The 59035-nt window shown below is 41.5% G+C and overlaps 1 protein-coding gene across 3 annotated transcripts; it reads right to left on the bottom strand.

The window, feature by feature from the left end:
• Positions 1–5587: 5587 nt before the first annotated feature.
• On the bottom strand, positions 5588–35502 carry LOC128698968 (methionyl-tRNA formyltransferase, mitochondrial). Of its 3 annotated transcripts, XM_053791431.2 has the most exons (5): positions 35166–35498; positions 22258–22452; positions 15414–15536; positions 6613–6791; positions 5588–6206 (listed from the first exon to the last, which is right to left on the bottom strand). In XM_053791431.2, the coding sequence occupies exons 1-5, from the start codon at positions 35375–35377 to the stop codon at positions 5692–5694; spliced, it is 1224 nt and encodes a 407-aa protein (XP_053647406.1). In that variant the 5' UTR covers positions 35378–35498; the 3' UTR covers positions 5588–5691. The 3 variants fall into 3 exon arrangements, with proteins under 3 accessions (XP_053647406.1, XP_053647407.1, XP_053647408.1); XM_053791432.2 differs by lacking the exon at positions 15414–15536 and having other exon boundaries at positions 35166–35502; XM_053791433.2 differs by lacking the exon at positions 22258–22452 and having other exon boundaries at positions 35166–35502.
• Positions 35503–59035: the final 23533 nt, after the last annotated feature.

Genomic DNA, 59035 nt, shown 5'->3' with positions numbered 1-59035 from the left:
GTATTTTCGTATGGTATTTATTGTTGTATTCTAGTTTTCCTGATCTCATTTTATAGAATGGAAGACATATTACAGAAATTGAGATGATTTTGACTGGTTTTACAATGAAAAGTACCTTGAAATTGAGCTCAAAGTAGCAGAAATCTTTGATTTTTACCAAAGTTGAAAAGTAAACAAATCATGCCAAGCATCCAATACACATCAACTGGCAAGTCTAATATTCTTTCACAAGTGCGCTGGTATTATTTATACCATTTCTGCACTAATGCAGTAGTCTGCATAACAGTAAATCTTCTATTTTTTGTGAGAATAAAAATTCAGTGGAAAGCCAAAGAAATATAAGAGGGGCCTGGGGATGTAACTAATGAACAGAGAATTTATTTTAGTGCTAGGAATGTCTTTCTTGTTTATTAATTGGCATCTTTTGAAATTTGTGTGAAATTGGCAAAATTGCTAAATTCTGACCACTTTATTGGATAGTTGAAATCGGTAAATGGGTAGTTTCTTGTACTTATTTGATAGAAAAAATGGAGTTCTAGCAAAATAGTTATGATTTTTGTCGACTAGTACACTGGAATTGGCCGAAAATAGGGCTCAAAGTGGGCAAAATCGCCGATGTGTAAATATCGTCAAGACCGCTAACTTCGCAAGAGCATAATTCCGTAAGTTTTCCATCAAATTTCATACTTTTGGTGTCATTATGATCAGGAAAAGATTCTCTATCTTTTCATAAGAAAAAAATTTTTTTTTTTTTTTTAAATTTGGGGACCCTGAGAACAAGTCTCGGAGAGGGCCTGGGGACCCCGAAAGGGTTAAACATTTACTTTATATTTATAATCCAGATTATTATATTCACAGAGTACTAAATATACTGTGTTAAAATAAAATGTGTGAACTGTACTCCTGTATATGCTGGTGTATAAATCAAAGTTTTAAGCCAAGTATTGAAGTTGCTGATACATGGCAGAGGTGAAAATAAGGCTATGGCACATTACCAAAGGAGGGAAGTAACACCACTAGCTTACTGATGCTATCACACTTGTACCATAACTTGAACTACAGTTGTAAGTTTTATTTGCTACTTCTTACCTGTTTTATTTTTGTTGCCCTGACACATGTTTTTCATAAAAAGAATGTCACATTTTATTAAAAAAAACTAAAAATAAAAACTTGTGTTTTTCTGTTTAGGACACCCTGCCTCTGTGGGATATGGACAGTTAAAAAAGAAAACTAAAATACAAAAAAATAAAACACTATTTTCTAATATTCCTCTAACAATCCATTCAGACCCTCTGAACTTGACAGTCTGATGGAAGTAATGCTGCCTTAATTTTTTTTTGTTGGGGGGGGGGGGAAGGGGAGGGGGAGGGGATGGATTGACTTATTAGGAAAAATTTAGGTCTAAGCCTGAATTAATGCCTCCACATTTTAGGGGTTGACTTGTATGCCAGCATATATGGTATATCATTGCAAAGTGTCAGTGCTTAGGATGGTTATTGTCTCATAAGCCATCAGTAATATTAAAATAAAAATATATTGAAAGTTTTAATTTCCTGTACATACACTGTTAATAATTCTAGTTTAAATTTCAAAGGCACATAATGTAATGGCCAACCCTAGTAATACCATAGCAGTGAATGATGTGCACAGTACAGTGGAACCCTGAGTTTCGAACGCATCGACCATCAAACGCTTCAAGTTTCGACTGATTTTTTCACACCAATTTTGTCCCCAGTATCGAACGTGCCCCGTGTTTCAAACTGTGTACCAGACCTATCCGTCTGCCCGCGCAGGCGTCGTGAGCCAGTCTGGCTTTGTTTATGCTTGAGTGAACACCAACCTGTGCACTCATTTAAACATTTCACAATTAATTCATTATGCTTGGTGCTTGCTTATTAAGTGTGACTGTGAAATAAGCTACCATGGTGGTGAAAGTGGGTGGTGGATGGTGCCTTCTTCAGAGATTAAGGAGATTTGTGCAATGTGGAATAGGGTGCAGGCATTTGCTGAAAAATATCACCCTGAGCAAGCTGAAACAAGCCATCTCTGCAACAAGTTCAGTGACAGAACCATGTCCCATTTTAGGGAAATCTTAGAGAAGAAGTAACCCTAGATAAAGACTTGTTACCTAAAGTCTTTATGGAAGGGGATTCCCCTTCCAAACAATAAGTGCTCCCTCACTCCTCCCTATCTTCCAGATGCCATCGACAATCTTCAATAAACCTAAGTAAAAATGTTATTTATATGTTTATTTAAATGTTTATTTATCTATTACTAATTGTACTATGTATGTTATGTGTATGTAAAACTATAATTAATCTCTATAAAATTTATTTTTTGTGAATATTTTTGGGTTTCTGGAACAGATTAATTGTATTTACATTATTTCTTGTGGGAAATATTCCTTCGAGTTTCGAACGTTTCGACTTTAGAACTAGCTCCTGGAACTGATTAAGTTCGAAACTCAGAGTACCACTGTAGTATTTGGTTGGTCAGGTTTACTATAGATATTGACAAAGAACTTGCTAAGCCTTGAATGTCCCCTTTCCTCATGGAAGGTACCTTGATGCCAATGAGGGGTTCTTTAGCCAAGAACTTGGATAAAGAGCCCCTTGGATCAAACCTAAATACCTTCCATTCCCCAGATGCTTAACAACACCACAGGTTTAATGCTTTCCCCCTGATTAAAATAAAATGGTTAAGCATTGCACTTCCTGGACATAATCACCATGTATCAAATATTTAAGAATTTATATAGTACAGCGAACCCTCGGTTATCGGCCGTAATCTATTCCAGGAGGTCCGCCGAAAACCGAAATAATATTTCCCATAAGAATTAATGTAAATACATTTAATCCGTTCCAGACAAAAAATACTTACAAAAAAAAAAATTTAATTAGATAAATATTACATAACTTTATTGAAGGCTAATGCTGGCTTCTGGAAGATAGGAAAGAGGAAAGAGGGAGAAGTTAGTGTTTGGAAGGGGAATCCCCCTCCATAAAGACTTTAGGCAGCAAAGCCTTCTCTGGGATTACTTCCCTTCTTTGTCTTTTAATGCCACTAGGACCATCTTGAGTCACTGGACCCCTGTCTCACAAAATAACTGTCCAGAGTGCTCTGTTTCTGGCATCTCTTTAAAGATTTCCCTGAAGTGGGACAGGGTGTTGTCACTAAACATGTTGCAGATATGGCTTGTTTCAGCTTTGTCAGGGTGGTATTTCTCGACAAAACTTTGCACATCATTCCACTTTGCACAAATGTTCTTAATCAATTAAGAAGGCACCTCATTCACTCCCTCTTCCTCCTCTGAAGCAAGTTCCTCAGCTGCAGTCTGTTGCTGTTCGAGTTGAAGCTCTTGCAGGTCTTCAGTGGTTAGCTATTCCCTGTGGTCCTCCACCAACTCTTCCACATCCTCACCACTCACCTCCCAACCCCAGGGACTTCCCAAGTGCCACAATAGAGTCCACAGGGTCAGGGTCAGCCTCAAACCCCTCAAAATCCGTTTCTTGGACACAATCTGGCCACAGTTTTCTCCAAGCAGAGTTCAAAGTCCTGGAAGCTACTCCCTCCCAAGCCTTACCTATAAGGCTTATGCAGTGGAGGATACTGAAGTGATTCCTCCAGAAATCTCTAAGGGTCAACTGAGTGTCCAAGGTCACTTCAAAGCGCTTTTGAAACACTGCTGTGGTGTAGAGTTTTTTGAAGTTAGAAATGACCTGCTGGTCCATGGGCTGGAGGAGAGGAGTGTTGTTAGGAGGCAAGAACTTGGTCTTGGTCTTCCAAGTCTGGAGGAAGTGCAGGAGCACTGTCCAGTACCAGGAGGCACTTGAGTGGTAATTTCTTTTCCAGGAGGTACTTTTTCACACTTATGCCAAACACATCATTAACCCACTCTTAGAAAATTTGCCTTGTGACCCATGCCTTATGATTAGCTTTCCACATCTCACACAATCTATTCTTCATGCATTGTTTTTCTTGAACACACTGGGATTTTCCGAGTAATACACGCGTAAAGGCTTCACTTTGAAATCCCCACTAGCATTATCACACAACTAAAGAGTAAGCCTGTCTTTCATGGGCTTGTGTCCTGGCAGTGCCTTTTCCTCCTGGGTAATGTAGGTCCTGTTTGGCATTTTCTTCCAAAACAGGCCTGTTTTGTCAAAATTGAACACTTGTCGAGGTTCGAATCCTTCAGCCTTTACATAGTCTTGGAATTCGTGAACATACCGTTCAGCCGCATATTTGTCAGAACTTGCAGCCTCGCCATGCCTTACAACACTGTGTATGCCACTACGTTTCTTAAATCTATCAAACCATCCTTTGCTGGCCCTAAATTCACAAACTGCAGCACTTGTTCCAGGCATTTTCTTTGCAAGATCCTCGTGCAACTGCCTTGCCTTCTCACAAATAATCAACTCCACAACACTGTCTCCCACTAATTCTTTTTCCTTAATCCACAATAATAATTTCTTTTCCATCTCTTCCATTATTGGTAGCCTTTGTTTAGTTAGAAAGGTTACTCCTTTTGCAACATTAGTGTCCTTGATTTGTTCTCTCTCTGCCAGGATGGATGTAATTGTTGATTTATTCTTGCTGCACATCCTGGCAAGTTCCACCACCCTCATACCACACTCAAAGTTTTCTATCACTTCACGCTTAAATTCCATGGTGTTTCTCACTTTCTTTACCACAGGAACTTTCTTTGGAGCCATGGTTACTTATTTCACAGTTGCACTGCAAAAATAACACAAACTACAATGGGAAATAAGCGAAATGTTTGGATGTATGAACAGAAGCTTCCTCAGCCACCGAGAGACACAGCCAAACTGACGTGCAAGTGGCCCCAGCCGGTGGACGGAATGCACCCTAAATGGCTGATCACCGAATTAATGGCCGATAACTGGGCGCCAAAAAACCGGCCGATCACTGAGTTGGCCGATAACAGAAGCGGCAGATAACTGGGGTTCCACTGTACTATACAGGTACTAGTGGCCAAGTGATGGCATAAGTTGACAGGTGAGGTGGTGAGAATACACAATGTAAGAAAAACCTTATTACTTTTTATTGTAAAAAAAAAATGTAAGAAAAATCTTATAACTTTATAATGTAAAAAAAATGTAAAAAAAAAAAAACTTATTAGAATATTTAGTCCAAGACTGAACTTTTCATACAACATTCTGTATAATACTACCTAAATTAAAATTACATTAATCACATATATTGTAAATTTTGAGTACTATTTGATCCAAACAGTTAAATCTTGACATGAAATTAATTTGATCACCTGTCTTCAGCACATGGTTGACGTATGCAGTCTGTTAACAGCTTCTGGTTTTAAAACACATTTAAAATAGAGGTACACAGCTGAGGAGAATGGAGTACAGTATTAGTACTACTTAATTAGTAGTACAATAATAGTAATAACAAATTATTATTACAATACTTTATAACCATAATAAGAACTACCACTATACTTTTTTTATAGCACAGAATTTCTTAAGTGATTTTATGAATGAGCTTAATCAAAATAGAAATTTAAAATCTTTAAACATACAATATTAATAGTCGAGAATAAAATAAGAAATTTGTTTAAAAATTTATTTGCCAAAATTATATACAAATATAATACAGTACGTATTTTAAATTAGGGCATTTAACAGGTGTACGTATTATTAATTTCACTTTGTGTTAATCAAATTTATGTTGATCTTTTGGTATTTTAGTTATGAAACCATTGTAAAAATCTAAAGCACTCATTGGCTTTCTTCCCTTTATTATAACTGATTTGAAGCTCACCCAACCATCCCGACACAGAACACTCACCACTTTCATTTTTTTATTAAAAATTACTCTTCCTGGTGGATGATTTTTTCTACTTACAGTACAGTTTTTTCTTATGTCATTTTGATCTCCAGCAAAGTCATAATCTGTAGCACTTTTTTCACAATTTTCTATAGCATTTTCTTTAATACATTCACTACCCTGTGCTTCACCTTCCGTTATTTGTTCTTCTACTTGCATTTCACTGAAATGATGATGTGACCATTCTTTGTGCATGACCATGTCTCTGAGTTTGACTGGTGCTCCATGCCACAGTGTCCATAATGGGAAGTAGTCATCAAAAGCTCTATACATGGACTGGATTTTATGACATGTACAACAATTCCAGTCAATTTTAGAAGAAGCCTCAGATATTTTTGGTGCTGAAAAGAATTTTTTTTCTCATTAAGCTTTTGCAAATATGTATTTTAGCATTACAATATAGTGTATATATGCACCCATTTACTACACTAAGGATTAATACCCAAGCACATAGTGCAATATTATTATTATTACAGAACAGTATTATGATTGGGGTGCAGTTAGAGGGAGCACTAAACCCACAGAGTTTATACAGTACAAAGATAATGGGAGGCACTCAAGTCTGATCCATGGTAGGGAAGGAAGGGTTCACTTCCACATATCAAGAGCCCCTCACTGGCATCAAGGCATCTCTTTTGAGGGGTTGATGCAATAATAATAAAGAACAATTTATAAGATGCACAGTTGAAAATAAGCAACTAAGATTAAAATGAAAGGTTTACTGGCTAAATTTACATCATTCTGTACCTTTGGTAACACCATCTTCAGTCTGTGGTATGGCATCTCGTAACTTTACTGTCAAATTCTGCAACACTGCTATCATTTCCTGAGCTCCAACATCAGCAAGATATTTGGATAAAGCACCACTCCTGGTATCCCATGAAATGGGAACTTCAACTTTACTCACCATTTTTCCAACATCAAATCTGTTGTAAAAGGGACGGGAATATTCTAATTACAGCATTTCATTCATTACATGAGAGAGCATTAAACCTGCCTTGGGGAAAGGGAAGCAATCACTTTCAATTCAAGGAAAGACTGGGTAGCTCCAATTTTTTAGATCATGAGACCTTCAATGTCATCAAATAAGTCAAATTTGCATAGCAAAAAATGTGACCCAAAAATTTCCTTATGTAAATAAAACAATGTATTGAGTATAAATTATTTTATAATATGCATAATTTCTTTATATAGTAATCCCTCAATTAGTGACTGTTTACTTATGCGTATTTTGCTTAACAATAAAGGAAACGTTACAGAACAATTCCACTTCGCAATGACTTGTCACCTAATTAACCCTTTGACTGTTTTCGACGTATAAATACGTCTTACGAGCCAATGTTTCTGACGTATATATACTCAATAATTCTAGCGGCTTCAAATCAAGTGGGAGAAAGCTGGTAGGCCCACATGTGAGAGAATGGGTCTGTGTGGTCAGTGTGCACCACATAAAAAAAATCCTGCAGCACACATTGCGTAATGAGAAAAAAAAACTGATCGTTTTTTTGGAATAAAACGCCGACTTTGAGGTGTATTTTCGTATAGTATTTATCGTTTTATTCGCGTTTTCATGGTCTTATGTAATAAAATGGAAAACATATTACAGAAATAGAGATGATTTTCATTACTTTTACGATGAAAACGACCTTGAAACTGAGCTCAAAGTAGCGGAAATGTTTGATTTTTACCAATGTTCAAGAGTAAATAAATCACACCACACGTCCAATACACGTCAACTGGGGAGTCTAATATTCTTTCACTAGTGCACTGATATTATTTATACCATTTTTACAATAATGCAGTCGTCTGCATAACAGTAAATTTTGTATTTTTTTTGTATGAATAAAAAATCAAAATAGAAAGCAATAATAATATAAGAGGGGCCTAGAGATGTGACTAATGAACAGAGCATATGTTATTTTAGTGCCACGAATGTCTACCTTGTTTATTCTGGACCCTATTTTGAAATTGGCATCTTTTTTATTTTGCATGAAATTGGCCAAATTGCCAATTTCTGACCACCATATTGGGTAGTCCAAATTAGTAAATGGGAGGTTTCTTGTACTCAGCTGATAGATAAAATGGAGTTCTAAAGAAATAGCTATGAGTTTGGTCAACTGGAACAATGGAATTGGCTGAAAATAGGGCTCAAAGTCGGCGAAATCGCCGATACGCATATGTCGCAGAGACCGCTAACTTCGCGGGAGCATAATTCCACGAGTTTTCGACCAAATTTCGAACTTTTGGTGTCATTACCATCGGGAAAAGATTCTCTATTATTTCATAAGAAAAAATAATTTTTTTTTTTTTCAAAAATTGAGCGACATAGAATGACAGTTTCAGAGAGGGGCCTGAAACAGTCAAAGGGTTAAAACAATAGCAACTCATCATTAGCAACTTCGAAATACTGTATATACATTGGAACCTCGGCTTACGAATTTAATCCGTTCCATGACCTCATTCGTATCCAGATCTGTTCGTATGCCGAGTCAATTTTCCTCATTTAAATTAACATAGGAGCTAAATTTGTTTCTGCAAATTGGCATCGTTAGCCACAAACCTGTTACTAGTGTTAAGAGGGGAATGTATGAGAGTATAGTTTTACCAATGCTCTTATATGGGTGTGAAGCATGGGTGATGAATGTTGCAGCGAGGAGAAGGCTGGAGGCAGTGGAGATGTCATGTCTGAGGGCAATGTGTGGTGTGAATATAATGCAGAGAATTCGTAGTTTGGAAGTTAGGAGGAGGTGCGGGATTACCAAAACTGTTGTCCAGAGGGCTGAGGAAGGGTTGAGGTGGTTCGGACATGTAGAGAGAATGGAGCGAAACAGAATGACTTCAAGAGTGTATCAGTCTGTAGTGGAAGGAAGGCGGGGTAGGGGTCGGCCTAGGAAAGGTTGGAGAGAGGGGGTAAAGGAGGTTTTGTGTGCGAGGGGCTTGGACTTCCAGCAGGCATGCGTGAGCGTGTTTGATAGGAGTGAATGGAGACAAATGGTTTTTAATACTTGACGTGCTGTTGGAGTGTGAGCAAAGTAACATTTATGAAGGGGTTCAGGGAAACCAGCAGGCCGGACTTGAGTCCTGGAGATGGGAAGTACAGTGCCTGCACTCTGAAAGAGGGGTGTTAATGTTGCAGTTTAAAAACTGTAGTGTAAAGCACCCTTCTGGCAAGACAGTGATGGAGTGAATGATGGTGAAAGTTTTTCTTTTTCAGGCCACCCTGCCTTGGTGGGAATCGGCCAGTGTGATAATAAAAAAAAAATAACTTGTACTTCCTGACACTGGTACTGAAAGCTGGAAAAGATCCACCATTCTGTGAGTGGGTTATTATCAAAAAGAAGTCCTAAACCTACTAGGGTCATTTCTGTGAGTGGAACACAGATTGAATGCAAAATACTGGGAGTTACCGATAATGACAGCTCCAAACCCAAGGATTATTGTTATATTCATGGGGAAGCACTAAACCCATAGATCAAACAGAGCCTGGGGAATGGGAAGTAATCAAGTTTATACAGAGGAAGGGAAGAGTAGCTCCAGTTCCTTAAATCAAGAGCACTTCAATATCAGGGAGGGTTCCTCCCCCCTCCTTGAAGGGGAAACCTTCAGGAAACCTTGTGTCAACAGAATGAAGTAGTAATGATGTGTTTAAGTGAAGGTAGTGTAATTAAAACAATGAAAACAAAAAAAATCAAATGAAGCGCTAAACCCAAAAGGGTCTTACAGCAGTGTAATTAAAAACTTTTTTATTTGAGGCCTTTATATTTTAATAATATCTGAATTTTTTTTCTTCAGTGTGAAAATTCCAAATAACAATTTGGAGAATACATACTGTAGATTTTTTAATCCAAGTACTAATAAGAGGAAGATGTTCAATTTTTATTACTGTATTCTAAATTTTCAATAATCTGAAGTGAGAACCCCTACCTAGAGCCTACCTGGAGGGTGTTCTAGGGGTCAACACCCCCCACAGCCCTAATGTAGGATCACATTATATTACATTATATACAGTGGTACCTTGACTTACGAGTTTAATTCGTTCTGTGACAGAGCTCGTAACTCAATTTACTCATATATCAAATCAATTTTCCTCATTGAAATTAACTGAAATGCCGTTAATCCGGTCCAGCCCCCAAAAAACACCACCCCAATTTTTTTGTTACGAGTTTTTAAATAAGAAAAATGTATTTATAAATAAAAAATATTGTATAAAAACATAATAAAAGAGAATGTAAAGAAATAAACTGGTTTTATAAAGTGTATTTACCTTGGAGATCAGGAACCGTCTGGGAACATTTGCTTACGTCAGCGAAATTCCCGAGTCTCAAGGAGCAGGAGAAAATACTTCAATTTTTTTTTTTTTTTTATTATCACACTGGCCGATTCCCACAAAGGCAGGGTGGCCCAAAAAGGAAAAACTTTCACCATCATTCACTCCATCACTGTCTTGCCAGAAGGGTGCTTTACACTACAGTTTTTAAACTGCAACATTAACACCCCTCCTTCAGAGTGCAGGCACTGTACTTCCCATCTCCAGGACTCAAGTCCGGCCTGCCGGTTTCCCTGAATCCCTTCATAAATGTTACTTTGCTCACACTCCAACAGCACGTCAAGTATTAAAAACCATTTGTCTCCATTCACTCCTATCAAACACGCTCATGCATGCCTGCTGGAAGTCCAAGCCCCTCGCACACAAAACCTCCTTTACCCCCTCCCTCCAACTTTTCCTAGGCCGACCCCTACCCCGCCTTCCTTCCACTACAGACTGATACACTCTTGAAGTCATTCTGTTTCGCTCCATTCTCTCTACATGTCCGAACCACCTCAACAACCCTTCCTCAGCCCTCTGGACAACAGTTTTGGTAATCCCGCACCTCCTCCTAACTTCCAAACTACGAATTCTCTGCATTATATTCACACCACACATTGCCCTCAGACATGACATCTCCACTGCCTCCAGCCTTCTCCTCGCTGCAACATTCATCACCCACGCTTCACACCCATATAAGAGCGTTGGTAAAACTATACTCTCATACATTCCCCTCTTTGCCTCCAATTACAAAGTTCTTTGTCTCCACAGACTCCTAAGTGCACCACTCACCCTTTTTCCCTCATCAATTCTATGATTCACCTCATCTTTCATAGACCCATCCGCTGACACGTCCACTCCCAAATATCTGAATACGTTCACCTCCTCCATACTCTCTCCCTCCAATCTGATATCCAATCTTTCATCACCTAATCTTTTTGTTATCCTCATAACCTTACTCTTTCCTGTATTCACCTTTAATTTTCTTCTTTTGCACACCCTACCAAATTCATCCACCAATCTCTGCAACTTCTCTTCAGAATCTCCCAAGAGCACAGTGTCATCAGCAAAGAGCAGCTGTGACAACTCCCACTTTGTGTGTGATTCTTTATCTTTTAACTCCACGCCTCTTGCCAAGACCCTCGCATTTACTTCTCTTACAACCCCATCTATAAATATATTAAACAACCATGGTGACATCACACATCCTTGTCTAAGGCCTACTTTTACTGGGAAAAAATTTCCCTCTTTCCTACATACTCTAACTTGAGCCTCACTATCCTCGTAAAAACTCTTCACTGCTTTCAGTAACCTACCTCCTACACCATACACTTGCAACATCTGCCACATTGCCCCCCTATCCACCCTGTCATACGCCTTTTCCAAATCCATAAATGCCACAAAGACCTCTTTAGCCTTATCTAAATACTGTTCACTTATATATTTCACTGTAAACACCTGGTCCACACACCCCCTACCTTTCCTAAAGCCTCCTTGTTCATCTGCTATCCTATTCTCCGTCTTACTCTTAATTCTTTCAATTATAACTCTACCATACACTTTACCAGGTATACTCAACAGACTTATCCCCCTATAATTTTTGCACTCTCTTTTATCCCCTTTGCCTTTATACAAAGGAACTATGCATGCTCTCTGCCAATCCCTAGGTACCTTACCCTCTTCCATACATTTATTAAATAATTGCACCAACCACTCCAAAACTATATCCCCACCTGCTTTTAACATTTCTATCTATCAATATAATGCTTATATCAACTCTATGGTTTATTTATCTATCAGAATTGATCTAATATGACATAATAAACTATAAGTAATATAGAAACATGATATATACTCTAGTATGAATACTTATTTTTTTTTTATTATCACACTGGCCGATTCCCACCAAGGCAGGGTGGCCAGAAAAAGAAAAACTTTCACCATCATTCACTCCATCACTGTCTTGCCAGTGTGCACAAATTATAATAAATAAATAAATAAATAAATAAATAAAGGGTGCTTTACACTGCAGTTTTTAAACTGCAACATTAACACCCCAGGACCAGTCCGGTGGTCTGGTGGCTAAAGCTCCCGCTTCACACACGGAGGGCCCAGGTTCGATTCCCGGCGGGTGGAAATTCCGACACGTTTCCTTACACCTGTTGTCCTGTTCACCTAGCAGCAAATAGGTACCTGGGTGTTAGTCGACTGGTGTGGGTCGCATCCTGGGGGACAAGATTAAGGACCCCAATGGAAATAACTTAGACAGTCCTCGATGACGCACTGACTTTCTTGGGTTATCCTGGGTGGCTAACCCTCCGGGGTTAAAAATCCGAACGAAATCTTATCTTATCTTAAAATCATTACTACTCCTTCCTATAAGGTTTTCTTTGGTCCTGGTTAAGAGAAAACAGAGTTTGAGAGGATAACTGCACTAGATCACTAGTTTCATAAGGAAAACACTGACTTATTTCATGAAGACCACCATTCATTATTGAAGTAAATGCAATAATATTGACAAGAATCCTAAAAAAATTATTGTTCTACAATTGGCTTGTGGAATATTGGAAATATTCCAAATATTTTGGGATTTGTGTGAGAGTAAAGGGCAAGATATTTTGCAAATGTCAAAAACTTAGCAAGTTAGCTTGCTCGTAACTCGGATTGTGACTCGCAACTCAAAGCAAAAAAATCGACCGAGCAACGGCTCGTAACTCGGAACACTCATAAGTTGTGGCACTTGTAAGTCAAGGTACTACTGTATAGTACAGTATATGAGTTTAATAATCTACTCCAATACAGTATTAATTACAATTTTCACTTTTGCTAAATTTAGTCCATGTAGAAATGACAACAAAAATTTTATAGTGTACTATTACAACAGAAAATAACGGTGGCATCAGCTAACCCCAAAATCAGATAGCGTCCTGTTTTTGAGTCAAAATATTGGCTCGGCTAATGCCCAAGAATTTCGGTGAAGGGCATTCGTCCCGAACGTGTCCGCCTGTCCATCCGGCCTGAGCGCCTTAGCTGCCCTGCCTTCAGCTAGTGTGCCATTATTTACAAGCCAGTCTGGACGATTTCATGCGTTACTGCGATACATTGTGTATTATTCCAGCGTTTTTAGTGCTTGTAACTGCTAAATAAGCCACCAAGGGCCCAAAGAAAGCTTCTAGAGCCAACCCTATATTAAAAAGGGTGAGAAATACTATCGAATCAAAGAGAGAGATAATTGCAAAGTATGAAAGTGGAGTGTGTGTCTGAGCTGGCCAGGTTATACAACAAACCCCATTCAACCATCACTACTATCTTGGCCAACAAAAAGGCAATCAAGGAAGCTGTTGTTGTGAAAGGTGTAAGTATGCTTACATGAGATTGCAAATAACAGAGATTGCAAATACTCAAAGATTTGGAGAGGCTGTTGTTGGTGTGGATCAACGAGAAACAATTATCAGGAGACAGTGTTTCTCAGTCAATAATATGTGAAAAGGCAAGGCAGTTGCATGATGATTTAATTAAGAAAATGCCTGAAACTAGTGGTGATGTTAGTGAATTTAAGGCCAGCACAGGATGGTTTGAGAGATTTAAGAATCGTAGTGGCATACACAGCGTGATAAGGCATGGTGAGGCTGCCAGTTCTGACAAAAAAGCCGCTGAAAAACATGTGCAGGACTTTAAGGGGCACATAGAGGCTGAAAAATTAAAACCCCAACAAGTGTTCAATTGTGACGAAACAGGCCTGTTTTGGAAGAAAATGCCAAACAGGACCTACATTACTCAGGAGGAAAAGGCACTCCCAGGACACAAGTCTATGAAAGACAGGCTAACTCTCATGTTTTGTAGTAATGCTAGTAGGGACTGCAAAGTGAAGCCTTTACTAGTGTATCACTCTGAAACTACCAGACTGTTCAAGAAAAACAACGTCATCAAGACTAAAATGTGTGTGATGTGGAGAGCAAACAGTAAGGCATGGGTCACTAGGGACATTTTCCTCGACTGGTTCTATGAGGTGTTTGGCCCCACTGTGCAAAAATACCTCCTGGAAAATAAGTTGTCACTCAAGTGCCTCCTGGTAATGGACAATGCTCCTGCTCATCCTCACGACTTGCAAGAGCAAATTGCGGGGGAGTTGAGCTTCATCAAAGTGAAGTTTTTGCCTCCTAATACCACTCCTCTCCTCCAGCCCATGGACCAGCAGGTCATTTCAAACTTCAAAAAACTGTACACCAAAGCAGTGCTTTGAAGTGGCCTCAGACATTGAATTGGCCCTAAGAGTTTTGGAAGGATCACTTCAGTATCCTCAGTTGCATAAACCTTATAAGTAAGGTTTGGGAGGGAGTGACTTGCAAGACTTTGAACTCTGCTTGGAGAAAATTGTGGCCAGAATGTGTACAAGAGAGGAATTTTGAAGGGTTTGGGGCTAACCCTGAGGACCCTATGCCAGTTGTGGAATCTATTGTGGCATTGGGGAAGTCCATGCGGTTAGTGGCAAGAATGTGGAAGAGTTGGTGGAGGACGACGATGAAGAGCTAATCACTACGGAGCTGCAAGAGCTTCAGGTGCAGCAGCAACAGAGCACAGCTAAGGAATGTGCTTCAGAGGAGGAGGAAGAGAGAGTGAGGAAATTGCCTTCGTCAAAGATTAAGAACATTTGTGGAAAGTGGGTTGAAGTGCAAACCTTTACGGATGAAAATTATCCTGACATAGCTGTTGCAAGCCGTATTGGCAACATGTGCAATAACACTCTGGTGTTCCATTTTAGGGAAATCTTAAAGAGATGCCAGAAACAGAGCTCTCTGGACAGATATTTTGTGCAACAGGGGTCCAGTGACTCTCAAGCTGGTCCTAGCGGCATTAAAAAACCAAGAAGGGAGGTAACCCCAGAAAAGGACTTGTTACCTAAAGTCTTTATGGAAGGGGATTCCCCTTCCAAACAATAGTACAGCTACATCCACAATAAAGGTAAGTGTCATTTCAGTATTGTTTATTGTGCATGTCTCATTGTTTTCTGTGTAGGGAAATGTATATGTATTTCATGTAAAAAAATTATTTTGTTTAATACTTTTGGGTGTCTTGAACGGATTAATTGGATTTCCATTATTTCTTATGGGGAAAATTAATTCGGCTAACCTCCAAATCGGTTAAAGGCGAGCTCTCTGGAACGGATTAATGACGTTACTCGAGGGTCCACTGTATTTACCAAATATTTACAAGTACTATGAACAAATTATCGATGTCTTACCTGTGTGGTTCAATTTTCATTATAGTTATTCCTGTTTTACTGTCATTGTTTAGAACAGCGTGAACGACTGGTCCAGCTCCTCTCCACCGTGGTAACAGTGAACCATGGATATTAAGAATGCCCCTGCATAGTAAAGGGACTTCTTTAGGTGTCTGCACAGAATTTAACGACGAAACCTAATACAATATACAACATTAATGATAGTGAAAAGATATATTTAATAAACAAAATTAATATTTTATTCTCAATCTAATAAGGTGACCAGGGAATGCACATAGCAATGATGATTAAAAGGTGCCACTGAAGGATGCTAAGACACCAAAATTTCCTCCTGCAATATTAATTTTTGGAGTCTGGATAGTGAAAGGGCAAACAGCCAAACTAATCTAGGTATAAATAATGCCGAATCTCCAAAAACCACACAAATCTCTTAAGCATATATTATACCAATTTTCAAATGGAGCTGGTACGAACAATATGTTGGTACTGGGAGAGGTCAGACCCCAACTCAGCTTCTGAACTTTGCCAAAGATTTCAACAAGTGTGACCATGATACTTGAGGGACTTCTAAATTTGCACACTGCCATAGCAACATACTAAAGTGAGGAGATACAAGAAGTGCACAATAAACCTAGTGACAAGCAGGGGCACAGTAGGCAGGAAAGACTACCGAAGAGATGCAACAGGAAAATGAGTGATAATGGGGTGCAAGGAATGTGTGTCATTTAGCCTGAATTCTGACACTGACAATTCCAATGGCAATTTCTAGGTCTCCACCTTGACTGCTGTCTCAAATTCCAGACTCACATACAGCAAATATCCAAGAAAGTCTCCAAAAGAGTAAGCATCCTTTCAAACATATGGTACTATGGAACCCAAACAACACTTCTTGCTCTTTACCATTCTCTCATCTGCCCTTACCTCGCCTATAGTATTTGTGCATGGGGCTCAACCACAGCAAATCACCCTAAACCTTTAATACCCAACAAAATGCTACTGTGCAATTGATTACCAATTCCTGCACTAGACAGCACACTCCATTGCTTCTTAACCCGTAAACAGTCCAGGCAGATCTATGTTCACATGTGTAGTGCTCCAAAAGTAGATCTATGTTTTTTTTTACATATTTTCAAATACATGTATAACAAAAAAAAAAAAAGTAGATCAAAGTTTTTTACACATTTTCAAATGTAAAAAAGAAAAAAGGATGAAGATCTACTTTTTTTACATACTTTCAAATGTTGAAAAAACGTATATTAACGTTTGGACCGTTTACGGGTTAAGAGACTTAATTTGCTTAATATACAAAACATCCACACATTATTATGCTTACTACATACACAGAACATTATACGGTATACGTCCTTAATCTGTTCCAGAACCTTGGATTTATGCCAAACAGGACGTATACCAAACGAATTTTCCCATAAGAAAATGATTAATCTGCTCCCATGAAAAAAAAAAGTCCTATTGTTATAGGCATATTATACATTGATAGGGTTGTATAAAATAATTTAAGCACTGCTTAATACTAAAATATGTAATTTAACCCTTTCAGGGTCTGTCCCGTAGATCTACGGCTTTACGTTCAGGGTCCAAACGGTAGATCTATGCCATGAGCTCGGCTCACTCTGATAAGCTGTGAGTGGTAAATTTGGGCCTAGATATGAGAGAATACATCTATGTGGTATGTGTGCACCACATAAAACAAATCCTGTAGCACACAGTGCATAATGAGAGAAAAAACTGAGACCATGATTTTCGATTAAAACAGTGACTTTGCAGTGTTTTTTCGTATGTTTGTTATAGCTGTATTTGCGATTTCTCATTGATAGAATAGAAGACATATTACAGAAATAGAGATGATTTTGATTGGTTTTAGCACTGGAAATGGCTTGAAACTGAGCTCAAAGTAGCGGAAATGTTAAATTTTTGCCGATGTTCAAGAGTAAACAAACAACCTCACATGTCTAATACACACCAGCTGGTGGGTCTAATATATATTCACAAATGTGGTGATGATATTTATACAATTATTACAACATTGCATAACAGTAAATCTTTTATTTTTTGGTTTGAATAAAAATTCATTATGTGAATAAAAAATCAAAATGGAATTCATTTGTAAAGCCTCAAAATGTATCTAACGAACAGAGGAAGTGTTAGTTTAGTGCCAGGAATACCTACATTGTTTATTCTGGGCCCTATTTTAAAATTGGAATATTTTGAACTTGGTGTTAAATTGGCCAAGTTACCAATTTCCGATCACTTTATTTTGTAGTTGAAACAGTTGACTTGGCGATTTCTTTTGCTCAATCGATAGAAGAGAAGTAATACAAGTGAAATAGCTAAGAATTTGGTCGACTGGAATAATGTAATTGGCCTAAAATGGGAGTCAAAGCCAGCAAAATCGCCGATTCATAAATATCGCTGACACATCAAAATTTGCTAGAGCATAATTTCGTCAATTTTCCATTAAATTTCGTACTTTTTGTTTTATTACCTTCAGAAAAAGATTCTCTACCATTTCATAAGAAAAATAACAAAAATTTTTTTTTTAAATTCTTGGATACTGGTGCACCCTTTGAAATTTGGCCTCTGGACCCTGAAAGGGTTAAACACTGCTTAATACTAAAATATGTAATTTAAACACTGCTTAATACTAAAATATGTAATTTAAACACTGCTTAAACACTGCTTAATACTAAAATATGTAATTTAAACACTGCTTAATACTAAAATACACACATACATACAAAAGAATTAGATGAAATAAATGCAAATTTAACCTCACTTTACTTTGCTGAAAAGAGTCGAGAGCCTACTAGCATAGTGCTGAAAAGGGAAGAGGAGGAAATGTTATTGTTTGGAAGGAGAGTTCCCTTCTCTTTTCTGAATCTTTTTTCTATCTGGACCTAGTTGAAGTTCACCAGGTTTGACTTTTACCAAAAATCTGTCCAAAGAACTTTGCTTCTGCCTTCTCCTCAGGATGTTTCGGAAATGTGATATTGTCTGGTCATTCCAGACAATGCTATTACGGCTTGTTTGGGCTTTGTTAGGGTGGTACTTCTCTGCAAAGTTTTTGACGCCCATCCATTTGGCAAAGATTTCCTTGATTAATGAAGAAGGAAGCTTCCTCTATCTCCTCTTCTGAGCCTGAAGAGAGTGCATCCATCTTAGTCTTGTGCCCCTCCTTCTCAAGTTCCCTGCAGCTCCTCAGTGGTCAGCTCTTCCCAGTGCCCCTCTACTAACTCCTCCACATAACCATCACTCACATCCAGACCAATGGACCTGCCCAGAGAGACATCCTCCATTATGGACACAGCCTCAAAGCCCTCAAAGTCCCTCTCAGCCACTGCTTCTGGCTACAAATTCCTCCAGGCAGAGTTCTTTGCTCTGCATGAAACTTCCTGCCAGGATTTGTCAATGAGTTATGCAATGGGCGATAGTAAACTGATCTTTCCAAAACTCTCTCAAGGTTAACTCTGTGTCAAGAGGTCACATCAAAGCCCCTCTGGAATAGCACTTTAGTGTAGAGTTTCTTGAAATTACTGATGACCTGCTGATCCAGGGGGCTGAATAAGAAGAGTCGTGCTAGGGGGGAAGAAACTTTACAATGATGAAGTCAAACTCCCGCAGCACACAGTCCTGCAAGCTTGGAGGGAGAGCTGGAGCACTGTCCATTATGAGGAGGGCCTTCAGAGGGAGGTTTTTCTCCTCTAATTCCACAAATTTGCCAAACTCTGTAACAAAATCATTGGTGGCATCTTTATCAGTGCTGGCTCCCTCTCCATGCCTCACAACACTGACTGCCAGTCCTCTTCTTAAAATTATCAAACCAGCCATGGCTGGCTTTAACCCTTTGACTATTTTGGTTGTATATATACGTCTTACGAGCCATGGTTTTTGACGTATATATACTCAAATTCTAGCGGCTTCAAATCAAGCAGGAGAAAGCTGCTTAATTTGAAGCTGCAGTATAAAAAAATCCTGCAACATGCAATACATAATGAAAAAACAAAAGCAACTGTGTTTTTGGAGTAAAACACTGACTTTGAGGTGTATTTTCGTATAGTATTTATGGCTGTATTATCGTTTTCTTGATCTCATTTGACAGAATCGCAATTGGCTCAAAGTGGGCGAAATCACCAATTCGTAAATATCACCGAGGTCGCTAAATTCACAAGAGCGTAATTCCGTCAGTTTCCATCAAATTTCGTTCTTTTGGTGTTTACCTGGAGTTTACCTGGAGAGAGTTCCGGGGGTCAATGCCCCTGCGGCCCGGTCTGTAACCAGGCCTCCTTACAACCGCAAAAAAGATTCTCTATCATTTCATAAGATTTTTTTTTTTTTTTTTTTTTTTAAATTTTGCAACACCAGGAGACACCTCAGGATTTGGGGTTGCGACAGTCAAGGGGTTAAACACTTCACTTTCTTGGCTTGTTCCTGCCTTGTTTTTCAAAAGATCGGCATGCATCAGTTTTGCCTTTTCACAAATCATAGCCTCTGATACGCTATCGCTGGCATGCTGTTTTTCTGTTATCCAGAACAAAAGGAATTTTTCAACATGCTCTAATGTCCCTGATCTTTGTTTGGTAATCAATTTCACACCCTTCGCAACGTTAGCTGATTTATTAACATCTTTATTTTTCACAATTGTAGATACAGTTGTTCTCAGCATACGGTATGCAGCAGCCAAGTCCTGGATATGCATGCCACCTTCATACTTTTCAACAATCTTTTTTTCACCTCCATGGTGATCATAACCATTTTCTAACTTGCTTGGCTCTTCTCATTTACTTTCTTTGAACTCATGGTTAATGAATTTACTAAAAATTTATACAAAAAAACACAAAATCACGTGAAAATTCAGAGTTACAGCACGTGTTGCTCACTGAATGGTAGCAACGGGCATACTGATGCTAGTGGACAGTCGTGGCTTTGTCTCTCAAGAGAGGTAAACAAGGGTAGCGCGCAGTGTCATGACTCATTTTGACCTATACAAGTTCTAGCACGCAAGTCGTATTCCAAACAAAGGTCATATACCAAGCAAAAATTTTTGTGTCCAAACAGAACGTATACCAAGTTGGACTTATTCCAAAGCAGACGTATACCAAGGTACCACTGTACTCTAATATTAACCCTCCTCTCAAACTCTTCCTTGTTAACTACAACAGAACACAGGCACAAATCACTCTGATATCCCTCGTGTCCATCTCTCCCTATGCAAAAATGCTATGCACATAAAGGGCCCAAAGATCTGGAATTCATTGCCAGAACACACTACAGGGCTCCTACCTGCAAATTAATTTAAGGCCCTACTTAGAAATCACCTCATCACTCAAAATTAACCAGATAAACACTATACTTTACACCTACCAGTTACAAAAAAAAAAAAAAAATCAGCTATTTAATCATTACTTCACACTTAAAATTTAACACTTAGTGTTAAAATTTCAATTTCATTATTGTAAATTATACTAAATTGTAATAGTGGTACCTCGGATTACGAACAGCTCAAAACTCGAACAATTATGTAAGTGTATTTATGTAAGTGCTTTTGTAAGTGTATGTTTGGGGGGTCTGTAATGGATTAATCTAATTTACATTATTCCTTATGGGAACAAATTTGTTCGGTATCACCACTCGAACAGCCTTCTGGAACGAATTAAGCTCATATCCCGAGGTACCATTGTACTGTAATTTTTTATATACTATATCACAACTATAAATATGAATTACTGTAAACAATTAGCTACCTCTATTAATAAGAAAAACCATGTACGTATAATAAAAAATTTACTCTTCTCAAAACACTAGTATTAAGTGTAGTCTGTATAAATTGTTTAGCCTGCCCAAAATGCTCTGGTAGGCTTTCTTTGTACTTATTTAACAAATCACATTAACATTGCAAAGAAATAAATAAATCTTTAAATCTTTAAGTTAAAGGAGTGTAAAAGGCATATAGGATAGATGAGACTTTTGAGCAAGTACCAGAAATTTAGATGCTTTGAGAAGTACCTAGTCTTGACGTGTCTGGTTTAGCAGTGCAGCATTGTAGTTACAGTGCCCATTCATAAATGCAGTGAAAGACTTGTCAAAATTAGTATTTTAATATTAAGTTTGAAAATCCATACAACTGATCATTTAAACAGAGCTATATGTCATCATTTTGATCTTAGTATTTACTCTGCTAGATTCTTTGGCTTTTCTCAAATTAGTAATCAAGCAGAATCTTTTATGTACTATCTATAAAAACATAACACTCTCTGAAGAAGTGGAGAAGAATCCTTCCTCCGTAAGCCATGCATACTCTAAGAGGTGACTAAAATGCAGGGAGCAAGGGGCTAGTAACACCTAAATGTATACCTGGAGAGGTTTCGGGGGTCAATGCCTCCACGGCCTGGTCTGTGATCAGGCTGTGAGGGCCTGGTCACCCTACCATGGTGGGATACAGCCAACATGTTAAAAAAAACTACTACAAGCACAGATGTCATACACAGGAATGTATTACATGGCTATTATAAATTTTTTCAAAGCCATACTACAGCTTCATACAGGAGCATTTTTGTCTGCATAACCAATAAAAGCATAATGAACACTTATTAGTGTTAAGCAATAACCCACATGGAGACGGACCAACAGATTGACCCACAACAGTTGGCTAACACCCAGGAACAGTATTTATTGCTAAGTGAACAGGGACAAAAGATGTAAGGAAACATGCCCAACATTTCCACTTGTGCTGAGAACAAGCCTGAATCCTTCTAATGAGAGCTGAAGGAGCAATATAGGAATATGTATCAATATTTTATTAAAAAAGTACCTTACTTTATTGACTTACAATGGGAATGCTTGAATGACTGCAGCTGGGATAAGACGTCCAAACGAAGCAACAACACCAACATCATAAATTCCATGTGGTACTACTACAGGCCAATCTTGAATTGGTAAGCCTTCTTTCTGACAATACTGGCGGACTGCAAAAACAGTTTTCTTCGACGGAATTGAAACAACATCCAGTCGTCCCACAAGGCCACTGGAATGTGATCCTCTTATGAGATTATAAATTTTACATTATCATGATCAAAATCCACAAGGGTCATACAGTTTATTTATTTTTTTTTATTAGCACACTGGCCGATTCCCACCAAGGCAGAGTGGCCTGAAAAAGAAAAACTTTCACCATCATTCACTTCATCACCATCTTGCCAGAAGGGTGCTTTACACTACAGTTTTTAAACTGCAACATTAACACCCCTCCTTCAGAGTGCAGGCACTGTACTTCCATCTCCAGGACTCAAGTCCGGCCTGCCGGTTTCCCTGAATCCCTTCATAAATGTTACTTTGCTCACACTCCAACAGCACGTCAAGTATTAAAAACCATTTGTCTCCATTCACTCCTATCAAACACGCTCACACATGCCCGCTGGAAGTCCAAGTCCCTCACACACAAAACCTCCTTTACCCCCTCCCTCCAATCTTTCCTAGGCTGACCCCTACCCCGCCTTCCTTCCACTACAGACTGATACACTCTTGAAGTCATTCTGTTTCGCTCCATTCTCTCTACATGTCTGAACCACCTCAACAACCCTTCCTCAGCCCTCTGGACAACAGTTTTGGCAATCCCGCACCTCCTCCTAACTTCCAAACTACGAATTCTCTGCATTATATTCACACCACACATTACCCTCAGACATGACATCTCCACTGCCTCCAGCCTTCTCCTCGCTGCAACATTCATCACCCATGCTTCACACCCATATAAGAGCGTTGGTAAAACTACACTCTCATACATTACCCTCTTTGCCTCCAAGGACAAAGTTCTTTGTCTCCACAGACTCCTAAGTGCACCGCTCACCCTTTTCCCCTCATCAATTCTATGATTCACCTCATCTTTCATAGACCCATCTGCTGACAGGTCCACTCCCAAATATCTGAATACATTCACCTCCTCCATACTCTCTCCCTCCAATCTGATATCCAATCTTTCATCACCTAATCTTTTTGTTATCCTCATAACCTTACTCTTTCCTGTATTCACTTTTAATTTTCTTCTTTTGCATACCCTACCAAATTCATCCACCAACCTCTGCAACTTCTCTTCAGAATCTCCAAGAGCACAGTGTCATCAGCAAAGAGCAACTGTGACAACTCCCACTTTATGTGTGATTCTTTATCTTTTAACTCCACACCTCTTGCCAAGACCCTCGCATTTACTTCTCTTACAACCCCTTCTATAAATATATTAAACAGCCACGGTGACATCACACATCCTTGTCTAAGGCCTACTTTTACTGGGAAATAATCTCCCTCTTTCCTACATACTCTAACTTGAGCCTCACTATCCTCGTAAAAACTCTTCACTGCTTTCAGTAACCTACCTCCTACACCATACACCTGCAACATCTGCCACATTGCCCCCATATCCACCCTGTCGTACGCCTTTTCTAAATCCATAAATGCCACAAAAACCTCTTTAGCCTTATCTAAATACTGTTCACTTATATGTTTCACTGTAAACACCTGGTCCACACACCCCCTACCTTTCCTAAAGCCTCCTTGTTCATCTGCTATCCTATTCTCCGTCTTACTCTTAATTCTTTCAATAATAACTCTACCATACACTTTACCAGGTATACTCAACAGACTTATCCCCCTATAATTTTTGCACTCTCTTTTGTCCCCTTTGCCTTTATACAAAGGAACTATGCATGCTCTCTGCCAATCCCTAGGTACCTTACCCTCTTCCATACATTTATTAAATAATTGCACCAACCACTCCAAAACTATATCCCCACCTGCTTTTAACATTTCTATCTTTATCCCATCAATCCTGGCTGCCTTACCCCCTTTCATTTTACCTACTGCCTCACGAATTTCCCCCACACTCACAACTGGCTCTTCCTCACTCCTACAAGATGTTATTCCTCCTTGCCCTATACACGAAATCACAGCTTCCCTATCTTCATCAACATTTAACAATTCCTCAAAATATTCCCTCCATCTTCCCAATACCTCTAACTCTCCATTTAATAACTCTCCTCTCCTATTTTTAACTGACAAATCCATTTGTTCTCTAGGCTTCCTTAACTTGTTAATCTCACTCCAAAACTTTTTCTTATTTTCAACAAAATTTGTTGATAACATCTCACCCACTCTCTCATTTGCTCTCTTTTTACATTGCTTCACCATTCTCTTAACCTCTCTCTTTTTCTCCATATACTCTTCCCTCCTTGCATCACTTCTACTTTGTAAAAACTTCTCATGTGCTAACTTTTTCTCCCTTACTACTCTCTTTACATCATCATTCCACCAATCGCTCCTCTTCCCTCCCACACCCACTTTCTTGTAACCACAAACTTCTGCTGAACACTCTAACACTACATTTTTAAACCTACCCCATACCTCTTCGACCCAATTGCCTATGCTCTCATTAGCCCATCTATCCTCCAATAGCTGTTTATATCTTACCCTAACTGCCTAATCTTTTAGTTTATAAACCTTCACCTCTCTCTTCCCTGATGCTTCTATTCTCCTTGTATCCCATCTACCTTTTACTCTCAGTGTAGCTACAACTAAAAAGTGATCTGATATATCTGTGGCCCCTCTATAAACATGTACATCCTGAAGTCTACTCAACAGTCTTTTATCTACCAATACATAATCCAACAAACTACTGTCATTTCGCCCTACATCATATCTTGTACACTTATTTGTCCTCTTTTTCTTAAAATATGTATTACCTATAACTAAACCCCTTTCTATACAAAGTTCAATCAAAGGGCTCCCATTATCATTTACACCTGTCACCCCAAACTTACCTACCACACCCTCTCTAAAAGTTTCTCCTACTTTAGCATTCAGGTCCCCTACCACAATTACTCTCTCACTTGGTTCAAAAGTTCCTATACATTCACTTAACATCTCCCAAAATCTCTCTCTCTCCTCTACATTCCTCTCGTCTCCAGGTGCATACACGCTTATTATGACCCACTTTTCACATCCAACCTTTACTTTAATCCACATAATCCTTGAATTTACACATTCATATTCTCCTTTCTCCTTCCATAACTGATCCTTCAACATTACTGCTACCCCTTCCTTAGCTCTAACTCTCTCAGATACTCCAGATTTAATCCCATTTATTTCCCCCCACCGAAACTCCCCTACCCCCTTCAGCTTTGTTTCGCTTAGGGCCAGGACATCCAACTTCTTTTCATTCATAACATCAGCAATCATCTGTTTCTTGTCATCCGCACTACATCCATGCACATTCAAGCATCCCAGTTTTATAAAGTTGTTCTTCTCTTTTTTCGTAAATGTCTACAGGAGAAGGGGTTACTAGCCCATCGCTCCCGGCATTTTAGTCGCCTCATACGACACGCATGGCTTACGGAGGAAAGATTCTTTTCCACTTCCCCATGGACAATAGAAGAAATAAAGAAGAACAAGAGCTATTTAGAAAAAGGAGAAAAACCTAGATGTATGTATATATACATATATGCATGTGCATGTCTGTGAAGTGTGACCAAAGTGTAAGTAGGAGTAGCAAGATATCCCTGTTATCTAGCATGTTTATGAAACAGAAAAAGACACCAGCAATCCTACCATCATGCAAAACAGTTACAGGTTTCTGTTTCACAGTCATCTGGCAGGATGGTAGTACTTCCCTGGGTGGTTGCTGTCTACCAACCTACTACCTATAATCTTTAAACATATAAGAGAAAACTTTAGAAAGGACTTAATTTTAAATGAGTTCTTGCTAAATGACCAGTTTTACATATTCGGTGAATGTATTCAGATATTTGGGAGTGGACGTGTCAGCGGATGGGTCTATGAAAGATGAGGTGAATCATAGAATTGATGAGGGGAAAAGGGTGAGTGGTGCACTTAGGAGTCTGTGGAGACAAAGAACTTTGTCCTTGGAGGCAAAGAGGGGAATGTATGAGAGTATAGTTTTACCAGCGCTCTTATATGGGTGTGAAGCATGGGTGATGAATGTTGCAGCGAGGAGAAGGCCGGAGGCAGTGGAGATGTCATGTCTGAGAGCAATGTGTGGTGTGAATATAATGCAGAGAATTCGTAGTTTGGAAGTTAGGAGGAGGTGCGGGATTACCAAAACTGTTGTCCAGAGGGCTGAGGAAGGGTTGTTGAGGTGGTTCGGACATGTGGAGAGAATGGAGCGAAACAGAATAACTTCAAGAGTGTATCAGTCTGTAGTGGAAGGAAGGCGGGGTAGGGGTCGGCCTAGGAAAGGTTGGAGGGAGGGGGTAAAGGAGGTTTTGTGTGCGAGGGGCTTGGACTTCCAGCAGGCATGCGTGAGCGTGTTTGATAGGAGTGAATGGAGACAAATGGTTTTTAATACTTGACGTGCTGTTGGAGTGTGAGCAAAGTAACATTTATGAAGGGGTTCAGGGAAACCGGCAGGCCGGACTTGAGTCCTGGAGATGTGAAGTACAGTGCCTGCACTCTGAAGGAGGGGTGTAAATGTTGCAGTTTAAAAACTGTAGTGTAAAGCACCCTTCTGGCAAGACAGTGATGGAGTGAATGATGGTGAAAGTTTTTCTTTTTCGGGCCACCGTGCCTTGGTGGGAATCGGCCAGTGTGATAATAAAAAAAAAATTATACTCAAGTATAGGTCAAGATTTTGTGACAAAATTTTTAAGTAAAAAGCCAAGGGTTAACCTATTCATGTATAACACTTTAAGAGGTTGAAATTCTTGCATACTGGTGGATTATCACAAAGTAGATTTCTGCTTTGGTACATAAAAGGGAAAAAACCACACTCAGTAACCATATTCCATCTCAAATATACTCATAAATTTTATATCCAATAGTTCATGCTGGCCTCTTCCCTGTATACATAACAGCTGAGCACTGTAATGATCAGCTGTTGTGCAAGCCTACTGAAGAGAAGCATTGCAGTAGGCGAACTGGCCCATGAGAGGCACGTCTTACTTAAATCCAACCTTTCTCAACCTTTTTAAAGCTATGGTACCCATGGTTTTAGTGTCATTCTTCAAAGGGAGGCAGAGAGGTCTGGTAGGGAGGCAGGCTGGCAAGGAGAGAGGCCAAACAGGCAGGCAGACCAGGTAAGCAAGGAGGCAGGGCAACCAGGCCAGGCCAGCTAGCCAGACAGGTTGGCCAAACAGGCAGACATCCAGGGAGGACAACCAGGCAGGCATCCAGGGAGGACAGCCAGGCAGGCATCCAGGGAGGACAGCCAGGCAGGCATTCAGGGAGGACAGCCAGTGTGATGTAGTTCAGCTGGGCTTGTGAGGTCTCTCGGGAGACCTAATTTAACCAATTATATGGTCACCTTGCCTTGGCATATGTCTGCCAGAGCCACGCCTTTCCGGCTTAAGACTGAGGTCTTTTGTTCTGGACGGCGTCAGACCTCGACGTCAGATCAACACCACGTGTGCACACCTCATTGTGGAGGGTGCTTGGACCACCATAAAAGCCCAAGGAAGAGCATGATCAGGAGATTCGAGCGGAGCTGCTGCTGGGGTGCAGAGCTCCTGAGCAGAGACTTCGAGCGGAGCTGCTGCTGGGGTGCAGGGCTCGGGAGAAGGCTGCTGAAGTCTCTGGAGGAGACTGTTGGAGGCATTGGGCAGAGTACTGGCTTGGCGCAGTACTCGTGCTGTATAGGTCTTGGGACCTGTGGCTTAGTTCCTGTAGTGAACTGTCCTCTGTGCTATATTGTAAGTTATATTCATTTTCATCAAGTTGATTGTATTTCCCTGTCTCACTGCTTATGTGTACCACCCCATTTATCTAAACCACAAAAATGTTCTCCTGTTCCCAAATATATTATTGTACAAAGACTTAATAATAAACTATGTTTGAGTAGAATAGTAATATTCACTGTCCCCGTTATTTTCTCCATTTATTTATGTTTAGTTAAAGTAGTGAGAGGGTGAGTAGTGTGGAGTGGTGGGTAGAGTAATGAGAGGTGAAGTTGTAGTCACCAGTGACCTCACATTACCTACCAACCTCCGCACTCATCCCTCTTACTGCCTCGCCTGTCACCTACCTACTGACTCCCTCCTCTTACCCTCAGATTCCCCTAATCATTACCCCCCTACATGACACCAGGCAGGTATCCAGGAAGGACAGCCAGACAGGCAATTAGGGAGGACAGCCAGGCAGGCATCCAGGGAGGACAGCTAGACAGGCATCCAGGGAGGACAGCCAGGCAGGCATCCAGGGAGGACAGCCAGGCAGGCATCCAGGGAGGACAGCCAGGCAGGCATCCAGGGAGGACAGTCAGGCAGGCATCCAGGGAGGACAGCCAGGCAGGCATCAAGGGAGGACAGCCAGGCAGGCATCCAGGGAGGACAGCCAGGCAGGCATCCAGGGAGGACAGCCAGGCAGGTATCCAGGGAGGACAGCCAGGCAGGCATCCAGGGAGGACAGCCAGGCAGGCATCCAGGGAGGACAGCCAGGCAGGCATCCAGGAAGGACAGCCAGGCAGGCATCCAGGAAGGACAGCCAGGCAGGACAACCAGGCAGGCATCCAGGGAGGACAACCAGGCAGGCATCCAGGGAGGACAGCCAGGCAGGCATCCAGGGAGGACAGCCAGGCAGGCATCCAGGGAGGACAGCCAGGCAGGCATACAGGGAGGACAGCCAGGCAGGCATCTAGGGAGGGCAGCCAGGCAGGCATCCAGGAAGGACAGCCAGGCAGGCATACTGAGAAGGATGACAAAATTAATAATCCCCTGTATAAAGAATCTTTCATATAAAGAAAGACATGGAATGAGGGAAGATATAACTGAAGTAAACAAGTGGAAGACAGGTATAATAAAAGATATAAAAAGGGTGCTGAGGATATCTAATTAGGAAACAATTTAAAACAATGGATTCAAGATTCTGAGTTAGAAACAAGGGAAAGTACTGGTTTGGAAATAGTAGTAGATGCATGAAACAATCTACCAAGTAGGCAATAAAATTAATGAATTCAGAGAACTCAAAAATGTTCAAGATATGTCAAAGTATTTTATCCACAGTGCTTTATTATAAATCATTCTGGAAAAATACTCTGACTTTCCTCACTGTAAATAAAGCTAATATTTGCATTGGTAACTCATAGCAATCATGATTGGGTGTGAACATGTGAATGGTTCAGTGCCCTTGTAACTTGTTCCACTATCAAAACCTTTGGGCCCAGTCCCTGGATCCATTATGTACCTTTGTAATCTTTTTGACTACTGCCCACAGGATGGGTATGGGTGCATAATAAAGACATTAATAATAATAATAATAATAATAATAATAATAAATTTGATTTTGATATGATACATAGTTGTACAAAAGAATATAATAGTTGGGTGTACATGCCAAAAGTCCCTTAGTAGGCAGAGCATTTCAGGTAAACTTAATATTAACTTAAGATTAGGAAGACAATATCAGGCTATTACAATACATGTATTTGGATGTTGATGAGTTACAGTGAGTACATTAATTACAGTTTTAAATTTAGTTTATAAAACTTACATGGCTACAAACAGTGGTACAGTTTGGGTTAATTTATATGGAAATATTTCAATGGAACAGCTTAAAAACATTTTACAATAACAGGCAATAACAAATAATTATATGGACATCGATGTGTTACAGTGGGTACAGCAATTACAGTTTAAAATGAGTGTAGTATTATTAAACTACAGTGGACCCTCGCCTAACGAACGCATCACATAACGTTAAATCCACCTAGCGATACATTTTAACGCAAAAATTTTGCCTCGGCTAGCGCTAAAAAACTCGCTCAACGCGATTCGTTCGAGACACGTCCACGTGCAGCCTGAGCCCGCCTCACTTGTTCCGTGGGTGCCAGTGTTTACAAGCCAGCCACCGCGGTCGCTTCAAAGCATACAATCGGAACATTTCATATTATCACAGCCTTTTTAGTGATTGCACTTACAAAATAAGTCACCATGGGCCCCAAGAGAGCTTCTAGTGCCAACCCTACAGGAAAAAGAGTGAGAATTACTATGGATATGAAGAAAGAGATCATTGCTAAGTATGAAAGTGGAGTGCGTGTCTCTGAGCTGGCCAGGTTGTACACAAAACCCCAATCAACCATCACTACTAATGTGGCCAAGAAAACGGCAATCAAGGAAGCTGTTCTTGCCAAAGGTGCAACTTTGTTTTCAAAACAGAGATCGCAAGTGATAGAAGATGTTGAGAGACTGTTATTGGTGTGGATAAACAAAAAACAGATAGCAGGAGATAGCATCTCTCAAGCGATCATATGTGAAAAGGCTAAGAAGTTGCATAACGATTTAATTAGAAAAATGCCTGCTACTAGTGATGATGTGAGTGAATTTAAGGCCAGCAAAGGTTGGTTTGAGAGATTTAAGAATCGTAGTGGTATACATAGTGTGATAAGGCATGGTGAGGCTGCCAGTTCGGACCACAAAGCAGCTGAAAAATATGTGCAGGAATTCAAGGAGTACATAGGCAGTGAAGGACTGAAACCTGAACAAGGAGGAAGTGACTAAGAGGACCTTGAACTCTGCTTGGAAGAAACTGTGGCCAGAATGTGTAGGCGAAAGGGATTTTGAAGGGTTTGAGGCTAACACTGGGAATCCTATGCCAGTTGAGGAATCCATTGTGGCATTGGGGAAGTCCTTGGGGTTGGAGGTTAGTGGGGAGGATGTGGAAGAGTTGGTGGAGGAGGACAATGAAGAACTAACCACTGATGAGCTGCTGGATCATCTTCAACAGCAAGAGGCCACACCTGAGGAAACTGCTTTGGAGGAGGGGATAGAGAAATTGAGGAAGTTGCCTACTTCAAAGATTAAGGAAATGTGTGCAATGTGGCTTAAAGTGCAAACCTTTTTTGATGAAAATCACCCTGACACAGCTATTGCAAGCCGTGCTGGTGACTATTACACTGACAATGTTGTGAAACACTTTAGGAATGTCATAAAGGAATGGGAGGTACAGGCCTCTATGGACAGATATGTTGTGCGACAGAAATCCAGTGACTCTCAAGCTGGTCCTAGTGGCATTAAAAGAAAATGGGAAGTAACCCCGGAAAAGGACTTGCCACCTCAAGTCCTAATGGAAGGGGATTCCCCTTCTAAACACTAACACCATCAACACTCTCCCCTCCTCCCAGCCCATCAATCATCACCAGATCTTCAATAAAGGTAAGTGTCATGTAACTGTGCATGTCCTCTTCAGTTTGTGTGTATTAAAATTAATATTTCATGTGGCAAAATTTTTTTTTTGTTCATACTTTGGGGTGTCAAGAACGGATTAATTTGATTTCCATTATTTCTTATGGGGAAAATTAATTCGCCTAACGATAATTTCGCCTAACGTTGAGCTCTCAGGAACGGATTAATAGCGTTAGGCAAGGGTCCATTGTAACTAGTAGAAAAATCCAAGCTAACACCTCGAGTACCTTCAAAAAGAAGTTGGACAGATACGAGTAAGCAGGATTGGAACTGAGAAACGGGGTTGGGTTTGATAGGGATGTACCAAGTACAATATGCCTATTGAAGTGCTCAATAACTATCAAAATAAGGCTACTGTCCGAGTTTACCTGGCGAGGGTTTCGGGGGTCAACACCCCCATGGCTTGGTCTGAGACCAGGCCTCATGGAGGATCAGGGTCTGATCAACCAGGCTGTTACTGGGGAATGTTGCATCTCCTGCCGAGTCTCTTGCTTTCATAGGGAGTGATTTTTGTGTGCAGGTTTGGTACCAATCCCTCCCGGACCTTCCGAGTGTAAATTATCGTGTATCTCTCTCACCTACGTTCCAGAGAATACAGATTAAGGAACTTCAACCGTTCCCAGTAATTTAGGTGCTTTATTGTACTTATATGTGCCGTGATAGTTCTTTGGACACTCCAGGTCTGCAATGTCGCCAGCCTTGAAGGGGATCGTTAGTCTACAGCAGCATTCAAGCCTAGAGAGCACAAGCAATTTGAAGAGAACCATCATGGGCTTGGCATCCCTAGTTTTGAAGGTTCTCATTATCCATCCTATCATTTTGAGTGATAATTTATACCTTAAAATGGTTAATACTAAGTGTGTTTTGAAAAGGTGATCATTATATTCTGTGCACATAGATAAAAAAAAACTGTTTTTCTTGCATTTTGTCTCAAGAGTACATAAAGACTGCCAACTGACAATACCCTAATATAACCTACTGTAAGCCAGCCTAAACTAATCTAACCTAATCTAAAACCTTAAACTCACATTGTTTGTCAATTTTGCAGACATTTTCACAAACAGTACAGTTTTTGGAAGTAAGAATCACTATGTTGTCAGAACAGCAGGCAGGCCTTGTTCCCTAAAATTGATAATTATGCTGCAAAAAGTAAATTCACAAGATTCACACTATGAAACTATAACTCTGGTGTAAATGTTATAAAATGGATGGGTCCATGTACAGGAGGGTTGTGAAGGGCACAGCTTGTCACTTCACTAATACTAATTGTTGATTAGCCCTTTCTAGGTTCCTCATATGACTAAATTCTTTTGTCTCTCTAAGATACATTGCAGACTACATTTAGGTAATGTTTTTGCTAATTTGGTAATATCTCCAAAAATATATAAGTATATTTACACAAGAAATAAATATTATTGCCATGATCAACAGAAGTTGTATATATTGTTAGAATTACAATAATGACTCAGTGTGGACAAAACCCTCAACTCAATATTAACCCAGTGCTCCTCTATTATCATGTTCTCTTGTTGTTGGGGTTGTTAAGGACCATCACGGTACAAGCAATATTGAGCCCTACCTCGCAGATCACAAGGATTAGGTAGGGAGTTCTCAAGGGAGAACAGTGGGGGGGGGGGGGGGGATGGGGTAACACCTGCAGGAGGCATAATAAGTCTAGAGGACCTTGGTCAAAGATGTTGTAGGCAAGGAATGGAAGGTACCACTAAAGCTCACCGCCTCATCCCGAAGACTTCAAGGCATAAATGAGAGAGAGAATCTCACAATAGACTGGGAAATCATATCTAGCCCCATCCAGAAGAGGTAGTGACAGGTGACGCCTGCCCAATCAGTGAAAGGACTTGGTATGTTTAGGTACAGGTACACATAAGTAGAACTAACATACATAGCATCGTATGTGTAAATTACCTAGGATAGCCTAAAAACGTCAGAGTGACTTATTTCCACTGGGGTCACAGAGAGATGCACAAACAGAAATGAATCAGGGATAAGTAGAAACTTTCCCACCATATTCAGCTGACTGAGACACCACCTGCAGGTGGAGAGGTAACAACCATCTAGAGACAGAGGATGAACCCAAACTCTGGTGAGGAAACCATGAAAGCACATCAGGGCCACATAAGGTGCCTGTGATGGGTGTCACCCCAAGGACAGGGACAATTAAAGGGCTGGATAAAGCCCAACACCGAAGAGAAAAAAGAGATGGCCATTCTCTTTGCTGACGACACGACTTATGTCATCTCCCACCCTAATCTTGCCACCCTCAACACCATTGTTAACGAGGAGCTGCTCAAAATATCGACTTGGATGACAGCCAATAAACTTACACTTAACACTGCCAAACTACTATACGTATTATGTTTGGTAGCAGAGCAGGTGTTGCTCAACTTAACATTAAGATCGACAACACTCTAATTGCCAGACATAATGAGGGCAAATTCCTTGGCCTATACCTCGAGAACAACCTAAATTTCAGCACCCATATTCAACACATAACAAAAAAAGTATCCAAAACGGTGGGGATCCTCTCCAAGACACGATACTACATGCCGCAAACTGCCCTTCTCACACTATACCATTCACTTATATATCCATACCTCACCTATGCTATCTGTGCTTGGGGTTCAACTGCAGCAACACACCTAAAGCCAATAATAACCCAACAAAAAGCTGCAGTAAGAATAATCCCTAAATCCCATCCCTGGCAACACCCCCGCCCCCACTCTTCATAGATCTAAACTTACTCCCTGTTCAGAACATCCACACTTACTACTGTGCAATCTATATCTAAAGGACCTTAAATTCCAATATTAACCTTGACCTAAAATGCTTTCTTGATAGTTGTGACAGGATCCACAGGTATAACACCAGACACAAACATCTCTATGACATTCCCCGTGTTCGACTAAACCTTTACAAAAATTCAATGTATTTCAAAGGACCTAAAATCTGGAACACGCTACCTGAAAACTCTAGAACTGCAGACACACTCATCACTTTCAAAACTACAGTTAGAAACATCTTATCTCCCTGATCCACCCCGACAACTAACTACATGATAACCACCTGGTGGTTCACAATTACACTCACCCACTGACTATAAACCCAGAAATACTAATCTTAATCTTAAAATAATAAATCCTAACTAGTCATAAGTTTGCCTATGATACTCCAATATAGACACCTTGTATTGTGCCAAAACAAAAGCATTCACATTGCTAAACTCACAAATTATGATGTAGTCACTTAGCCTTAATACCATAATCTGTAAGGATTTAATGTTTGAAATGCCTAGCCATGCTAGGTGTCCTAGTGGCCCCCTCTGTAATTAGTATTTTATAACATGTAAACCACACAATACCCAAAACCTGTAAACCCCACACTGTAACCCTTACAGAGAATAAACTTGAATTGAATGTACATGTCCGCAAAACACATGTAAATCTGTCACATGCTCAGAAGAGTGAGATGTCCACACACCATTATGGTCAGAGTAGCTCATACTATTGTCATCTTGTAGGAAAAACATATATACCTTTACCTTCTCTGCTGTTCCCTGTGAAGTGCTGTTAAACTCTTAAGAGAAAATTCATCAGTGCCAAAAAACATTATGTCCCATGGTGGTTTAGATTTTTCCTCTATACGTTCTTGTCGTCGATAATTATCACTTAAATTTTTCGTGAAATGGTAAAATTTCCAATCCTTCCAAAGTTTAAATTTAAGGATTGATTGAAATTTAAGTTGCCACTTCATTTTGCCCAAAATGAAGTCATCATTTTAAATTTCAGAGTAATTCTTTCTTTCTTTGTTTGGTTTATTAGGGCCACTGACAGCACAAGCCGGATCCAGCCCGACTTCTCGATGGTTAGTTTTTTTTTTTATATTTTATTTAAAAACTTTACAGCTTGATATTAAATAAAGATATAAAATGGGTACAGTAGGATCCTCAATCCTACAGAACATACACTAACCAATTATTAACAACACATTGTAATTGACATAAAAGAGGTTACCCATATACACTCACAAAATTTTCTATATAACGTACTATGATAAACAATATAAACTATAACTATATAAACTATATAAAATATAAACTATATACAACTTTCAGATTTGTATAGTTAACATAGTATGACTGACATATGACAAAGGTTCACAACCTTCACAGGAGATAATCAGAGTAATAACCTACATCACAATCTCAGTTAAACAATTACATGCTCTTCCCAAAATTAACCCCTTATACTAAATAAATATTAACAAATATTACTAAATATTACTACAGCCTCTTCCAACGCCTGAGCACATTATATAAAATCTGAGACTAAACCATACTGTCCCATTACAAACTTATTAACGAGGCATTACAATTTATGGAAGTCATTAGCGTTCCATCTCGCAGCAACTGGATGAGCACATTATATAATGCTAAAATAAAGACAGTACACTCGCTAAAAACCCCAACACTCAACACAAACATAATTTAAATAACCTCTCATTGCGATACAATTATCGCACATGAAATATGCCCAATAAAGGCTATAAACGCACACTCTACATAAGCCCTAAAGCTCTTCACGGTCTTAAAACTATAATCTTTACACCATTCACACTTAATACATGAAGAAGGTCATGACGACCCTGACACATCAAACACAGAATTCTCCATTCGGTACTACGTAATTACTTGATATCACCTTTGCTTTCTGTGCCCACTTGCATGCTACATACACGTATGCCACTCATCTACACCTTCATATACCCACATACACCTTACTCTCACCCCTCCCCAGGAGGCGACCCCGCTGTGTCCCCCTGAAAACCCCCTTCCCGTATGTAATCCCCAACCCCCCCCTTACTCACTCAGCCCAAGTCGTAGATTGATGAGAAACCCTAACGTTAACATTCTATACCCTTCCGAAAAATCCTTCTCCCACCTCCTCCCATACAGCCACCGCCACCAGATGTAGACCAAACGAAATGTAAACTTTGCCAGATGGATTATTGTCACACCCTGCATCATTATGTACTGGAGTGCGATAAAATTAATGAATTTAGAAACAACTCACTCAGAAGTGTTCAAGAAATGGCTAAGTATTTTATCCACAGTGGTATATTACAGACCATTCTGGAGAAATACCCTGACTTTGCTAGCTGTAAATAAAGCATTACCACATATGTGCATGTGTGTGTGTGTGTGTGTGTGTGTGTGTGTGTGTGTGTGTGTGTGTGTGTGTTTGTGTGTATGTGTGTGTGTTTGTGTGTATGTGTATGTGTGTGTGTGTGTGTGTGTGTGTGTGTGTGTGTGTGTGTGTGTGTGTGTGTGTGTGTGTGTGTGTGTGTGTGTGTGTGTGTGTGAGTATGAGTGTGTGTGTATGAGTGTGTGTGTGTGTGTATGAGTGTGTGTGCGTGTGTGTGTATGAGTTTGTGTGTGTGTGTGTGTGTGTGTGTGTTTATGTGTGTGTGTGTGTATGAATTTGTATGTGTGTGTGTGTGTGTGAGAGACAGAGAGACTCAGCAATCAACATTTGCACCAATAACTCACTACAGTTGTCACCGGGTGTGGAAGTGTGAATTGCTCATTACTCTAAAATTTGTTCATGATTGCAGCCATGTATAAACGTAAGTAACCATTCTTACAGTATTCATTACCTTTGTAACTTGTGAGTTCATTACCTTTGTAACTTGTGAGTTCGTTACCTTGTACCTAGTTCAGCCATCAAAACTTTGGAGCCCGGTCCCTGGACCCATTGTGTACCCCTGTAATCTGTAAATACCTTTGTAACTTGTCATGATTGTGACTAGACCTACCTGGAGTTCATTACCTTTGTAAATTGTGAGTTCATTACCTTTGTAAATTGTGAATTCATTACCTCTGTAACTTGCTCAGCTATCAAAACTTTGAGGCCCAGTCCCTGGACCCATTATGTACCTCTGTAATCTCTTGACTACCGCCCACAGGATGGGTATGGGGTGCATAATAAACATATTAAACTAACTACTCCCATACAGTTCTCTATTACGACACATCGTACGATAAACCGTTACCGCTAGTACCCGCCTCCGCACCTCACAATTCCCCCTCCCCCTCATCACCCACGATATATATATATATATAATCCACTATTATATAATCCAAAGCTCTTATAACACTCTCATCGAACCCTCCCACATCTAGGCTTAGTGCACGCAGAACCGACACCCCTCGGCCCCCCACCCCCTGTACTACCCTACTTAACCAATACCTAACACCCTCCAGTCCCCCACAAAAGTATACTGCATGGAACGCCGTCTCATCCTCCCCACAGATTCCACACCTTCCGCCCACAATTACCCCTCTGGTTCTTAAAACCTCCCCCGACGGTAGTATGCCATGCAAAAAACGATACGTTACCTCCCTTACCCTAGGCTTTAACTTCAACTTGCTAAACCTATACCAAATACTCTTCCATGCGTACATGGGGAACAATCCCTCAACTGGTACAACAATCCTGTCTGCAAGCAGCTTACACAAAACCCCTACTCGAATTTTCCTGGGTTCTCTAACCAACATCAAAGCCCTCAAAATAGTTTCACATTCCCTCAACTCCACACCACCATACAACTTACCCAACCTATCATATACTTTTCCCAGCTGCCCTCCACTCACACCTTCGCGCAAAACCTCCCATTTAAGAAACACACATTTAATCCTCCTTCTCAGATCCATCAACCCCAACCCACCTTGGCGCACAGGTAACATTACAACCTCTCTCCTCAGCCAATCGCACCTTGAACCCCACAAAAAGTTAAACACTCGTCTCAGAATTCCCACAATCGCCGTCCCTGTTAATGGGAACACGGCTGCTACGTGCCAAACCTTACTATACAATAATACATTTATAACAATCACTCATTGCACGAGAGTCAGATGATGAGGTCGCAATGCACCCAGACGCCCCTGAATCCTTTCCATTAATCTATTCGAGTTTTCCTCTCGAGCAGCGTCCAAATCATCCTTATAGGTGATACCACAAATTTTTAAAGACACCGTTTGTTTTCTCACAACGTTACATCTCCCCCCCCCCTCCACCCAATCACCCAACCCCATGATCATTGACTTCTCTCTATTTACCTGCATCCCTGTTGCATTTCCGAACTGTTGCACAACATCATCCAAAACACCCAACGCCATCCCCTCCCGAACCAGGACTGTTGTATCGTCTACATATCCTATTATTCCCGGCCACACATTCCCCCCCCCCCATACCTCCACTCGTGTCACATACACAACGTTCAACCATTCTATAGAAGGGGTCCTGAATGCACGCAAACAACATTTGTGACATGGGACACCCCTGCCCAAGTCCCCTACCCATTACAATCTCCTCCCCCAAGCATCCATTAATCTGTACCCTCATCTTGGCTCCATTGTACAATGTGGTTACCCAATTAACTATTTCTTCCCCATAACCCTGCCTCCTAAGTATAGCTCCCAATGCTCCTCTTTCCACCCTGTCATAGGCCCCCTGCCAGTCTAAAGCCAACAACGCCGCCCTCCCTCCCCCCCCTTTTGACTCCACAAAACTTCTCAGTATTCCATGACCCTCAATCATCGACCTTCCAGGCAAACCATACTGCGTTTTCGAAACCACTCTCCCTACCACACCTTTGAACCGATTACCCAAGACTTTAGTGAACAACTTATAATCAGCACATAACAGAGATATGGCACGGTACTCCTTGAGGGTGTGCTGCCCCTTACCCTTCTGGACCAACACTACAACTGCTGTTGCTTGCTTGTCCCCCATCACACCCTTCTCCTTCATCTGATTAAATAACCTACCCATGAAACCCCTTATCACCTCCCAATGTTGGAGATAAAATTCAGCCGGGAGACCGTCTATTCCCAGTGCTTTGCCTTTCCTCATACCCCTTAAAGCCAACTCTATTTCCTCCTCTGTTATTACCCCCCCCAAGCCTTTCTATCACTATTCCCTAAATTACACGTCACATACTCACACACCTTCTCTAAATCCACATTTCCCACCTTCCCACTTGTCCAATACCCTTAAGTAAGTAAGTAAGTAAGTAAGTAAATTTATTCAGGTATACACAATACAGTTACATAGAATTATCATACATAGCAGCATATGTGTAGAGAACCTAGGATAACCCAAAAAAGTCAGACAGAGTGACTTATTTCCATTGGGGTCCTTTTACCTTATTATTATAATATAAAGGTTATAATATTTTCTTATTATTCTATAATGAAGATAACATCTTATTATCATACTAAAAAGACTATCTACTACACGAGGGTCATTAAGACTATCTACAATACGAGGGTCATTAAGACTATCTACTACCCGAGGGTCATTACGACTATCTACAATACGAGGGTCATTACTAGGGATAAGGTAAAATTTACACGTATTTTAGCTAAAAAATAGAAAATCATTCCCCTCCCTTTCTGTTGCTTCATTCATCAGACACTTTTTGGCAGTCTTCTTGAACTGGTTCAAGCTATGACTGGCCTTGACATTTGTGGGTAGTCTGTTCCATTCCTTTATTGCTGTACAATAAAAGGTGTTTGAAGCCTGGCCACTGACTGTGGGTACTACAAAGTTGTGCTCTCTCCCCCTAGTACTATGATTGCTTTGGTTCCCAACCTTGACAAAATTGACAGCAAGATATTCTGGACACTGTTCGTGAGCAATTTTATAAACATGATTTAGCTTCAGTTGTTTTACTCTGTCTTCAACATTCAGCATATCCAACTGCTGTAATTCATCCTGGCCTACATGTTCTCTTGGTCCCAGCCCCAGGATGAATCTTACGATTTTGTTCTGGGTGATTTGCAGTCTATCTTTCAGTTTTTTTGTCAAGGCAGAGTACCAAGAAGAGCAAGCGTAATCCATATGGCATTGTATAAGGGCTAGACATAGGGTCCTGCGAGCCTCAGTAGGTAGACACTGTGCTTGTCTATACAGGAACTTCAGCCTGGCATTCGCTTTCTTTACTACACTGTTCCCTATCAATTCTCCTGACATGCATGGGTCAAAGGGGATTCCCAGATATTTAACTGATGAAACCAAAGTGATGGACTCCCCATTACACTGAACATTAAAATTATTTACCCTTCTCAGTTTATGTTTCGTTCCAAAGAGAATGGCTTCAGTTTTCCCTAGGTGTAATGATAGTTTGTTGTCTACTAACCATTTGCTGCAGGACTCCAGTTCCAGTGTTAAAACATTAGCAATATCTTGTGGGTCTTTACCTGTCACTAACAGAGCACTGTCATCTGCATACAGTAGGAGTTTGCACTTGACACTGATAGGCATATCATTGACATAACATAAGAATAGTAAGGGACCCAGAATACTACCTTGGGGAACTCCACATGTTATCGGCAGGGGTTCTGATTCCGTTTTGTTGATTTTGACTATTTGTCTCCTGTTGCTAAGGTAGGACTTAAACCAGTCTACAGAACCTATACCGATAGATTGAAGTTTATTACATAATATATTGTGGTTGACAGTATCGAAGGCCTTTTGCAGGTCTAAGGTTACCATACCTATGAGGTTCCCTTTTGACATTTCAGTTCTCAGGTAATCCATCAGATTAATAAGGGAGGTATCGGTTGAGTAGGATCTTCTAAAGCCCGATTGATAGCTATGGAGAATGCTGTTGTCATTAAGGTACTTAACTACTTGAGAATACACCGCCCTCTCCAGAATTTTAGATATTATACTGAGTATACTAACAGGTCTATAGTTGCTTACATCAGACCTATTATTTTTCTTGAAGATAGGAGTAACTCTGGCCTCCTTGAACCCCTCCGGTACGGTATTAGTGGTGATTGATAGATTTATTATGTGAGCAATAGGGATTGACAGTTCAAAAGCACCATCTTTTAGGAACTTAGATGGGATGTTATCAGGGCCTGTGCTCTTAGTTGGGTTTAACCTGCTTAGTTCTTTTTGAATGAAGTCATGAGATACACTTACTAGTTGACAACTGTTTGGGGTTACCCCTTTATTGGTATAGTATGTTTGAAACTTATCAGAGTCTGTGTTAAAGGTATTTGATGCAGCTGGTAGTTTACTTACTAGTGTTGATGCAACAGATGTGTAGTAGGAATTAAAGCAATTTGCCACCTTAGATGTTTCGTGGCATACCTCATTATCGATAGTGAGTACTATGTTAGACCTATCTACTGGTTTATGGCTATATCCCAACTGTTTTAGTTGTTGCCAGAGCTTTCTGGGGTTATGCTTATATTCTTCAATTTTTGAGCAATAGTGCTTTGCCTTTGTTCCTTTTATAAGCCTCTGTACTCTGTTCCTCACCCTTTGGAATTCATTTAGTGCTGCAATATCCTGTCTGTTTGCTTTAAATCTTTTTAGCAGCTGGTCTCTGAATTTCATATTATCTAATATCTCAGTAGTCATCCAGGGTTCAGTTCTTCGTTTAATCCTAACCTCTTTAACTGGTGCAATATTATTAAGAATGGTAGTGAACATTGTTTTGAATTTTTCCCAGGCATCGTTTACGTCCGTGCAACTTGTTATCTCTGTCCAGTCACAATTGTGTAGCCTATTTACCAGTGTTTCTTTACTGTAGTTTCTAGTTGACCTCATTTTTATTGTCCTGTGTAGGCCTATCCTATCCCTAGTGATTTTCCTGGTGCAGTAAATGATGAAATGATCACTAAGACCTGTGGTAATGACGCCTGACTGACTAATGTTCTCAGCGCGGTTGCAAAGTACGTGGTCAATTAGGGTGGCTGAGAACTGTGTGATCCGGGTTGGTTTATTAATTAGTTGGGTGTAGCTATTTAATCCTAGAATTTGCTTATACCTTTTGCATAGCCCGTTATTCTGTTGCTGAAAACAGATATTGAAGTCGCCCAGTATTATTGTTTCGCAATTGCTTTCAACTCCGGACAAGACTCTGGAAAAGTCTTCTAAGAACTGGTCCTGGGTAGGAGGGCGGTAACTAGTTCCTACTAAGATGGGTTTGGTCTTGGGAAGCAGCACTTCAAACCATAGAATCTCCAGTTTATTGTTATTTAAATCAGGTCTTGGGTTGTAAGCTAAGTCATTTCTAATGTAGGCACATACTCCACCGCCCTTTCTGTTCCTATCTAAGCGTTTTATATTGTAACCTTCTATTTTGACCTCGTCGTCAGTCACCGTATCATCCAACCAAGATTCAGAGATGGTTATAACTGCCGCCCTAATTTTGTTAGCTAGAATCCTAATCTCTGCCAATTTAGGAAGAAGTGATCTTGCATTGACATGAATAAAGTGAAGGCCTGTTTTCATAAAACAATCATAATCATCAATATATGGCAATGGGTCATTTGTATTAAAATTAGGTAAATCAATGTCATCACTGCTAAAGGGTAACTGTGCCAAAGTGCATTTGTTACACACAAAATGAATTCTGGCACCGTTGCTATAATTGTACATACATCCATCATGCACCCACCCCTTACACATTTTACATAAGGTGCCTTTTCTGTTTTTCATGCGTACTTTAGTACAGTGTATGCATCTGTTTGGTAGTGTTTGAGATAATAATGGCTGTATTGTCTCACATTGACCTATGTATGCATTACATATGGAGTTAAGGTTATCATCCCTAGCTACTAGACCGTCATTATTGCCGTCATTTATCTGTCTGTTTTGCCTCTGCACAATAGTTTGAGGTCCTGGATTAATTTGGATATCACCACTTAAGAGCGCTACAATAAGAGCTGTGTGCCATTGTTTTTGTTTGGGTATGCGGTGTTGCCATACCTTGCGGCGATAGTGAGGTTTACTTTTCTGGTAGGATGGCAACTGTTGGGCTTTTACTGTCCAGGGCGCTGTTACTCCATTCACCTTTTCCAACCCCCATGACTGATTTCTTTCTTCATGGAATTGAAGAAGAAATATAAATATAATTATGGCAGCCTGTACCCCTCTAATGCCTGCCATTTTCACTCTTCGCTCTTTTACTCATATACAATAATATTTATTTCTCTTTTCCAGTCCCTAGTACACTTAGTATCTGCTTTAATTACACTGAATTACTAGTAAAATTTCCTCTTCAAAACCCTCTTCACTGCTCACTTTTCCCTTAACTTCACAAAACCCTTACAGTTGACCTCTTCAAAACCCTCTTCACTGCTCACTTTTCCCTTAACTTCACAACACCCTTACATTTAACCCCTTATTCACCCTCCCCTACCCACCTCACTTCACAGTCTGGCTTCACCAATTAACTTCTAACTCCTTTCCATTCTGGTAGACCAGAAAGGTTTAATCAGTGGTTTTATCCTTCCAAATCCCCCTCAATTCCATTTATCGGGGGTTGTGTGGTGTTGTTGTCTCCTGATCTGTTTTGCTGACTCAGCCATTTTTAAAACACTGAGGGGAGTAACACCACCTGACTTTCCTTGAGTTTATAGATATATTTGGCTTTTTCTGCTATGATTCTCTCACTGTACACTGGTCAGCTGAATATAGGTCAGCTGCTAAAATATTAACCTTGACTATTTACCTATTCACTTCTTTCCCACGACTGGCACTGAGGGATAACCGTCCTATACCTTGGAGTTTTATACTGTTGATTTGACGATGTCTCCTGTGTTTCCCTCTCGTTAGCACTGGTACAGGTGATATGATGGTGGTACAGATATGATGCTACTGTCAACAGATGAACGTCAGTAAAGATGAGAATTTCACTTCGCTAGTTGTACGTCTGGCAGTAGCTGCTGTTTGAATGCCGGTCAGCCATGTTTAAAGGCTCAAATCTTTCCCTCGTTTGGCACTGACGAAAAAAGTCCTACAGACCTGGCATTTCCTTGGAGATTTAGTTGATCAGGATTTCTGCCATGTTGTCTTCCCGTTAAACACTGGTGCAGTTGATATGGAGGTCAGTTATTTCATTTAGTGGAAAACGTCTTGTGTCTGGTTCACGTCTGGCAGCAGGTCTGGTACTTGAATGCCGGTCCCTCTTCTGTCATATTTAGTCCATTTCGTTGTCGTCACCGTCAGTTTTTATGTAACTATAGTTAACTTGCATGTTGTTGCAGCAGTACTTGCAAATTTGGCCATCACTGGAGTTCGGATAGGCCCAGGGGACGGCAAGATATAGGAGCAGCCTTGTTGCTGCTTGCTGCGGCTGCAGCTGCGGGTTTAGCGGCTTCATACCATTTATCCGCATACGCACACATTCCTTTTGTAGTTAGTATCTCCTGACCCATTCTATAACCCCCCGCCATCTCGTGTACCTCTAACCTCGGAATAGCTGTAACCTGCTGTCTTTGTTTTTGACGTCGCAACACACACGCCGATGGTTTGTCTCCCCAAAGCACCTCCTCTACCCCTGCCTGCACCCTTACTGCTTGAAACCTCTCATTTTATAACTCCCTCAGTCTCCCCTTGACCTCGACAATTTCATCCATAGGATAGTTGCCCCCCACAGCCCCCTTCCCATAACAGCCCCTTAACCTGTCCTCCAGATAATTTGAAAGCCCATATTTAAAATCATTTATACGTTTGCCCACCCCCACATAATATTTCCTAATCCTTTCCTTGGCAACACAATCCCACCATTGTACGACATCTTCCACTCCCTGTGCCTCCTCGCTAAGCTCCTTCTATAGGACAGAAAATCCCTATAACCCCTCCTCATCACTCAATGCACTTATATTTAATTTCCAGTAACTCCTGTATATTTCTGCTAGCGCCTCCCACCCAACCTCCACCAACACTGCTCTATGATCTGACCATGCTACTTCAACAGTTTTGAAAGCTCTCACTACAACCCCGTGAGAAAGATACACACTATCTAACCTCGCTGCATACCCTCTCCTAACAAATGTATGCTCTGTCTCCCACGCCCCCCCCCCCCTCGAATGTGTCTCTTAACCTAATATCCCTCAATAAATCTCGTAGGGCCACCGACACATAACCTGCCCCTTTCGGTTCCACATCAGCCCTCCTAATGACGCAGTTCCAATCACCTCCTACTATTGCCACCTCCGGTAATGCACGGAAAAAAACACAAGGTCCTCGCACACAAACTCCTGCTTCACCTGTACGTTATTCTCTGCAGGCGCATATACGCTAATAAAAGCCACACGTTTTCCCATCCACAAACCATCTACGCGCAACACCCTTCCCCCCCCCCTCACTTCTCTGCAAAACAAACGGGCTCGCCTCCCTAATTAATATACCCACCCCCCCTTTCAAACGGGCAGATGGCAGGGTTACCACCTTAAACCCCTCCATCTCCAACACCCTATCCTCCTTAAAATTGTGCTCCTGTAGGAACACAACATCCACTCTAAATTTATTCAGAAACATTCGAAACCATTCTCTCTTTACACTATTACACAAACCATTAACGTTTACTGTCATACACCGGAGGCCTATTAAAGTTTCCACCCCTGCCTCCTCTCTTCACTCTTCCGATGGCCACCAGAACGTGTGGGACCACTTGTCACCTGCACACTTCCCTCTCTCCCCCCCCTTCTTTCGGTGCCTCCTGTCATGGCCACCACTACCTTCACCTTCTGCCCATATTTGCTTCCCAGTCCGCTGCGCTGGCGTTAGGACATCATCTGAATCCGATGCAGCGGCTCTCTTTCTTGTGACAGGTGCATCCTCCATGGCTTGGTCTGGGGATGCCTCACAATGTACCTCTACCTCCACTGTACACAGTGGCAAAGATCTCGGTGACACCTCAGTCACGCTGTCACTCCCGTCGTCCGAATAATTCTGTTTTTGATGCCCCACTGCCTTCACCTCGTCTTCTACCACCCTGTCAGGAGCAGCCACCTCCTCAGGCGGTGACAAGGACTTCAGAACCTCGGCTAATTCCTCCTCAAGTTCCAACACTTCCTCCTGTACTTTTTGCTCAACCCGATCCACTGGAAATGTGTCTGGACTAGGTAACTGATCAAGGGCCTCACCCTTTCCCCCAGCCTTATACGCCTCATCCACTATCTCGCTCCATAGACGACCACGCCCTCCTTCACGTCGTTGATCAACGCCTGCTTCCCCCGGTGTAGAAGCGGATGTCTCCACCCCTGGGCCAGGAGCTCGTTGCCGCTTCCCACACTCCGCCGCTATGTGATCACATTCCCCACATAGTCGACATGTACGCCTTTGCCCCGCGTATGACACCATGACCTGTGTCCTGAATTCCTTTAGGTACACGTAAGACGGTATGGGGTGTCGCAATGTCATTTTTAGGTTAAAAGTGCCCTCCGGCATACCTGTGTAGGCACCCGACACCCACTTACCATGCTGGGCCAAATGAACAGTTCCGTATTCCTCAAAAACTTTTCTGATATCTGTCTCATCCGCCTCAAAGGGGACATTACGCAGTTTAATCCATGTATAATGTCTGGATACATCGATCATCCTCACACACACAGCTGGTGTTGCATCAAGACTTACGTCCTGAAAACGGTTGACCAACGACTCGTAAACCGTTGCTGAGAGCAGTTTCACAAAAAATCTACGTGCTCCGTTCAATGCTATGCCATACAACTCTCCATCCTGAATTCCATACGTGTCTCTGATGATTTTACGTAGTAATACCTGGGCTGACGCTGGCGTTATTGCCCCACTGAGAAGTTCAACACCGACAGTGTTAATCCTGCGTCTATAACTGCACGCCATGTTGACTAATGGTAGTTCTCCTGGTCTGACGACAGAGGCGCGACAAGCACCACCTCACACTACTGCTGTCAGGGAACTGATGGTTAGTTAGTTTGACTCAAGAAATCGTAATGACACGATTGCAAACAAACCATACCTCAGGCCGGGATTGAACCCGCGGTCATAGAGTCTCAAAACTCCAGCCCGTCGCGTTAGCCACTAGACCAGAAATATACCTAGTTGGATGAATCTTATTGTGGCTAGCTGGTCTAGTGGCTAACGCGACGGTCTGGAGTTTTGAGACTCTATGACCGCGGGTTCAATCCCAGCCGGGGGTATGGTTAGTTAGTTTAATATCTTTATTATGCACTCCATACCCATCCTCCCTCGATGGTACCTGGAGTTTACCTGGAGAGAGTTTCGGGGGTCAACGCCCCCGCGGCCCGGTCTGTGACCAGGCCTCCTGGTGGATCAGCGCCTGATCAACCAGGCTGTTGCTGCTGGCTGCACGCAAACCAACGTACGAGCCACAGCCCGGCTGATCAGGAACTGACTTTAGGTGCTTGTCCAGTGCCAGCTTGAAGACTGCCAGGGGTCTGTTGGTAATCCCCCTTATGTGTGCTGGGAGGCAGTTGAACAGTCTCGGTCCCCTGACACTTATTTGCTACCCAATGCTGAGTGATGAGAGAAAATGAACAAAATAGAGAGAGAAACTTGAAGTTTTCAATTAGATCTGGTGGACCACCTTGCCAAGCCCCAGCACAGAGGGACGCCCACACCCCACCTGAGTTCAGTAACCGGCTTCCCATCAAAGACCGATAAAGAATTTTCCGCAGAGCGGAAAAAATGGAGTTGGTTAAAGTAAGCCGAGGAACAGGTGCCCCTCCTGTCGAGTGCCCGGCGGGCAAAATAGACGAGGACAAGCGTCCCAGAGAGAACGGGGGTAATTTGCCACTGATACTCAAGCAAGAGAGAGACGTCCACACCCAACGAAGGCTGGCGCAGACGTCCCCCAGCTTGCAGGTCTTCTTGGACCATTTCTTCAGAGTAATTCTATGTTGTTGTTGTTGGATTGTTAGTTTAATTAGTTTAATATGTTTATTATGCACCCCATACCCATCCTGTGGGCGGTAGTCAAAAGATTACAGAGGTACATAATTGGTCCAGGGACTGGACTCCAAAGTTTTGATAGCTGAGCCAGTTACAGAGGTAATGAACTCACAATTTACAAAGGTAATGAACTCACAATTTACAAATTATTATTATTATTATAATCAAGGGGGAAGCGCTAAACCTGGAGGATTATACAGCGCCTGGGGGGGATGTGGAAGGCATTCAGGCTTAATTCGGGGAACTGGAGCACAGATCCAATTCCCTAAATCAAGAGCCCCTCACCAACATCAAGGAACCTTCCTTGAGGGGACAATTTACAAGGGTAATGAACTCCAGGTAGGTCTGGTCACAATCATGACAAGTTACAAAGGTATTTACAGATTACAGAGGTACGTAATGGGTCCAGGGACTGGGCCCCCAAAGTTTTTGTGGAAATTATTTAATTTCCGAAGCTATAGTGCCTAATAAGTGTTTAATGTGTTGATTTGGGTCAAAATGTATTTGCATTTTTAATGGAACCAGCTGGGTTCCCGCTGCGCCTGCGCAGATGTGCAGGGGGGTGGGGGGTCGAGCTGGGGCACGAGGTGGCGGGAGTGTTTTGAATGGGTGAGGAGGCTGAGAAAACCGGGAATTAGGAAACTGGCGTTCACGGCGGCCTAAGGATCAATATAGGCCTCAATTCATAATAGGAAGTGTCGTGACTGTCCCTAGTGAAGAGTGAGGGAACGTGATTTACGGGACCACCGTAAAAGGGTGGTAAAATTAGTGAATAATGTTCGACCGGGTGTGACAGGTGCTCGGCCATGGTGTGTGTCCAGGGGAAATACCCGTGTGTTAATCCTCGCTCATCTGCCTCAGATCTTAATGGAGTGACCTCTAATGTGTATAATAGTTATGAGACGTTAAATCGTCTTGTGAATGGTAATGTAATCAGTGATAATAACATTGAGTTAAGAGAATGCGGGATGTGAAATAGATCGCCCTGCTCCGAGTGAACGCGTGACTCTCGTACCGAGGATAATGAAGCTTTATGGAATCACGACTTCTAAACCGGGACAAACCGACGGATACCTCGTCCTGCTGGAATAAGAACCGTGTCGGTGTAGCAGGACATCAAAATGAGATGGGGAATGGAGGAAATAAGGAGTATCAATCACCCACAGTTAAGTAACCCTTCTAGTTATAGCAGACTGATGCTGGCCAGTTAGGTATGTTGTAATTGGATAGGTTATGAGTGATCCAGCTACATCAAGTGACCACCAGAGAACATCTGGTAAGTGGTGGGATTATGTACAAATGTTTTTCCTTGATGGATGTATCCATGTGTATCCTACCCCCTCCCCTTCATTCAGCTAAACTAATATAATCTATACAGTCCACAATTAATTAGTAGCGCCGTGCTTGAGGGTGCTACCCAATTTATACTGGTCTCGGATAGATGTGGACAAGATTGTGAGGGTCGAGGGGCCACCTGTAGTGACCAGAGGTGGTTTAAGTTTTCTCACATGTCTACACGGGGTGACTACGATAAACAATATGGTTGTCTCCCAATGAGATTACTTGCATGTATATAATGTTGAGGTACATACAGATAAGCACCCTATAAAATTTTCCACAGTTTTGATAGCTGAACTAGGTACAAAGATAATGAACTCACAAGTTACAAAGGTAATGAATCCTGTAAGAATGGTTACTTACGTTTATACATGGCTACAATCATGAACAAATTATAGAGTAATGAGCAATTCACACTTCCATACCCGGTCACAACTGTAATGAGTTATTGGTGCAAATATTGATTGTTGAGTCACACACACACACTCACACTCACACACACACACACACACACACACACACACACACACACAGTGTGTGTGTGTGTGTGTGTGTGTGTGTGTGTGTGTGTGTGAGTGTGAGTGTGTGTGTGTGACTCAACAATCAATATTTGCACACCAGCAAGTGCTGGATGAGGTACATATAACCAAGGAGGAGGTGAAGAAGCTGCTATGCGAACTTGACACCTCACCAGACAACATCTCTCCACACACACACACACACACACACACACACACACACACACACACACACACACACACACACACACACACACACACACACACACACACACACACACACACACACACACACACTCACACACACACACACACACACACACACACACACACACACACATACACACAGGAGCTTGGACTCGACCCCTGAAACCTCAACTAGGTGAGTACACACACACAAACACACAAACACACACACACAAACAGACACACACACAAACACACACACAAACACACACACACACACACACACACACACACACACACACACACACACACACACACACACCGGAGGCACACATCAACCAAATAACCGCTGCAGCATACGGGCGCCTGGCAAACCTGAGAATAGCGTTCCGATACCTTAATAAGGAATCGTTCAAGACACTGTACACTGTGTATGTTAGGCCCATACTGGAGTATGCAGCACCAGTCTGGAACCCACACCTGGTCAAGCACGTCAAGAAGTTAGAGAAAGTACAAAGGTTTGCAACAAGGCTAGTCCCAGAGCTCAAGGGAATGTCGTACGAGGAAAGGTTAAGGGAAATCGGACTGACGACATTGGAGGACAGAAGGGTCAGGGGAGACATGATAACGACATACAAGATACTGCGGGGAATAGACAAGGTGGACAGAGATAGGATGTTCCAGAGAGGGGACACAGGGACAAGGGGTCACAACTGGAAGCTGAAGACTCAGACGAGTCACAGGGACGTTAGGAAGTATTTCTTCAGTCATAGAGTTGTCAGCAAGTGGAATAGCCTAGCAAGTGAAGTAGTGGAGGCAGGAACCATACATAGTTTTAAGAAGAGGTATGACAAAGCTCAGGAAGCAGAGAGAGAGAGGATCCAGTAGCGATCAGTGAAGAGGCGGGGCCAGGAGCTGAGTATCGACCCCTGCAACCACAATTAGGTGAGTACAATTAGGTGAGTACACACACACACACACAAACACACACACACACACACACACACACACACACACACACACACACACACACACACACACACACACACACACACACACACACACACACACACACACACACACAAAAGCTAGAGGATCAGGCACACATAACAGGAAAGGCACTGCAATGGATCAGAGAATACCTGACAGGGAGGCAACAACGAGTCATGGTACGCGACGAGGTGTCAGAGTGGGCGCCTGTGACAAGCGGGGTTCCACAGGGGTCTCTTAGGACCTGTGCTGTTCTTGGTATATGTGAACGACATAACGTAAGGGATAGACTCAGAAGTGTCCTTGTTTGCAGATGATGCGAAGTTAATGAGAAGAATCAAATCGGATGAGGATCAGGCAGGACTACAAAGAGACCTGGACAGGCTACAAGCCTGGTCCAGCAACTGGCTCCTTGAATTTAACCCTGCCAAATGCAAAGTCATGAAGATTGGGGAAGGGCAAAGAAGACCGCAGACACAATATAGTTTAGATGGCCAAAGACTGCAAACCTCACTCAAGGAAAAAGATCTGGGGGTGAGTATAGCACCGAGCATATCTCCTGAGGCGCACATCAATCAGATAACTGCTGCAGCATATGGGCGCCTGGCAAACCTGCGGATAGCGTTCCGATACCTCAGTAAGGATTCGTTTAAGACTCTGTATACCATTTACGTCAGGCCCATACTGGAGTATGCAGCACCAGTTTGGAATCCACACCTGGAGTTTACCTGGAGAGAGTTTCGGGGGTCAACGCCCCCGCGGCCCGGTCTGTGACCAGGCCTCCTGGTGGATCAGCGCCTGATCAACCAGGCTGTTGCTGCTGGCTGCACGCAAACCAACGTACGAGCCACAGCCCGGCTGATCAGGAACTGACTTTAGGTGCTTGTCCAGTGCCAGTCAAGAACGTCAAGAAATTAGAGAAAGTGCAAAGGTTTGCAACAAGACTAGTCCCAGAGCTACGGGGATTGTCCTACGAAGAAAGGTTGAGGGAAATCGGCCTGACGACACTGGAGGACAGGAGGGTCAGGGGAGACATGATAACGACATATAAAATACTGCGCGGAATAGACAAGGTGGACAAAGACGGGATGTTCCAGAGAAGGGACACAGACACAAGAGGTCACAATTGGAAGTTGAAGACTCAGATGAATCAAAGGGATGTCAGTCATAGAGTAGTCAGGCCGTGGAATAGCCTAGAAAGTGACGTAGTGGAGGCGGGAACCATACATAGATTTAAGGCGAGGTATTACCTGGAGTTTACCTGGAGAGAGTTCCGGGGGTCAACGCCCCCGCGGCCCGGTCTGAGACCAGGCCTCCTGGTGGATCAGAGCCTGATCAACCAGGCTGTTGCTGCTGGCTGCACGCAAACCAACATACGAGCCACAGCCCGGCTGATCCGGAACTGACTTTAGGTGCTTGTCCAGTGCCAGCTTGAAGACTGCCAGGGGTCTGTTGGTAATCCCCCTTATGTGTGCTGGGAGGCAGTTGAACAGTCTCGGGCCCCTGACACTTATTGTATGGTCTCTTAACGTGCTAGTGACACCCCTGCTTTTCATTGGGGGGATGGTGCATCGTCTGCCAAGTCTTTTGCTTTCGTAGTGGGTGATTTTCGTGTGCAAGTTCGGTACTAGTCCCTCTAGGATTTTCCAGGTGTATATAATCATGTATCTCTCCCTCCTGCGTTCCAGGGAATACAGGTTTAGGAACCTCAAGCGCTCCCAATAATTGAGGTGTTTTATCTCCGTTATCCGCGCCGTGAAAGTTCTCTGTACATTTTCTAGGTCGGCAATTTCACCTGCCTTGAAAGGTGCTGTTAGTGTGCAGCAATATTCCAGCCTAGATAGAACAAGTGACCTGAAGAGTGTCATCATGGGCTTGGCCTCCCTAGTTTTGAAGGTTCTCATTATCCATCCTGTCATTTTTCTAGCAGATGCGATTGATACAATGTTATGGTCCTTGAAGGTGAGATCCTCCGACATGATCACTCCCAGGTCTTTGACGTTGGTGTTTCGCTCTATTTTGTGGCCAGAATTTGTTTTGTACTCTGATGAAGATTTAATTTCCTCATGTTTACCATATCTGAGTAATTGAAATTTCTCATCGTTGAACTTCATATTGTTTTCTGCAGCCCACTGAAAGATTTGGTTGATGTCTGCCTGGAGCTTTGCAGTGTCTGCAATGGAAGACACTGTCATGCAGATTCGGGTGTCATCTGCAAAGGAAGACACGGTGCTGTGGCTGACATCCTTGTCTATGTCGGATATAAGGATGAGGAACAAGATGGGAGCGAGTACTGTGCCTTGTGGAACAGAGCTTTTCACCGTAGCTGCCTCGGACTTTACTCTGTTGACGACTACTCTCTGTGTTCTGTTAGTGAGGAAATTATAGATCCATCGACCGACTTTTCCTGTTATTCCTTTAGCACGCATTTTGTGCGCTATTACGCCATGGTCACACTTGTCGAAGGCTTTTGCAAAGTCTGTATATATTACATCTGCATTCTTTTTGTCTTCTAGTGCATTTAGGACCTTGTCGTAGTGGTCCAATAGTTGAGACAGACAGGAGCGACCTGTTCTAAACCCATGTTGCCCTGGGTTGTGTAACTGATGGGTTTCTAGATGCGTGGTGAGAGAGAGGACCTAGTAGCAATCAGCGAAGAGGCGGGGCCAGGAGCTGTGACTCGACCCCTGCAACCACAAATAGGTGAGTACAAATAGGTGAGTACACACACACACACACACACACACAACAGGGAGGGCACTGCAATGGATCAGGGAATACCTGACAGGGAGGCAACAACGAGTCATGGTACGTGAAGAGGTATCATAGTGGGCGCCTGTGACGAGCGGGGTCCCACAGGGGTCAGTTCTAGGACCAGTGCTATTTTTGATATATGCGAACGACATGATGGAAGGAATAGACTCTGAAGTGTCCCTATTCGCAGATGATGTGAAGATGATGAGAAGAATTAAATCGGATGAGGATGAGGCAGGACTGCAAAGAGACCTGGACAGGCTGGACATGTGGTCCAGAAACTGGCTTCTCGAATTCAACCCTGTCAAATGCAAAGTCATGAAGATTGGGGAGGGGCAAAGAAGACCGCAGACAGAGTATAGGCTAGGTAGACAAAGACTACAGACCTCACTCAGGGAGAAAGACCTTGGGGTGACCATAACACCGAGCACGTCACCGGAGGCACACATCAACCAAATAACTGCTGCAGCATACGGGTGCCTGGCAAACCTGAGAATAGCGTTCCAATACCTTAATAAGGAATCGTTCAAGACACTGTACACTGTGTACGTTAGGCCCTTACTGGAGTATGCAGCACCAGTCTGGAACCCACACCTGGCCAAGCACGTCAAGAAGTTAGAGAAAGTACAAAGGTTTGAAACAAGGCTAGTCCCAGAGCTCAAGGGAATGTCGTACGAGGAAAGGTTGAGGGAAATCGGACTGACGACACTGGAGGACAGAAGGGTCAGGGGAGACATGATAACGACATACAAGATACTGCGGGGAATAGACAAGGTAGACAGAGATAGGATGTTCCAGATAGTGGACACAGAAACAAGGGATCACAACTGGAATCTGAAGACTCAGACGAGCCACAGGGACGTTAGGAAGTATTTCTTCAGTCATAGAGTCGTCAGCAAGTGGAATAGCCTAGCAAGTGAAGTAGTGGAGGCAGGAACCATACATAGTTTTAAGAAGAGGTATGACAAAGCTCAGGAAGCAGAGGGAGAGGACCTAGTAGCGATCAGTGAAGAGGCGGGGCCAGGAGCTGAGTCTCGACTCACACACACACACACACCTAGCCTAGCAAGTGAAGTAGTGGAGGCAGGAACCATACATAGTTTTAAGAAGAGGTATGACAAAGCTCAGGAAGCAGAGAGGGAGAGGACCTAGTAGCGATCAGTGAAGAGGTGAGGCCAGGAGCTGAATATCGACCCCTGCAACCACAATTAGGTGAGTACACACACACGCACACACGCGGTAATGCTTTATTTACAGCTAGCAAAGTCAGGGTTTTCTCCAGAATGGTCTGTAATATACCACTGTGGACAAAATACTTTGCCATTTCTTGAACATTTCTGAGCGAGTTGTTTCTAAATTCATTAATTTTATCACACTCCAGTACATAATGACGCAGGGTGTGACAATAGTCCATCTGGCAAAGTTTACATTTCGTTTGGTCTACATCTGGTGGTGGTGATTTAACCTGCCAAAGATACTTGTAACCCAGCCGGAGCCGGGCGGTAGTGACATCCATGAGTCTGCTTATTTAGTTGGATGCACCATAGACATGTGGCTCCTCCTGCATGATAGAATGATAATAGATGGACTGACTGGTGTCAATCTCCCTGAGTCTTAAAACATCGTGTAACACTGACAAACCGTTCAAGAGATATTTGGTCAGGTGTACATCTGGTGCCAAAACATTTGAAACCATTTTGACATACTAGTTTGGCTGCTTCAGGTGTCTCAAGTAAAAACTTTAATGTTACCTGGATGTTGTCAGGTTTGGAGAATTTATATGCTTGGACAACCTTAAATTCAGAATTCTCATGAGTAAAGTCTGCAATAATTTCCTCCACTGAGCTCTCTCTCATGAAACTGTTAATTCTGGCCACAAACACAGTTCGTTGGGCTTTGTGGAAAATACTGTATATTTTTCGGAAATACGGTAATTAATAAGTAAATAGATGGCCTATATTGTATTTAATAAAAATTTGTCATAAAAAATGGGAATTTTTCTGCGCCTGCGTAGAGAAGAGAGTCGCCGTTTTTTGTTTGAATTGGAGTAACAGACATTAGTGAATGGGAAGAATTTTTCGTGCTCTAGAGGTAAAATTGGGTTGACACCTCTCAAATAGAAGGCGAAATTGTTGGATGTGCATTCCTGCATAATTTGAGTATCAGGCGACAGGACAGGACAACTCCAAGAACCTCAGATAAGCTGTCTAATTTATGTTTAAATTCTGGCCAGTAAATTTTTCATAAATGTAGGCAAAAGGGGGGGGGGGTCCTGTACATGACACATTAATCTCCAGTCAAATTGGTGAGTGTTATGATTAAGATATATTCTCCTTCTGTTATATAAATGTGTGTATATATACATATATAATCATTTATCAATTTTAATATACAGTCCACAAATTTATACATTTACCAGCATTCGTGGTGATGTATATTTCATTGATAATTAATAGGTCCAGAGCAACTTGTGGATATGACAGTGGTAGGTATCGAAGGGGGACATTTTTTTGCGACCTAGGTGTCCCAAATTCCTACTTGTCTAACTGATAAATAATAATTATCTTTGTTCATTTACTGTTATGTAAATAATGATACATTCAGATAAAAGTAATTTTCCACAGGCTTGATAGCTTTCAAGTGCAATTGGGACAATACCAAAAGTCTGCAATTTATGTGGAAAATTGCATTTACTTGGATGTATCATTATGTACATAACAGTAAATGAACATAGATAATTATTATTTATCAGTTAGACAAGTAGGAATTTGGGACACCTAGGTCGCAAAAAATGTCCCCCTTCGATACCTACCACTGTCATATCCACAAGTTGCTCTGGACCTATTAATTACAAATGATTTGTATCACCAGGAATGCTGGTAAATATATAAATTTGTGGACTGTGTATTAAAAATAATAAATGATTATAGATACACATATACATAACAGGAGAATATCTTAAAAATCACTCACCAATTTAACTGGATATTAAGTTGTATCATACTCAGAAAAACCTCACTAACTAAATTTATGAAAACACTAGCCAGAATTATACACAAATCTAGAGAGCTTATCTGAGGTTCCTGGAGCTGTCTTGTCCAGTCGTCTGATATCTCAAGTTATGCAGGAATGCACATCCACCAATTTCGCCTCCTATTTCAGAGGTGTCAACACAATTTTAACCTCTAGAGCACGAAAATTTCTTCCCATTACACCAACGTTTGTAACCCAAATTCAAAAACCAAGATGGCGAGTCTCTTCTTTTTTTTTGATAACATACTTCTTTTAAAAATACAATATAGGGCATCTATTTACCCATAGATTAGATTTTGCCACCGAAGTGGCTAGTTTATTGTGCATCCCATATCCATCCTGTGGACGGTAGCGCGAGAGCATATGGATACACAAAAGGCCTAGGAACTAGGCCCCAAAGGGTTAACAGGAATACATATGGATTTATATCTACATATCTATAGTTCACTTATCTGTTGCAAGCAAATTTAGGAAATTTGCTTAGTATATCTGGTATCTTATTTTCATTAATAAGATATCTTGACATGTCACATAGGTTATTATACTGACAATTAAGCACATAGTGTTCAAGAGAGTGACCATATGCCTGATCACATAATTTACATTTAGTTTGATCATCATCTGTGTGTCTCCCAAACTGCCAGAAGTACTTGTAACCAAGCCTAAACCTGGCCACTACAACATCAGTCAGTCTGTTCACATTGCAAGTTGCTCCATAAACATACTTATCTACGTTCATGTTATCATAGTGGGTTATAGATCTACTCAGGCTTCTAACTGCATTCCTATAACAATCATTTTCATTATTTGCTTCTCTCCTAATATTATTCCTAATGCTAGACACAGTTATACCAAAGTTATATTCTACATTCTCCTTCTGGGTACTCTTCTTGGCTAACATATCAACTTTATCATGAAGGAGTAATCCAATGTGTGATGGGATCCATAGCAATTGTACATTAATTCCTTTGTCCCTAATTTTTGAGTATCTATACCTGGCTTCTCCAATAAGCATGTTGTTGGAGTCATTATATGAGTTAAGAGCCTTCAATGATGACATAGAATCAGTAATGATGACAGAGTCAAGCTCAGTGTCATAGGTTAGCTTTAGCGCCATTAGGATTGCAAACAATTCAATTTGCAGTGTAGACGCCCAGTTGTTAATTCTTATGCCTAACTCAACAAATTTATTATCGTTCTTAACTAGGGAGGTGGCAACAAGAGCAGATGCAGCCCTGCCAGAAGACTCCTGTTTAGATCCATCAGTGTATATAACTTGTGATAACTTATTACTACCAGCTAGGTGAGAAATTTCTTCTTGAGCAGTTGCTCTAACAAGAGATTTAAGGAAGGGATTACTAGCAATAAGCTTCTTGGGAGGGACTTGTAGGTATGTGATATTAAATGAACACATCTTCCATGGAAGAGTGAAATGCTCTTGTTGCCTACAGTGATACAGTTCATGCAGGTTATAAAACTTAATGCAATTGCACGTTTTCACAATCCATTGGTAAGATTCACTGTGACAGTGTCTGGTTCGTTTCTCAACATTCTAATACCGAGTACAGTGTTAATTTCAACAATCCTATCACTGATACTAGAAATACCAAGCTCCTTCCTCATGTTAAGAACTTTTGTAGATCTGGGACAGCCAAGAATAATCCTGAGAGCTTCATTTTGCATTAACTCCAAGGGTCGGAGAGAACTTTCTCTAGTTAATATCAACATGGGAGCAGCATAATCAATTAAGGACCTAACATAGGCTATGTACATCATTCTCACGATTCTCACATTAGCACCATAGTTGGGATTGTAGCCAGCAGCAGCTTTGAGAG

This window comes from Cherax quadricarinatus, chromosome 55 (genome assembly GCF_038502225.1).
Source record: "Cherax quadricarinatus isolate ZL_2023a chromosome 55, ASM3850222v1, whole genome shotgun sequence".
NCBI lineage: Eukaryota > Metazoa > Arthropoda > Malacostraca > Decapoda > Parastacidae > Cherax > Cherax quadricarinatus.
This window is presented reverse-complemented; position numbering and strand designations above follow the sequence as displayed.

What these genes read in the sequence shown, in the direction of transcription:
- LOC128698968 (XM_053791431.2), bottom strand. Translation starts at nt 35,377, where the DNA reads ATGAAGTGGCAACTTAAATTTCAATCAATCCTTAAATTTAAACTTTGG. An exon ending in CACAGGGAACAGCAGAGAAG is followed by an intron (nt 22,453 to 35,165) that starts GTAAAGGTATAT and finishes ATCACATTCCAG; the next exon opens with TGGCCTTGTGGGACGACTGG. An exon ending in GTCATTCAAGCATTCCCATT is followed by an intron (nt 15,537 to 22,257) that starts GTAAGTCAATAA and finishes TTTACTATGCAG; the next exon opens with GGGCATTCTTAATATCCATG.